Genomic DNA, 71,026 nt, shown 5'->3' with positions numbered 1-71,026 from the left:
CAGGTTTGGTAGGTTTCCCTAGGTGCCGGCTGAGCTAGAGGCCAAAATCTACAGGTAGGCACTTCGCAAAAAACACCTTTGTTTTCTTTCAAAAATTTGGATGTGTCCACGTTGCGCTTTGGGGTGTTTCCTGTCGCGGGCGGTCGGCATACCCACACAAGGGAGGTATCATTTTTATCCGGAGACTCGGGGGAACGCTGGGTGGAAGGAAATTTGTGGCTCCTCTCAGATTCCAGAACTTTCTGCCACAGAAATGTGAGGAACATGTGTTTTTTTAGCCAAATTTTGAGGTTTGCAAAGGATTCTGGGTAACAGAACCTGGTCCGAGCCCCACAAGTCACCCCATCTTGGATTCCCCTAGGTCTCTAGCTTTCAGAAATGCACAGGTTTGGTAAGTTTCCCTAGGTGCCGGCTGAGCTAGAGGCCAAAATCTACAGGTAGGCACTTTGCAAAAATCACCTCTGTTTTCTTTCAAAAAATTGGATGTGTCCACGTTGCGCTTTGGGGCGTTTCCTGTCGCGGGCGCTAGGCCTACCCACACAAGTGAGGTATCATTGTTATCGTGAGACTTGGGGGAAAGCTGGGTGGAAGGAAATTTGTGGCTCCTCTCAGATTCCAGAACTTTCTGCCACAGAAATGTGAAGAACATGTGTTTTTTTAGCCAAATTTTGAGGTTTGCAAAGGATTCTGGGTAACAGAACCTGGTCCGAGCCCCACCAGTCACCCTATCTTGGATTCCCCTAGGTCTCTAGTTTTCAGATATGCACAGGTTTGGTAGGTTTCCCTAGGTGCCGGCTGAGCTAGAGGCCAAAATCTACAGGTAGGCACTTTGCAAAAAACACCTCTGTTTTCTTTCAAAAATTTGGATGTGTCCACGTTGCGCTTTGGGGCGTTTCCTGTTGCGGGTGCTAGGCCTACCCACACAAGTGAGGTATCATTTTTATCGGGAGACTTGGGGGAAAGCTGGGTGGAAGGAAATTTGTGGCTCCTCTCAGATTCCAGAACTTTCTGCCACAGAAATGTGAAGAACATGTGTTTTTTTAGCCAAATTTTGAGGTTTGCAAAGGATTCTGGGTAACAGAACCTGGTCCGAGCCCCACAAGTCACCCTATCTTGGATTCCCCTAGGTCTCTAGTTTTCAGATATGCACAGGTTTGGTAGGTTTCCCTAGGTGCCGGCTGAGCTAGAGGCCAAAATCTACAGGTAGGCACTTTGCAAAAAACACCTCTGTTTTCTTTCAAAAATTTGGATGTGTCCACGTTGCGCTTTGGGGCGTTTCCTGTCGCGGGTGCTAGGCCTACCCACACAAGTGAGGTATCATTTTTATCGGGAGACTTGGGGGAACGCTGGGTGGAAGGAAATTTGTGGCTCCTCTCAGATTCCAGAACTTTCTGCCACAGAAATGTGAGGAACATGTGTTTTTTTAGCCAAATTTTGAGGTTTGCAAAGGATTCTGGGTAACAGAACCTAGTCCGAGCCCCACAAGTCACCCCATCTTGGATTCCCCTAGGTCTCTAGTTTTCAGAAATGCACAGGTTTGGAAGGTTTCCCTAGGTGCCGGGTGAGCTAGAGGCAAAATCCTACAGGTAGGCACTTCGCAAAAATCACCTCTGTTTTCTTTCAAAAATTGGATGTGTCCACGTTACGCTTTGGGGCGTTTCCTGTCGCGGGCGCTAGGCCTACCCTCACAAGTGAGGTATCATTTTTATCGGGAGACTTGGGGGAACGCTGGGTGGAAGGAAATTTGTGGCTCCTCTCAGATTCCAGAACTTTGTGCCATAGAAATGTGAGGAACATGTGTTTTTTTAGCTAAATTTTGAGGTTTGCAAAGGATTCTGGGTAACAGAACCTGGTCCGAGCCCCACAAGTCACCCCATCTTGGATTCCCCTAGGCCTCTAGTTTTCAGAAATGCACAGGTTTGGTAGGTTTCCCTAGGTGCCGGCTGAGCTAGAGGCCAAAATCTACAGGTAGGCACTTCGTAAAAAACACCTCTGTTTTCTTTCAAAAATGTGGATGTGTCCACGTTGCGCTTTGGGGCGTTTCCTGTCGCGGGCGGTAGGCCTACCCACACAAGTGAGGTATCATTTTTATCGGGAGACTTGGGGGAACGCTGGGTGGAAGGAAATTTGTGGCTCCTCTCAGATTCCAGAACTTTCTGCCACAGAAATGTGAGGAACATGTGTTTTTTTAGCCAAATTTTGAGGTTTGCAAAGGATTCTGGGTAACAGAACCTGGTCGGAGCCCCACAAGTCACCCTAGCTTGAATTCTCCTAGGTCTCTAGTTTTCAGAAATGCACAGGTTTGGTAGGTTTCCCTAGGTGCCGGCTGAGCTAGAGGCCAAAATCTACAGGTAGGCACTTCGCAAAAATCACCTCTGTTTTCTTCCAAAAAATTGGATGTGTCCACGTTGCGCTTTGGGGCGTTTCCTGTCGCGGGTGCTAGGCCTACCCACACAAGTGAGGTATAATTTTTATCGGGAGACTTGGGGGAACGCTGGGTGGAAGGAAATTTGTGGCTCCTCTCAGATTCCAGAACTTTCTGCCACAGAAATGTGAGGAACATGTGTTTTTTTAGCCAAATTTTGTGGTTTGCAAAGGATTCTGGGTAACAGAACCTGGTCCGAGCCCCACAAGTCACACCATCTTGGATTCCCCTAGGTCTCTAGTTTTCAGAAATGCACAGGTTTGGTAGGTTTCCCTAGGTGCCGGCTGAGCTAGAGGCCAAAATCTACAGGTAGGCACTTCGCAAAAAACACCTCTGTTTTCTTTAAAAAATGTGGATGTGTCCACGTTGCGCTTTGGGGCGTTTCCTGTCGCGGGCGCTAGGCCTACCCACACAAGTGAGGTATCATTTTTATCGGGAGACTTGGGGGAATGCTGGGTGGAAGGAAATTTGTCGCTCCTCTCAGATTCCAGAACTTTCTAACACAGAAATGTGAGGAACATGTGTTTTTTTAGCCAAATTTTGAGGTTTGCAAAGGATTCTGGGTAACAGAACCTGGTCCAAGCCCCACAAGTCACCCCATATTGGATTCCCCTAGGTCTCTAGTTTTCAGAAATGCACAGGTTTGGTAGGTTTCCCTAGGTGCCGGCTGAGCTAGAGGCCAAAATCTACAGGTAGGCACTTCGTAAAAATCACCTCTGTTTTCTTTCAAAAAATTGGATGTGTCCACGTTGCGCTTTGGGGCGTTTCCTGTCGCGGGCGCTAGGCCTACCCACACAAGTGAGGTACCATTTTTATCGGGAGACTTCGGGGAACGCTGGGTGGAAGGAAATTTGTGGCTCCTCTCAGATTCCAGAACTTTCTGCCACAGAAATGTGAGGAACATGTGTTTTTTTAGACAAATTTTGAGGTTTGCAAAGGATTCTGGGTAACAGAACCTGGTCGGAGCCCCACAAGTCACCCTAGCTTGAATTCTCCTAGGTCTCTAGTTTTCAGAAATGCACAGGTTTGGTAGGTTTCCCTAGGTGCCGGCTGAGCTAGAGGCCAAAATCTACAGGTAGGCACTTCGCAAAAAACACCTCTGTTTTCTTTCAAAAATTTGGATGTGTCCACGTCGCGCTTTGGGGCGTTTCCTGTCGCGGGCGCTAGGCCTACCCACACAAGTGAGGTATAATTTTTATCGGGAGACTTGGGGGAATGCTGGGTGGAAGGAAATTTGTCGCTCCTCTCAGATTCCAGAACTTTCTACCACAGAAATGTGAGGAACATGTGTTTTTTTAGCCAAATTTTGAGGTTTGCAAAGGATTCTGGGTAACAGAACCTGGTCCGAGCCCCACAAGTCACCCCATCTTTGATTCCCCTAGGTCTCTAGTTTTCAGAAATGCACAGGTTTGGTAGGTTTCCCTAGGTGCCGGCTGAGCTAGAGGCCAAAATCTATAGGTAGGCACTTCGCAAAAAACACCTCTGTTTTCTTTCAAAAATTTGGATGTATCCACGTTGCGCTTTGGGGCGTTTCCTGTCGCGGTCGCTAGGCCTACCAGCACAAGTGAGGTATCATTTTTATCGGGAGACTTGGGGGAATGCTGGGTGGAAGGAAATTTGTGGCTCCTCTCAGATTCCAGAACTTTCTGCCACAGAAATGTGAGGAACATGTGTTTTCTTAGCTAAATTTTGAGGTTTGCAAAGGATTCTGGGTAACAGAACCTAGACCGAGCCCCACAAGTCACCCCATCTTGGATTCCCCTAGGTCTCTAGTTTTCAGAAATGCACAGGTTTGGAAGGTTTCCCTAGGTGCCGGGTGAGCTAGAGGCCAAAATCTACAGGTAGGCACTTCGCAAAAATCACCTCTGTTTTCTTTCAAAAATTGGATGTGTCCACGTTACGCTTTGGGGCGTTTCCTGTCGCGGGCGCTAGGCCTACCCTCACAAGTGAGGTATCATTTTTATCGGGAGACTTGGGGGAACGCTGGGTGGAAGGAAATTTGTGGCTCCTCTCAGATTCCAGAACTTTCTGCCATAGAAATGTGAGGAACATGTGTTTTTTTTAGCCAAATTTTGAGGTTTGCAAAGGATTCTGGGTAACAGAACCTGGTCCGAGCCCCACAAGTCACCCCATCTTGCATTCCCCTAGGCCTCTAGTTTTCAGAAATGCACAGGTTTGGTAGGTTTCCCTAGGTGCCGGCTGAGCTAGAGGCCAAAATCTACAGGTAGGCACTTCGCAAAAAACACCTCTGTTTTCTTTCAAAAATGTCGATGTGTCCACGTTGCGCTTTGGGGCGTTTCCTGTTGCGGGCGCTAGGCCTACCCTCACAAGTGAGGTATAATTTTTATCGGGAGACTTGGGGGAACGCTGGGTGGAAGGAAATTTGTGGCTCCTCTCAGATTCCATAACTTTCTGCCACAGAAATGTGAGGAACATGTGTTTTTGTAGCCAAATTTTTAGGTTTGCAAAGTATTCTGGGTAACAGAACCTGGTCCGAGCCCCACAAGTCACCCCATCTTGGGTTCCCCTAGGTCTCTAGCTTTCAGAAATGCACAGGTTTGGTAGGTTTCCCTAGGTGCCGGCTGAGCTAGAGGCCAAAATCTACAGGTAGGCACTTTGCAAAAATCACCTCTGTTTTCTTTCAAAAAATTGGATGTGTCCACGTTGCGCTTTGGGGCGTTTCCTGTCGCGGGCGCTAGGCCTACCCACACAAGTGAGGTATCATTTTTATCGGGAGACTTGGGGGAAAGCTGGGTGGAAGGAAATTTGTGGCTCCTCTCAGATTCCAGAACTTTCTGCCACAGAAATGGGAGGAACATGTGTTTTTTTAGCCAAATTTTGAGGTTTGCAAAGGATTCTGGGTAACAGAACCTGGTCCGAGCCCCACAAGTCACCCCATCTTGGATTCCCCTAGGTCTCTAGTTTTCAGAAATGCACAGGTTTGGTAGGTTTCCCTAGGTGCCGGCTGAGCTAGAGGCCAAAATCTACAGGTAGGCCCTTCGCAAAAAACACCTTTGTTTTCTTTCAAAAATTTGGATGTGTCCACGTTGCGCTTTGGGGCGTTTCCTGTCGCGGGCGGTCGGCCTACCCACACAAGGGAGGTATCATTTTTATCCGGAGACTTGGGGGAACGCTGGGTGGAAGGAAATTTGTGGCTCCTCTCAGATTCCAGAACTTTCTGCCACAGAAATGTGAGGAACATGTGTTTTTTTAGCCAAATTTTGAGGTTTGCAAAGGATTCTGGGTAACAGAACCTGGTCCGAGCCCCACAAGTCACCCCATCTTGGATTCCCCTAGGTCTCTAGTTTTCAGAAATGCACAGGTTTGGTAGGTTTACCTAGGTGCCGGCTGAGCTAGAGGCCAAAATCTACAGGTAGGCACTTCGCAAAAAACACCTCTGTTTTCTTTAAAAAATTTGGATGTTTCCACGTTGCGCTTTGGGGCGTTTCCTGTCGCGGGCGCTAGGCCTACCCACACAAGTGAGGTATCATTTTTATCGGGAGACTTGGGGGAATGCTGGGTGGAAGGAAATTTGTCGCTCCTCTCAGATTCCAGAACTTTCTACCACAGAAATGTGAGGAACATGTGTTTTTTTAGCCAAATTTTGAGGTTTGCAAAGGATTCTGGGTAACAGAACCTGGTCCGAGCCCCACAAGTCACCCCATAAGTCACCCCATATTGGATTCCCCTAGGTCTCTAGTTTTCAGAAATGCACAGGTTTGGTAGGTTTCCCTAGGTGCCGGCTGAGCTAGAGGCCAAAATCTACAGGTAGGCACTTCGCAAAAAACACCTCTGTTTTCTTTCAAAAATTTGGATGCGTCCACGTTGCGCTTTGGGGCATTTCCTGTCGCGGGCGCTAGGCCTACCCACACAAGTGAGGTATCATTTTTATCGGGAGACTTGGGGGAACGCTGGGTGGAAGGAAATTTGTGGCTCCTCTCAGATTCCAGAACTTTGTGCCACAGAAATGTGAGGAACATGTGTTTTTTTAGCCAAATTTTGAGGTTTGCAAAGGATTCTGGGTAACAGAACCTGGTCCGAGCCCCACAAGTCACCCCATCTTGGATTCCCCTAGGCCTCTAGTTTTCAGAAATGCACAGGTTTGGTAGGTTTCCCTAGGTGCCGGCTGAGCTAGAGGCCAAAATCTACAGGTAGGCACTTCGCAAAAAACACCTTTGTTTTCTTTCAAAAATTTGGATGTGTCCACGTTGCGCTTTGGGGTGTTTCCTGTCGCGGGCGGTCGGCCTACCCACACAAGGGAGGTATCATTTTTATCCGGAGACTCGGGTGAACGCTGGGTGGAAGGAAATTTGTGGCTCCTCTCAGGTTCCAGAACTTTCTGCCACAGAAATGTGAGGAACATGTGTTTTTTTAGCCAAATTTTGAGGTTTGCAAAGGATTCTGGGTAACAGAACCTGGTCCGAGCCCCACAAGTCACCCCATCTTGGATTCCCCTAGGTCTCTAGTTTTCAGAAATGCACAGGTTTGGTAGGTTTCCCTAGGTGCCGGCTGAGCTAGAGGCCAAAATCTACAGGTAGGCACTTCGCAAAAATCACCTCTGTTTTCTTTCAAAAAATTGGATGTGTCCACGTTGCGCTTTGGGGCGTTTCCTGTCGCGGGTGCTAGGCCTACCCACACAAGTGAGGTATAATTTTTAAAGGGAGACTTGGGGGAACGCTGGGTGGAAGGAAATTTGTGGCTCCTCTCAGATTCCAGAACTTTCTGCCACAGAAATGTGAGGAACATGTGTTTTTTTAGCCAAATTTTGTGGTTTGCAAAGGATTCTGGGTAACAGAACCTGGTCCGAGCCCCACAAGTCACACCATCTTGGATTCCCCTAGGTCTCTAGTTTTCAGAAATGCACAGGTTTGGTAGGTTTCCCTACGTGCCGGCTGAGCTAGAGGCCAAAATCTACAGGTAGGCACTTCGCAAAAAACACCTATGTTTTCTTTCAAAAATTTGAATGTGTCCACGTTGCGCTTTGGGGCATTTCCTGTCGCGGGCGCTAGGCCTACCCACACAAGTGAGGTATCATTTTTATCGGGAGACTTGGGGGAACGCTGGGTGGAAGGAAATTTGTGGCTCCTCTCAGATTCCAGAACTTTCTGCCACAGAAATGTGAGGAACATGTGTTTTTTTAGCCAAATTTTGAGGTTTGAAAGGATTCTGGGTAACAGAACCTGGTCCGAGCCCCACAAGTCACCCCATAAGTCACCCCATATTGGATTCCCCTAGGTCTCTAGTTTTCAGAAATGCACAGGTTTGGTAGGTTTCCCTAGGTGCCGGCTGAGCTAGAGGCCAAAATCTACAGGTAGGCACTTCGCAAAAAACACCTCTGTTTTCTTTCAAAAATTTGAATGTGTCCACGTTGCGCTTTGGGGCATTTCCTGTCGCGGGCGCTAGGCCTACCCACACAAGTGAGGTATTATTTTTATCGGGAGACTTGGGGGAACGCTGGGTGGAAGGAAATTTGTGGCTCCTCTCAGATTCCAGAACTTTCTGCCACAGAAATGTGAGGAACATGTGTTTTTTTAGCCAAATTTTGAGGTTTGCAAAGGATTCTGGGTAACAGAACCTGGTCCGAGCCCCACAAGTCACCCCATCTTGGATTCCCCTAGGTCTCTAGTTTTCAGAAATGCACAGGTTTGGTAGGTTTCCCTAGGTGCCGGCTGAGCTAGAGGCCAAAATCTACAGGTAGTCACTTCGCAAAAAACACCTCTGTTTTCTTTCAAAAATTTGGATGTGTCCACGTTGCGCTTTGGGGCCTTTCCTGTTGCGGGCGCTAGGCCTACCCACACAAGTGAGTTATCATTTTTATCGGGAGACTTTGGGGAATGCTGGGTGGAAGGAAATTTGTGGCTCCTCTCAGATTCCATAACTTTCTGCCACAGAAATGTGAGGAACATGTGTTTTTGTAGCCAAATTTTTAGGTTTGCAAAGTATTCTGGGTAACAGAACCTAGTCCGAGCCCCACAAGTCACCCCATCTTGGATTCCCCTAGGTCTCTAGTTTTCAGAAATGCACAGGTTTGGTAGGTTTCCCTAGGTGCCGGCTGAGCTAGAGGCCAAAATCTACAGGTAGTCACTTCGCAAAAAACACCTCTGTTTTCTTTCAAAAATTTGGATGTGTCCACGTTGCGCTTTGGGGCGTTTCCTGTCGCAGGCGCTAGGCCTACCAGCACAAGTGAGGTATCATTTTTATCGGGAGACTTGGGGGAATGCTGGGTGGAAGGAAATTTGTGGCTCCTCTCAGATTCCAGAACTTTCTGCCACAGAAATGTGAGGAACATGTGTTTTCTTAGCCAAATTATGAGGTTTGCAAAGGATTCTGGGTAACAGAACCTAGTCCGAGCCCCACAAGTCACCCCATCTTGGATTCCCCTAGGTCTCTAGTTTTCAGAAATGCACAGGTTTGGAAGGTTTCCCTAGGTGCCGGGTGAGCTAGAGGCCAAAATTTACAGGTAGGCACTTCGCAAAAATCACCTCTGTTTTCTTTAAAAAATTGGATGTGTCCACGTTACGCTTTGGGGCGTTTCCTGTCGCGGGCGCTAGGCCTACCCTCACAAGTGAGGTATCATTTTTATCGGGAGACTTGGGGGAACGCTGGGTGGAAGGAAATTTGTGGCTCCTCTCAGATTCCAGAACTTTCTGCCATAGAAATGTGAGGAACATGTGTTTTTTTAGCCAAATTTTGAGGTTTGCAAAGGATTCTGGGTAACAGAACCTGGTCCGAGCCCCACAAGTCACCCCATCTTGCATTCCCCTAGGCCTCTAGTTTTCAGAAATGCACAGGTTTGGTAGGTTTCCCTAGGTGCCGGCTGAGCTAGAGGCCAAAATCTACAGGTAGTCACTTCGCAAAAAACACCTCTGTTTTCTTTCAAAAATTTGGATGTGTCCACGTTGCGCTTTGGGGCCTTTCCTGTTGCGGGCGCTAGGCCTACCCACACAAGTGAGGTATCATTTTTATCGGGAGACTTTGGGGAATGCTGGGTGGAAGGAAATTTGTGGCTCCTCTCAGATTCCATAACTTTCTGCCACAGAAATGTGAGGAACATGTGTTTTTGTAGCCAAATTTTTAGGTTTGAAAAGTATTCTGGGTAACAGAACCTGGTCCGAGCCCCACAAGTCACCCCATCTTGGGTTCCCCTAGGTCTCTAGCTTTCAGAAATGCACAGGTTTGGTAGGTTTCCCTAGGTGCCGGCTGAGCTAGAGGCCAAAATCTACAGGTAGGCACTTTGCAAAAATCACCTCTGTTTTCTTTCAAAAAATTGGATGTGTCCACGTTGCGCTTTGGGGCGTTTCCTGTCGCGGGCGCTAGGCCTACCCACACAAGTGAGGTATCATTTTTATCGGGAGACTTGGGGGAAAGCTGGGTGGAAGGAAATTTGTGGCTCCTCTCAGATTCCAGAACTTTCTGCCACAGAAATGGGAGGAACATGTGTTTTTTTAGCCAAATTTTGAGGTTTGCAAAGGATTCTGGGTAACAGAACCTGGTCCGAGCCCCACAAGTCACCCCATCTTGGATTCCCCTAGGTCTCTAGTTTTCAGAAATGCACAGGTTTGGTAGGTTTCGCTTGGTGCCGGCTGAGCTAGAGGCCAAAATCTACAGGTAGGCACTTCGCAAAAAACACCTTTGTTTTCTTTCAAAAATTTGGATGTGTCCACGTTGCGCTTTGGGGCGTTTCCTGTCGCGGGCGGTCGGCCTACCCACACAAGGGAGGTATCATTTTTATCCGGAGACTCGGGGGAACGCTGGGTGGAAGGAAATTTGTGGCTCCTCTCAGATTCCAGAACTTTCTGCCACAGAAATGTGAGGAACATGTGTTTTTTTAGCCAAATTTTGAGGTTTGCAAAGGATTCTGGGTAACAGAACCTGGTCCGAGCCCCACAAGTCACCCCATCTTGGATTCCCCTAGGTCTCTAGCTTTCAGAAATGCACAGGTTTGGTAAGTTTCCCTAGGTGCCGGCTGACCTAGAGGCCAAAATCTACAGGTAGGCACTTTGCAAAAATCACCTCTGTTTTCTTTCAAAAAATTGGATGTGTCCACGTTGCGCTTTGGGGCGTTTCCTGTCGCGGGCGCTAGGCCTACCCACACAAGTGAGGTATCATTTTTATCGTGAGACTTGGGGGAAAGCTGGGTGGAAGGAAATTTGTGGCTCCTCTCAGATTCCAGAACTTTCTGCCACAGAAATGTGAAGAACATGTGTTTTTTTTGCCAAATTTTGAGGTTTGCAAAGGATTCTGGGTAACAGAACCTGGTCCGAGCCCCACCAGTCACCCTATCTTGGATTCCCCTAGGTCTCTAGTTTTCAGATATGCACAGGTTTGGTAGGTTTCCCTAGGTGCCGGCTGAGCTAGAGGCCAAAATCTACAGGTAGGCACTTTGCAAAAAACACCTCTGTTTTCTTTCAAAAATGTGGATGTGTCCACGTTGCGCTTTGGGGCGTTTCCTGTTGCGGGTGCTAGGCCTACCCACACAAGTGAGGTATCATTTTTATCGGGAGACTTTGGGGAATGCTGGGTGGAAGGAAATTTGTGGCTCCTCTCAGATTCCATAACTTTCTGCCACAGAAATGTGAGGAACATGTGTTTTTGTAGCCAAATTTTTAGGTTTGCAAAGTATTCTGGGTAACAGAACCTAGTCCGAGCCCCACAAGTCACCCCATCTTGGATTCCCCTAGGTCTCTAGTTTTCAGAAATGCACAGGTTTGGTAGGTTTCCCTAGGTGCCGGCTGAGCTAGAGGCCAAAATCTACAGGTAGTCACTTCGCAAAAAACACCTCTGTTTTCTTTCAAAAATTTGGATGTGTCCACGTTGCGCTTTGGGGCGTTTCCTGTCGCGGGCGCTAGGCCTACCAGCACAAGTGAGGTATCATTTTTATCGGGAGACTTGGGGGAATGCTGGGTGGAAGGAAATTTGTGGCTCCTCTCAGATTCCAGAACTTTCTGCCACAGAAATGTGAGGAACATGTGTTTTCTTAGCCAAATTATGAGGTTTGCAAAGGATTCTGGGTAACAGAACCTAGTCCGAGCCCCACAAGTCACCCCATCTTGGATTCCCCTAGGTCTCTAGTTTTCAGAAATGCACAGGTTTGGAAGGTTTCCCTAGGTGCCGGGTGAGCTAGAGGCCAAAATTTACAGGTAGGCACTTCGCAAAAATCACCTCTGTTTTCTTTAAAAAATTGGATGTGTCCACGTTACGCTTTGGGGCGTTTCCTGTCGCGGGCGCTAGGCCTACCCTCACAAGTGAGGTATCATTTTTATCGGGAGACTTGGGGGAACGCTGGGTGGAAGGAAATTTGTGGCTCCTCTCAGATTCCAGAACTTTCTGCCATAGAAATGTGAGGAACATGTGTTTTTTTAGCCAAATTTTGAGGTTTGCAAAGGATTCTGGGTAACAGAACCTGGTCCGAGCCCCACAAGTCACCCCATCTTGCATTCCCCTAGGCCTCTAGTTTTCAGAAATGCACAGGTTTGGTAGGTTTCCCTAGGTGCCGGCTGAGCTAGAGGCCAAAATCTACAGGTAGTCACTTCGCAAAAAACACCTCTGTTTTCTTTCAAAAATTTGGATGTGTCCACGTTGCGCTTTGGGGCCTTTCCTGTTGCGGGCGCTAGGCCTACCCACACAAGTGAGGTATCATTTTTATCGGGAGACTTTGGGGAATGCTGGGTGGAAGGAAATTTGTGGCTCCTCTCAGATTCCATAACTTTCTGCCACAGAAATGTGAGGAACATGTGTTTTTGTAGCCAAATTTTTAGGTTTGAAAAGTATTCTGGGTAACAGAACCTGGTCCGAGCCCCACAAGTCACCCCATCTTGGGTTCCCCTAGGTCTCTAGCTTTCAGAAATGCACAGGTTTGGTAGGTTTCCCTAGGTGCCGGCTGAGCTAGAGGCCAAAATCTACAGGTAGGCACTTTGCAAAAATCACCTCTGTTTTCTTTCAAAAAATTGGATGTGTCCACGTTGCGCTTTGGGGCGTTTCCTGTCGCGGGCGCTAGGCCTACCCACACAAGTGAGGTATCATTTTTATCGGGAGACTTGGGGGAAAGCTGGGTGGAAGGAAATTTGTGGCTCCTCTCAGATTCCAGAACTTTCTGCCACAGAAATGGGAGGAACATGTGTTTTTTTAGCCAAATTTTGAGGTTTGCAAAGGATTCTGGGTAACAGAACCTGGTCCGAGCCCCACAAGTCACCCCATCTTGGATTCCCCTAGGTCTCTAGTTTTCAGAAATGCACAGGTTTGGTAGGTTTCGCTAGGTGCCGGCTGAGCTAGAGGCCAAAATCTACAGGTAGGCACTTCGCAAAAAACACCTTTGTTTTCTTTCAAAAATTTGGATGTGTCCACGTTGCGCTTTGGGGCGTTTCCTGTCGCGGGCGGTCGGCCTACCCACACAAGGGAGGTATCATTTTTATCCGGAGACTCGGGGGAACGCTGGGTGGAAGGAAATTTGTGGCTCCTCTCAGATTCCAGAACTTTCTGCCACAGAAATGTGAGGAACATGTGTTTTTTTAGCCAAATTTTGAGGTTTGCAAAGGATTCTGGGTAACAGAACCTGGTCCGAGCCCCACAAGTCACCCCATCTTGGATTCCCCTAGGTCTCTAGCTTTCAGAAATGCACAGGTTTGGTAAGTTTCCCTAGGTGCCGGCTGACCTAGAGGCCAAAATCTACAGGTAGGCACTTTGCAAAAATCACCTCTGTTTTCTTTCAAAAAATTGGATGTGTCCACGTTGCGCTTTGGGGCGTTTCCTGTCGCGGGCGCTAGGCCTACCCACACAAGTGAGGTATCATTTTTATCGTGAGACTTGGGGGAAAGCTGGGTGGAAGGAAATTTGTGGCTCCTCTCAGATTCCAGAACTTTCTGCCACAGAAATGTGAAGAACATGTGTTTTTTTTGCCAAATTTTGAGGTTTGCAAAGGATTCTGGGTAACAGAACCTGGTCCGAGCCCCACCAGTCACCCTATCTTGGATTCCCCTAGGTCTCTAGTTTTCAGATATGCACAGGTTTGGTAGGTTTCCCTAGGTGCCGGCTGAGCTAGAGGCCAAAATCTACAGGTAGGCACTTTGCAAAAAACACCTCTGTTTTCTTTCAAAAATGTGGATGTGTCCACGTTGCGCTTTGGGGCGTTTCCTGTTGCGGGTGCTAGGCCTACCCACACAAGTGAGGTATCATTTTTATCGGGAGACTTGGGGGAAAGCTGGGTGGAAGGAAATTTGTGGCTCCTCTCAGATTCCAGAACTTTTTGCCACAGAAATGTGAAGAACATGTGTTTTTTTAGCCAAATTTTGAGGTTTGCAAAGGATTCTGGGTAACAGAACCTGGTCCGAGCCCCACAAGTCACCCTATCTTGGATTCCCCTAGGTCTCTAGTTTTCAGATATGCACAGGTTTGGTAGGTTTCCCTAGGTGCCGGCTGAGCTAGAGGCCAAAATCTACAGGTAGGCACTTTGCAAAAAACACCTCTGTTTTCTTTCAAAAATTTGGATGTGTCCACGTTGCGCTTTGGGGCGTTTCCTGTCGCGGGTGCTAGGCCTACCCACACAAGTGAGGTATAATTTTTATCGGGAGACTTGGGGGAACGCTGGGTGGAAGGAAATTTGTGGCTCCTCTCAGATTCCAGAACTTTCTGCCACAGAAATGTGAGGAACATGTGTTTTTTTAGCCAAATTTTGAGGTTTGCAAAGGATTCTGGGTAACAGAACCTAGTCCGAGCCCCACAAGTCACCCCATCTTGGATTCCCCTAGGTCTCTAGTTTTCAGAAATGCACAGGTTTGGAAGGTTTCCCTATGTGCCGGGTGAGCTAGAGGCAAAATCCTACAGGTAGGCACTTTGCAAAAATCACCTCTGTTTTCTTTAAAAAAATTGGATGTGTCCACGTTGCGCTTTGGGGCGTTTCCTGTCGCGGGCGCTAGGCCTACCCACACAAGTGAGGTATCATTTTTATCGTGAGACTTGGGGGAAAGCTGGGTGGAAGGAAATTTGTGGCTCCTCTCAGATTCCAGAACTTTCTGCCACAGAAATGTGAAGAACATGTGTTTTTTTAGCCAAATTTTGAGGTTTGCAAAGGATTCTGGGTAACAGAACCTGGTCCGAGCCCCACCAGTCACCCTATCTTGGATTCCCCTAGGTCTCTAGTTTTCAGATATGCACAGGTTTGGTAGGTTTCCCTAGGTGCCGGCTGAGATAGAGGCCAAAATCTACAGGTAGGCACTTTGCAAAAAACACCTCTGTTTTCTTTCAAAAATGTGGATGTGTCCACGTTGCGCTTTGGGGCGTTTCCTGTTGCGGGTGCTAGGCCTACCCACACAAGTGAGGTATCATTTTTATCGGGAGACTTGGGGGAAAGCTGGGTGGAAGGAAATTTGTGGCTCCTCTCAGATTCCAGAACTTTTTGCCACAGAAATGTGAAGAACATGTGTTTTTTTAGCCAAATTTTGAGGTTTGCAAAGGATTCTGGGTAACAGAACCTGGTCCGAGCCCCACAAGTCACCCTATCTTGGATTCCCCTAGGTCTCTAGTTTTCAGATATGCACAGGTTTGGTAGGTTTCCCTAGGTGCCGGCTGAGCTAGAGGCCAAAATCTACAGGTAGGCACTTTGCAAAAAACTCCTCTGTTTTCTTTCAAAAATTTGGATGTGTCCACGTTGCGCTTTGGGGCGTTTCCTGTCGCGGGTGCTAGGCCTACCCACACAAGTGAGGTATAATTTTTATCGGGAGACTTGGGGGAACGCTGGGTGGAAGGAAATTTGTGGCTCCTCTCAGATTCCAGAACTTTCTGCCACAGAAATGTGAGGAACATGTGTTTTTTTAGCCAAATTTTGAGGTTTGCAAAGGATTCTGGGTAACAGAACCTAGTCCGAGCCCCACAAGTCACCCCATCTTGGATTCCCCTAGGTCTCTAGTTTTCAGAAATGCACAGGTTTGGAAGGTTTCCCTAGGTGCCGGGTGAGCTAGAGGCAAAATCCTACAGGTAGGCACTTCGCAAAAATCACCTCTGTTTTCTTTCAAAAATTGGATGTGTCCACGTTACGCTTTGGGGCGTTTCCTGTCGCGGGCGCTAGGCCTACCCTCACAAGTGAGGTATCATTTTTATCAGGAGACTTGGGGGAACGCTGGGTGGAAGGAAATTTGTGGCTCCTCTCAGATTCCAGAACTTTCTGCCATAGAAATGTGAGGAACATGTGTTTTTTTAGCCAAATTTTGAGGTTTGCAAAGGATTCTGGGTAACAGAACCTGGTCCAAGCCCCACAAGTCACCCCATCTTGGATTCCCCTAGGCCTCTAGTTTTCAGAAATGCACAGGTTTGGTAGGTTTCCCTAGGTGCCGGCTGAGCTAGAGGCCAAAATCTACAGGTAGGCACTTCGCAAAAAACACCTCTGTTTTCTTTCAAAAATTTGGATGTGTCCACGTTGCGCTTTGGGGCGTTTCCTGTTGCGGGCGCTAGGCCTACCCACACAAGTGAGGTATCATTTTTATCGGGAGACTTGGGGGAATGCTGGGTGGAAGGAAATTTGTGGCTCCTCTCAGATTCCATAACTTTCTGCCACAGAAATGTGAGGAACATGTGTTTTTTTAGCCAAATTTTTAGGTTTGCAAAGGATTCTGGGTAACAGAACCTGGTCCGAGCCCCACAAGTCACCCCATCTTGGGTTCCCCTAGGTCTCTAGCTTTCAGAAATGCACAGGTTTGGTAGGTTTCCCTAGGTGCTGGCTGAGCTAGAGGCCAAAATCTACAGGTAGGCACTTTGCAAAAATCACCTCTGTTTTCTTTCAAAAATTTGGATGTGTCCACGTTGCGCTTTGGGGCGTTTCCTGTCGCGGGCGGTCGGCCTACCCACACAAGGGAGGTATCATTTTTATCCGGAGACTTGGAGGAACGCTGGGTGGAAGGAAATTTGTGGCTCCTCTCAGATTCCAGAACTTTCTGCCACAGAAATGTGAGGAACATGTGTTTTTTTAGCCAAATTTTGAGGTTTGCAAAGGATTCTGGGTAACAGAACCTGGTCCGAGCCCCACAAGTCACCCCATCTTGGATTCCCCTAGGTCTCTAGCTTTCAGAAATGCACAGGTTTGGTAAGTTTCCCTAGGTGCCAGCTGAGCTAGAGGCCAAAATCTACAGGTAGGCACTTTGCAAAAATCACTTCTGTTTTCTTTGAAAAAATTGGATGTGTCCACGTTGCGCTTTGGGGCGTTTCCTGTTGCGGGCGCTAGGCCTACCCACACAAGTGAGGTATCATTTTTATCGGGAGACTTGGGGGAAAGCTGGGTGGAAGGAAATTTGTGGCTCCTCTCAGATTCCAGAACTTTCTGCCACAGAAATGTGAAGAACATGTGTTTTTTTAGCCAAATTTTGAGGTTTGCAAAGGATTCTGGGTAACAGAACCTGGTCCGAGCCCCACAAGTCACCCTATCTTGGATTCCCCTAGGTCTCTAGTTTTCAGAAATGCACAGGTTTGGTAGGTTTCCCTAGGTGCCGGCTGAGCTAGAGGCCAAAATCTACAGGTAGGCACTTTGCAAAAAACACCTCTGTTTTCTTTCAAAAATTTGGATGTGTCCACGTTGCGCTTTGGGGCGTTTCCTGTCGCGGGTGCTAGGCCTACCCACACAAGTGAGGTATCATTTTTATCGGGAGACTTGGGGGAACGCTGGGTGGAAGGAAATTTGTGGCTCCTCTCAGATTCCAGAACTTTCTGCCACAGAAATGTGAGGAACATGTGTTTTTTTAGCCAAATTTTGAGGTTTGCAAAGGATTCTGGGTAACAGAACCTAGTCCGAGCCCCACAAGTCACCCCATCTTGGATTCCCCTAGGTCTCTAGTTTTCAGAAATGCACAGGTTTGGAAGGTTTCCCTAGGTGCCGGGTGAGCTAGAGGCAAAATCCTACAGGTAGGCACTTCGCAAAAATCACCTCTGTTTTCTTTCAAAAATTGGATGTGTCCACGTTACGCTTTGGGGCGTTTCCTGTCGCGAGCGCTAGGCCTACCCTCACAAGTGAGGTATCATTTTTATCGGGAGACTTGGGGGAACGCTGGGTGGAAGGAAATTTGTGGCTCCTCTCAGATTCCAGAACTTTCTGCCATAGAAATGTGAGGAACATGTGTTTTTTTAGCCAAATTTTGAGGTTTGCAAAGGATTCTGGGTAACAGAACCTGGTCCGAGCCCCACAAGTCACCCCATCTTGGATTCCCCTAGGCCTCTAGTTTTCAGAAATGCACAGGTTTGGTAGGTTTCCCTAGGTGCCGGCTGAGCTAGAGGCCAAAATCTACAGGTAGGCACTTCGCAAAAAACACCTCTGTTTTCTTTCAAAAATTTGGATGTGTCCACGTTGCGCTTTGGGGCGTTTCCTGTTGCGGGCGCTAGGCCTACCCACACAAGTGAGGTATCATTTTTATCGGGAGACTTGGGGGAATGCTGGGTGGAAGGAAATTTGTGGCTCCTCTCAGATTCCATAACTTTCTGCCACAGAAATGTGAGGAACATGTGTTTTTTTAGCCAAATTTTTAGGTTTGCAAAGGATTCTGGGTAACAGAACCTGGTCCGAGCCCCACAAGTCACCCCATCTTGGGTTCCCCTAGGTCTCTAGCTTTCAGAAATGCACAGGTTTGGTAGGTTTCCCTAGGTGCTGGCTGAGCTAGAGGCCAAAATCTACAGGTAGGCACTTTGCAAAAATCACCTCTGTTTTCTTTCAATAAATTGGATGTGTCCACGTTGCGCTTTGGGGCGTTTCCTGTCGCGGGCGCTAGGCCTACCCACACAAGTGAGGTATCATTTTTATCGGGAGACTTGAGGGAAAGCTGGATGGAAGGAAATTTGTGGCTCCTCTCAGATTCCAGAACTTTCTGCCACAGAAATGGGAGGAACATGTGTTTTTTTAGCCAAATTTTGAGGTTTGCAAAGGATTCTGGGTAACAGAACCTGGTCCGAGCCCCACAAATCACCCCATCTTGGATTCCCCTAGGTCTCTAGTTTTCAGAAATGCACAGGTTTGGTAGGTTTCCCTAGGTGCCGGCTGAGCTAGAGGCCAAAATCTACAGGTAGGCACTTCGCAAAAAACACCTTTGTTTTCTTTCAAAAATTTGGATGTGTCCACGTTGCGCTTTGGGGCGTTTCCTGTCGCTGGCGGTCGGCCTACCCACACAAGGGAGGTATCATTTTTATCCGGAGACTTGGGGGAACGCTGGGTGGAAGGAAATTTGTGGCTCCTCTCAGATTCCAGAACTTTCTGCCACAGAAATGTGAGGAACATGTGTTTTTTTAGCCAAATTTTGAGGTTTGCAAAGGATTCTGGGTAACAGAACCTGGTCCGAGCCCCACAAGTCACCCCATCTTGGATTCCCCTAGGCCTCTAGTTTTCAGAAATGCACAGGTTTGGTAGGTTTCCCTAGGTGCCGGCTGAGCTAGAGGCCAAAATCTACAGGTAGGCACTTCGCAAAAAACACCTCTGTTTTCTTTCAAAAATTGGATGTGTCCACGTTACGCTTTGGGGCGTTTCCTGTCGCGGGCGCTAGGCCTACCCTCACAAGTGAGGTATCATTTTTATCGGGAGACTTGGGGGAACGCTGGGTGGAAGGAAATTTGTGGCTCCTCTCAGATTCCAGAACTTTCTGCCATAGAAATGTGAGGAACATGTGTTTTTTTAGCCAAATTTTGAGGTTTGCAAAGGATTCTGGGTAACAGAACCTGGTCCGAGCCCCACAAGTCACCCCATCTTGGATTCCCCTAGGCCTCTAGTTTTCAGAAATGCACAGGTTTGGTAGGTTTCCCTAGGTGCCGGCTGAGCTAGAGGCCAAAATCTACAGGTAGGCACTTCGCAAGAAACACCTCTGTTTTCTTTCAAAAATTTGGATGTGTCCACGTTGCGCTTTGGGGCGTTTCCTGTTGCGGGCGCTAGGCCTACCCACACAAGTGAGGTATCATTTTTATCGGGAGACTTGGGGGAATGCTGGGTGGAAGGAAATTTGTGGCTCCTCTCAGATTCCATAACTTTCTGCCACAGAAATGTGAGGAACATGTGTTTTTTTAGCCAAATTTTTAGGTTTGCAAAGGATTCTGGGTAACAGAACCTGGTCCGAGCCCCACAAGTCACCCCATCTTGGATTCCCCTAGGCCTCTAGTTTTCAGAAATGCACAGGTTTGGTAGGTTTCCCTAGGTGCCGGCTGAGCTAGAGGCCAAAATCTACAGGTAGGCACTTCGCAAAAAACACCTCTGTTTTCTTTCAAAAATTGGATGTGTCCACGTTACGCTTTGGGGCGTTTCCTGTCGCGGGCGCTAGGCCTACCCTCACAAGTGAGGTATAATTTTTATCGGGAGACTTGGGGGAACGCTGGGTGGAAGGAAATTTGTGGCTCCTCTCAGATTCCAGAACTTTCTGCCATAGAAATGTGAGGAACATGTATTTTTTTAGCCAAATTTTGAGGTTTGCAAAGGATTCTGGGTAACAGAACCTGGTCCGAGCCCCACAAGTCACCCCATCTTGGATTCCCCTAGGCCTCTAGTTTTCAGAAATGCACAGGTTTGGTAGGTTTCCCTAGGTGCCGGCTGAGCTAGAGGCCAAAATCTACAGGTAGGCACTTCGCAAGAAACACCTCTGTTTTCTTTCAAAAATTTGGATGTGTCCACGTTGCGCTTTGGGGCGTTTCCTGTCGGGGGCGCTAGGCCTACCCACACAAGTGAGGTATCATTTTTATCGGGAGACTTGGGGGAAAGCTGGATGGAAGGAAATTTGTGGCTCCTCTCAGATTCCAGAACTTTCTGCCACAGAAATGTGAGGAACATGTGTTTTTTTAGCCAAATTTTGAGGTTTGCAAAGGATTCTGGGTAACAGAACCTGGTCCGAGCCCCACAAGTCACCCCATCTTGGATTCCCCTAGGCCTCTAGTTTTCAGAAATGCACAGGTTTGGTAGGTTTCCCTAGGTGCCGGCTGAGCTAGAGGCCAAAATCTACAGGTAGGCACTTCGCAAAAAACACCTCTGTTTTCTTTCAAAAATTGGATGTGTCCACGTTACGCTTTGGGGCGTTTCCTGTCGCGGGCGCTAGGCCTACCCTCACAAGTGAGGTATAATTTTTATCGGGAGACTTGGGGGAACGCTGGGTGGAAGGAAATTTGTGGCTCCTCTCAGATTCCAGAACTTTCTGCCATAGAAATGTGAGGAACATGTATTTTTTTAGCCAAATTTTGAGGTTTGCAAAGGATTCTGGGTAACAGAACCTGGTCCGAGCCCCACAAGTCACCCCATCTTGGATTCCCCTAGGCCTCTAGTTTTCAGAAATGCACAGGTTTGGTAGGTTTCCCTAGGTGCCGGCTGAGCTAGAGGCCAAAATCTACAGGTAGGCACTTCGCAAGAAACACCTCTGTTTTCTTTCAAAAATTTAGATGTGTCCACGTTGCGCTTTGGGGCGTTTCCTGTTGCGGGCGCTAGGCCTACCCACACAAGTGAGGTATCATTTTTATCGGGAGACTTGGGGGAATGCTGGGTGGAAGGAAATTTGTGGCTCCTCTCAGATTCCATAACTTTCTGCCACAGAAATGTGAGGAACATGTGTTTTTTTAGCCAAATTTTTAGGTTTGCATAGGATTCTGGGTAACAGAACCTGGTCCGAGCCCCACAAGTCACCCCATCTTGGGTTCCCCTAGGTCTCTAGCTTTCAGAAATGCACAGGTTTGGTAGGTTTCCCTAGGTGCTGGCTGAGCTAGAGGCCAAAATCTACAGGTAGGCACTTTGCAAAAATCACCTCTGTTTTCTTTCAAAAAATTGGATGTGTCCACGTTGCGCTTTGGGGCGTTTCCTGTTGCGGGTGCTAGGCCTACCCACGAAAGTAAGGTATCATTTTTATCGGGAGACTTGGGGGAAAGCTGGATGGAAGGAAATTCGTGGCTCCTCTCAGATTCCAGAACTTTCTGCCACAGAAATGGGAGGAACATGTGTTTTTTTAGCCAAATTTTGAGGTTTGCAAAGGATTCTGGGTAACAGAACCTGGTCCGAGCCCCACAAATCACCCCATCTTGGATTCCCCTAGGTCTCTAGTTTTCAGAAATGCACAGGTTTGGTAGGTTTCCCTAGGTGCCGGCTGAGCTAGAGGCCAAAATCTACAGGTAGGCACTTCGCAAAAAACACCTTTGTTTTCTTTCAAAAATTTGGATGTGTCCACGTTGCGCTTTGGGGCGTTTCCTGTCGCGGGCGGTCGGCCTACCCACACAAGGGAGGTATCATTTTTATCCGGAGACTTGGGGGAACGCTGGGTGGAAGGAAATTTGTGGCTCCTCTCAGATTCCAGAACTTTCTGCCTCAGAAATGTGAGGAACATGTGTTTTTTTAGCCAAATTTTGAGGTTTGCAAAGGATTCTGGGTAACAGAACCTGGTCCGAGCCCCACAAGTCACCCCATCTTGGATTCCCCTAGGTCTCTAGCTTTCAGAAATGCACAGGTTTGGTAAGTTTCCCTAGGTGCCGGCTGAGCTAGAGGCCAAAATCTACAGGTAGGCACTTTGCAAAAATCACTTCTGTTTTCTTTGAAAAAATTGGATGTGTCCACGTTGCGCTTTGGGGCGTTTCCTGTCGCGGGCGCTAGGCCTACCCACACAAGTGAGGTATCATTTTTATCGGGAGACTTGGGGGAAAGCTGGGTGGAAGGAAATTTGTGGCTCCTCTCAGATTCCAGAACTTTCTGCCACAGAAATGTGAAGAACATGTGTTTTTTTAGCCAAATTTTGAGGTTTGCAAAGGATTCTGGGTAACAGAACCTGGTCCGAGCCCCACAAGTCACCCTATCTTGGATTCCCCTAGGTCTCTAGTTTTCAGAAATGCACAGGTTTGGTAGGTTTCCCTAGGTGCCGGCTGAGCTAGAGGCCAAAACCTACAGGTAGGCACTTTGCAAAAAACACCTCTGTTTTCTTTCAAAAATTTGGATGTGTCCACGTTGCGCTTTGGGGCGTTTCCTGTCGCGGGTGCTAGGCCTACCACACAAGTGAGGTATCATTTTTATCGGGAGACTTGGGGGAACGCTGGGTGGAAGGAAATTTGTGGCTCCTCTCAGATTCCAGAACTTTCTGCCACAGAAATGTGAGGAACATGTGTTTTTTGAGCCAAATTTTGTGGTTTGCAAAGGATTCTGGGTAACAGAACCTGGTCTGAGCCCCACAAGTCACACCATCTTGGATTCCCCTAGGTCTCTAGTTTTCAGAAATGCACAGGTTTGATAGGTTTCCCTAGGTGCCGGCTGAGCTAGAGGCCAAAATCTACAGGTAGGCACTTCGCAAAAAACACCTCTGTTTTCTTTCAAAAATTTGGATGTGTCCAAGTTGCGCTTTGGGGCGTTTCCTGTCACGGGCGCTAGGCCTACCCACACAAGTGAGGTATCATTTTTATCGGGAGACTTGGGGGAATGCTGGGTGGAAGGAAATTTGTCGCTCCTCTCAGATTCCAGAACTTTCTACCACAGAAATGTGAGGAACATGTGTTTTTTTAGCCAAATTTTGAGGTTTGCAAAGGATTCTGGGTAACAGAACCTGGTCCGAGCCCCACAAGTCACCCCATATTGGATTCCCCTAGGTCTCTAGTTTTCAGAAATGCACAGGTTTGGTAGGTTTCCCTAGGTGCCGGCTGAGCTAGAGGCCAAAATCTACAGGTAGGCACTTTGCAAAAATCACCTCTGTTTTCTTTAAAAAAATTGGATGTGTCCACGTTGCGCTTTGGGGCGTTTCCTGTCGCGGGCGCTAGGCCTACCCACACAAGTGAGGTATCATTTTTATCGGGAGACTTGGGGGAAAGCTGGGTGGAAGGAAATTTGTGGCTCCTCTCAGATTCCAGAACTTTCTGCCACAGAAATGTGAAGAACATGTGTTTTTTTAGCCAAATTTTGAGGTTTGCAAAGGATTCTGGGTAACAGAACCTGGTCCGAGCCCCACAAGTCACCCTATCTTGGATTCCCCTAGGTCTCTAGTTTTCAGAAATGCACAGGTTTGGTAGGTTTCCCTAGGTGCCGGCTGAGCTAGAGGCCAAAATCTACAGGTAGGCACTTTGCAAAAAACACCTCTGTTTTCTTTTAAAAATGTGGATGTGTCCACGTTGCGCTTTGGGGCGTTTCCTGTCGCGGGCGGTAGGCCTACCCACACAAGTGAGGTATCATTTTTATCGGGAGACTTGGGGGAACGCTGGGTGGAAGGAAATTTGTGGCTCCTCTCAGATTCCAGAAAATTCTGCCACAGAAATGTGAGGAACATGTGTTTTTTTAGCCAAATTTTGAGGTTTGCAAAGGATTCTGGGTAACAGAACCTGGTCCGAGCCCCACAAGTCACCCCATCTTGGATTCCCCTAGGTCTCTAGTTTTCAGAAATGCACAGGTTTGGTAGGTTTCCCTAGGTGCCGGCTGAGCTAGAGGCCAAAATCTACAGGTAGGCACTTCGCAAAAAACACCTCTGTTTTCTTTCAAAAAATTGGATGTGTCCACGTTGCGCTTTGGGGCGTTTCCTGTCGCGGGCGCTAGGCCTACCCACACAAGTGAGGTATCATTTTTATCGGGAGACTTGGGGGAAAGCTGGGTGGAAGGAAATTTGTGGCTCCTCTCAGATTCCAGAACTTTCTGCCACAGAAATATGAGGAACATGTGTTTTTTTAGCCAAATTTTGAGGTTTGCAAAGGATTCTGGGTAACAGAACCTGGTCCGAGCCCCACCAGTCACCCCATTTTGGGTTCCCCTAGGTCTCTAGCTTTCAGAAATGCACAGGTTTGGTAGGTTTCCCTAGGTGCCGGCTGAGCTAGAGGCCAAAATCTACAGGTAGGCACTTTGCAAAAATCACCTCTGTTTTCTTTCAAAAAATTGGATGTGTCCACGTTGAGCTTTGGGGCGTTTCCTGTCGCGGGCGCTAGGCCTACCCACACAAGTGAGGTATCATTTTTATCGGGAGACTTGGGGGAAAGCTGGGTGGAAGGAAATTTGTGGCTCCTCTCAGATTCCAGAACTTTCTGCCACAGAAATGGGAGGGACATGTGTTTTTTTAGCCAAATTTTTAGGTTTGCAAAGGATTCTGGGTAACAGAACCTGGTCCGAGCCCCACAAGTCACCCCATCTTGGATTCCCCTAGGTCTCTAGTTTTAAGAAATGCACAGGTTTGGTAGGTTTCCCTACGTGCCGGCTGAGCTAGAGGCCAAAATCTACAGGTAGGCACTTCTCAAAAAACACCTTTGTTTTCTTTAAAAAATTTGGATGTGTCCATGTTGCGCTTTGGGGCGTTTCCTGTCACGGGCGGTCAGCCTACCCACACAAGGGAGGTATCATTTTTATCCTGAGACTTGGGGGAACGCTGGGTGGAAGGAAATTTGTGGCTCCTCTCAGATTCCAGAACTTTCTGCCACAGAAATGTGAGGAACATGTGTTTTTTTAGCCAAATTTTGAGGTTTGCAAAGGATTCTGGGTAACAGAACCTGGTCCGAGCCCCACAAGTCACCCCATCTTGGATTCCCCTAGGTCTCTAGCTTTCAGAAATGCACAGGTTTGGTAAGTTTCCCTAGGTGCCGGCTGAGCTAGAGGCCAAAATCTACAGGTAGGCACTTTGCAAAAATCACCTCTGTTTTCTTTCAAAAAATTGGATGTGTCCACGTTGCGCTTTGTTGCGTTTCCTGTTGCGGGCGCTAGGCCTACCCACACAAGTGAGGTATCATTTTTATCGGGAGACTTGGGGGAAAGCTGGGTGGAAGGAAATTTGTGGCTCCTCTCAGATTCCAGAACTTTCTGCCACAGAAATGGGAAGAACATGTGTTTTTTTAGCCAAATTTTGAGGTTTGCAAAGGATTCTGGGTAACAGAACCTGGTCCGAGCCCCACAAGTCACCCTATCTTGGATTCCCCTAGGTCTCTAGTTTTCAGAAATGCACAGGTTTGGTAGGTTTCCCTAGGTGCCGGCTGAGCTAGAGGCCAAAATCTACAGGTAGGCACTTTGCAAAAAACACCTCTGTTTTCTTTCAAAAATTTGGATGTGTCCACGTTGCGCTTTGGGGCGTTTCCTGTAGCGGGCGGTAGGCCTACCCACACAAGTGAGGTATCATTTTTATCGGGAGACTTGGGGGAACGCTGGGTGGAAGGAAATTTGTGGCTCCTCTCAGATTCCAGAAAATTCTGCCACAGAAATGTGAGGAACATGTGTTTTTTTAGCCAAATTTTGAGGTTTGCAAAGGATTCTGGGTAACAGAACCTGGTCCGAGCCCCACAAGTCACCCCATCTTGGATTCCCCTAGGTCTCTAGTTTTCAGAAATGCACAGGTTTGGTAGGTTTCCCTAGGTGCCGGCTGAGCTAGAGGCCAAAATCTACAGGTAGGCACTTCGCAAAAAACACCTCTGTTTTCTTTCAAAAAATTGGATGTGTCCACGTTGCGCTTTGGGGCGTTTCCTGTCGCGGGCGCTAGGCCTACCCACACAAGTGAGGTATCATTTTTATCAGGAGACTTGGGGGAAAGCTGGGTGGAAGGAAATTTGTGGCTCCTCTCAGATTCCAGGACTTTCTGCCACAGAAATGTGAGGAACATGTGTTTTTTTAGCCAAATTTTGAGGTTTGTAAAGGATTCTGGGTAACAGAACCTGGTCCAAGCCCCACAAGTCACCCCATCTTGGATTCCCCTAGGTCTCTAGTTTTCAGAAATGCACAGGTTTGGTAGGTTTCCCTAGGTGCCGGCTGAGCTAGAGGCCAAAATCTACAGGTAGGCACTTTGCAAAAAACACCTCTGTTTTCTAAAAATTTGGATGTGTCCACGTTGCGCTTTGGGGCGTTTCCTGTCGCGGGTGGTAGGCCTACCCACACAAGTGAATTATCATTTTTATCGGGAGACTTGGGGGAACGCTGGGTGGAAGGAAATTTGTGGCTCCTCTCAGATTCCAGAACTTTCTGCCACAGAAATGTGAGGAACATGTGTTTTTTTAGCCAAATTTTGAGGTTTGCAAAGGATTCTGGGTAACAGAACCTGGTCCGAGCCCCACAAGTCACCCCATCTTGGATTCCCCTAGGTCTCTAGTTTTCAGAAATGCACAGGTTTGGTAGGTTTCCCTAGGTGCCGGCTGAGCTAGAGGCCAAAATGTATAGGTAGGCACTTCGCAAAAAAAACCTCTGTTTTCTTTCAAAAATTTGGATGTATCCACGTTGCGCTTTGGGGCGTTTCCTGTCGCGGGCGCTAGGCCTACCAGCACAAGTGAGGTATCATTTTTATCGGGAGACTTGGGGGAACGCTGGGTGGAAGGAAATTTGTGGCTCCTCTCAGATTCCAGAACTTTCTGCCACAGAAATGTGAGGAACATGTGTTTTTTTAGACAAATTTTGAGGTTTGCAAAGGATTCTGGGTAACAGAACCTAGTCCGAGCCCCACAAGTCACCCCATCTTGGATTCCCCTAGGTCTCTAGTTTTCAGAAATGCACAGGTTTGGAAGGTTTTCCTAGGTGCCGGGTGAGCTAGAGGCCAAAATCTACAGGTAGGCACTTCGCAAAAATCACCTCTGTTTTCTTTCAAAAATTTGGATGTATCCACGTTGCGCTTTGGGGCGTTTCCTGTCGCGGGCGCTAGGCCTACCAGCACAAGTGAGGTATCATTTTTATCGGGAGACTTGGGGGAACGCTGGGTGGAAGGAAATTTGTGGCTCCTCTCAGATTCCAGAACTTTCTGCCACAGAAATGTGAGGAACATGTGTTTTTTTAGACAAATTTTGAGGTTTGCAAAGGATTCTGGGTAACAGAACCTGGTCCGAGCCCCACAAGTCACCCTATCTTGGATTCCCCTAGGTCTCTAGTTTTCAGAAATGCACAGGATTGGTTGGTGTCTCTAGGTGCCGGCTGAGCTAGAGGCCAAAATCTACAGGTAGGCACTTTGCAAAAAACACCTCTGTTTTCTTTAAAAAATTTGGATGTGTCCACGTTGCGCTTTGGGGCGTTTCCTGTCGCGGGCGGTAGGCCTACCCACACAAGTGAGGTATCATTTTTATCGGGAGACTTGGGGGAACGCTGGGTGGAAGGAAATTTGTGGCTCCTCTCAGATTCCAGAAAATTCTGCCACAGAAATGTGAGGAACATGTGTTTTTTTAGCCAAATTATGAGGTTTGCAAAGGATTCTGGGTAACAGAACCTGGTCCGAGCCCCACAAGTCACCCCATCTTGGATTCCCCTAGGTCTCTAGTTTTCAGAAATGGACAGGTTTGGTAGGTTTCCCTAGGTGCCGGCTGAGCTAGAGGCCAAAATCTACAGGTAGGCACTTCGCAAAAAACACCTCTGTTTTCTTTAAAAAAATTGGATGTGTCCACGTTGCGCTTTGGGGCGTTTCCTGTCGCGGGCGCTAGGCCTACCCACACAAGTGAGGTATCATTTTTATCGGGAGACTTGGGGGAACGCTGGGTGGAAGGAAATTTGTGGCTCCTCTCAGATTCCAGAACTTTCTGCCACAGAAATGTGAGGAACATGTGTTTTTTTAGCCAAATTTTGAGGTTTGCAAAGGATTCTGGGTAACAGAACCTGGTCCGAGCCCCACAAGTCACCCCATCTTGGATTCCCCTAGGTCTCTAGTTTTCAGAAATGCACAGGTTTGGTAGGTTTCCCTAGGTGCCGGCTGAGCTAGAGGCCAAAATCTATAGGTAGGCACTTCGCAAAAAACACCTCTGTTTTCTTTCAAAAATTTGGATGTATCCACGTTGCGCTTTGGGGCGTTTCCTGTCGCGGGCGCTAGGCCTACCAGCACAAGTGAGGTATCATGTTTATCGGGAGACTTGGGGGAACGCTGGGTGGAAGGAAATTTGTGGCTCCTCTCAGATTCCAGAACTTTCTGCCACAGAAATGTGAGGAACATGTGTTTTTTTAGCCAAATTTTGAGGTTTGCAAAGGATTCTGGGTAACAGAACCTAGTCCGAGCCCCACAAGTCACCCCATCTTGGATTCCCCTAGGTCTCTAGTTTTCAGAAATGCACAGGTTTGGAAGGTTTCCCTAGGTGGCGGGTGAGCTAGAGGCCAAAATCTACAGGTAGGCACTTCGCAAAAATCACCTCTGTTTTCTTTCAAAAATTGGATGTGTCCACGTTACGCTTTGGGGCGTTTCCTGTCGCGGGCGCTAGGCCTACCCTCACAAGTGAGGTATCATTTTTATCGGGAGACTTGGGGAACGCTGGGTGGAAGGAGATTTGTGGCTCCTCTCAGATTCCAGAACTTTCTGCCACAGAAATGTGAGGAACATGTGTTTTTTTAGCCAAATTTTGAGGTTTGCAAAGGATTCTGGGTAACAGAACCTGGTCCGAGCCCCACAAGTCACCCCATCTTGGATTCCCCTAGGTCTCTAGTTTTCAGAAATGCACAGGTTTGGTAGGTTTCCCTAGGTGCCGGCTGAGCTAGAGGCCAAAATCTACAGGTAGGCACTTCGCAAAAAACACCTCTGTTTTCTTTCAAAAATTTGGATATGTCCACGTTGCTCTTTGGGGCGTTTCCTGTTGCGGGCGCTAGGCCTACCCACACAAGTGAGGTATCATTTTTATCGGGAGACTTGGGGGAATGCTGGGTGGAAGGAAATTTGTGGCTCCTCTCAGATTCCATAACTTTCTGCCACAGAAATCTGAGGAACATGTGTTTTTTTAGCCAAATTTTGAGGTTTGCAAAGGATTCTGGGTAACAGAACCTGGTCCGAGCCCCACAAGTCACCCCATCTTGGGTTCCCCTAGGTCTCTAGCTTTCAGTAATGCACAGGTTTGGTAGGTTTCCCTAGGTGCCGGCTGAGCTAGAGGCCAAAATCTACAGGTAGGCACTTTGCAAAAATCACCTCTGTTTTCTTGAAAAAAATTGGATGTGTCCACGTTGCGCTTTGGGGCGTTTCCTTTCGCGGGCGCTAGGCCTACCCACACAAGTGAGGTATCATTTTTATCGGGAGACTTGGGGGCAAGCTGGGTGGAAGGAAATTTGTGGCTCCTCTCAGATTCCAGAACTTTCTGCCACAGAAATGGGAAGAACATGTGTTTTTTTTGCCAAATTTTGAGGTTTGCAAAGGATTCTGGGTAACAGAACCTGGTCCGAGCCCCACAAGTCACCCCATCTTGGATTCCCCTAGGTCTCTAGTTTTCAGAAATGCACAGGTTTGGTAGGTTTCCCTAGGTGCCGGCTGAGCTAGAGGCCAAAATCTACAGGTAGGCACTTCGCAAAAAACACCTTTGTTTTATTTCAAAAATTTGGATGTGTCCACGTTGCGCTTTGGGGCGTTTCCTGTCGCGGGCGGTCGGCCTACCCACACAAGGGAGGTATCATTTTTATCCGGAGACTTGGGGGAACGCTGGGTGGAAGGAAATTTGTGGCTCCTCTCAGATTCCAGAACTTTCTGCCACAGAAATGTGAGGAACATGTTTTTTTTAGCCAAATTTTGAGGTTTGCAAAGGATTCTGGGTAACAGAACCTGGTCCGAGCCCCACAAGTCACCCTATCTTTGATTCCCCTAGGTCTCTAGTTTTCAGAAATGCACAGGTTTGGTAGGTTTCCCTAGGTGCCGGCTGAGCTAGAGGCCAAAATCTACAGGTAGGCACTTTGCAAAAAACACCTCTGTTTTCTTTCAAAAAATTTGGATGTGTCCACGTTGCGCTTTGGGGGCGTTTCCTGTCGCGGGGCGGTAGGCCTACCCACACAAGTGAGGTATAATTTTTATCGGGAGACTTGGGGGAACGCTGGGTGGAGGGAAATTTGTGGCTCCTCTCAGATTCCAGAAAATTCTGCCACAGAAATGTGAGGAACATGTGTTTTTTTTAGCCAAATTTTGAGGTTTGCAAAGGATTCTGGGTAACAGAACCTGGTCCGAGCCCCACAAGTCATCCCATCTTGGATTCCCCTAGGTCTCTAGTTTTCAGAAATGCACAGGTTTGGTAGGTTTCCCTAGGTGCCGGCTGAGCTAGAGGCCAAAATCTACAGGTAGGCACTTCACAAAAAACACCTCTGTTTTCTTTAAAAAAATTGGATGTGTCCACGTTGCGCTTTGGGGCGTTTCCTGTCGCGGGCGCTAGGCCTACCCACACAAGTGAGGTATCATTTTTATCGGGAGACTTGGGAGAAAGCTGGGTGGAAGGAAATTTGTGGCTCCTCTCAGATTCCAGAACTTTCTGCCACAGAAATGTGAGGAACATGTGTTTTTTTAGCCAAATTTTGAGGTTTGCAAAGGATTCTGGGTAACAGAACCTGGTCCGAGCCCCACAAGTCACCCCATCTTGGATTCCCCTAGGTCTCTAGTTTTCAGAAATGCACAGGTTTGGTAGGTTTCCCTAGGTGCCGGCTGAGCTAGAGGCCAAAATGTACAGGTAGGCACTTCGCAAAAAAAACCTCTGTTTTCTTTCAAAAATTTGGATGTATCCACGTTGCGCTTTGGGGCGTTTCCTGTCGCGGGCGCTAGGCCTACCAGCACAAGTGAGGTATCATTTTTATCGGGAGACTTGGGGGAACGCTGGGTGGAAGGAAATTTGTGGCTCCTCTCAGATTCCAGAACTTTCTGCCACAGAAATGTGAGGAACATGTGTTTTTTTAGACAAATTTTGAGGTTTGCAAAGGATTCTGGGTAACAGAACCTAGTCCGAGCCCCACAAGTCACCCCATCTTGGATTCCCCTAGGTCTCTAGTTTTCAGAAATGCACAGGTTTGGAAGGTTTCCCTAGGTGCCGGGTGAGCTAGAGGCCAAAATCTACAGGTAGGCACTTCGCAAAAATCACCTCTGTTTTCTTTAAAAAATTGGATGTGTCCACGTTACGCTTTAGGGCGTTTCCTGTCGCGGGCGCTAGACCTACCCTCACAAGTGAGGTATCACTTTTATCGGGAGACTTGGGGGAACGCTGGGTGGAAGGAAATTTGTGGCTCCTCTCAGATTCCAGAACTTTCTGCCATAGAAATGTGAGGAACATGTGTTTTTTTAGCCAAATTTTGAGGTTTGCAAAGGATTCTGGGTAACAGAACCTGGTCCGAGCCCCACAAGTCACCCCATCTTGGATTCTCCTAGGCCTCTAGTTTTCAGAAATGCACAGGTTTGGTAGGTTTCCCTAGGTGCCGGCTGAGCTAGAGGCCAAAATCTACAGGTAGGCACTTCGCAAAAAACACCTCTGTTTTCTTTCAAAAATTTGGATGTGTCCACGTTGCGCTTTGGGGCGTTTCCTGTTGTGGGCGCTAGGCCTACCCACACAAGTGAGGTATCATTTTTATCGGGAGACTTGGGGGAATGCTGGGTGGAAGGAAATTTGTGGCTCCTCTCAGATTCCATAACTTTCTGCCACAGAAATCTGAGGAACATGTGTTTTTTTAGCCAAATTTTGAGGTTTGCAAAGGATTCTGGGTAACAGAACCTGGTCCGAGCCCCACAAGTCACCCCATCTTGGGTTCCCCTAGGTTTCTAGCTTTCAGAAATGCACAGGTTTGGTAGGTTTCCCTAGGTGCCGGCTGAGCTAGAGGCCAAAATCTACAGGTAGGCACTTTGCAAAAATCACCTCTGTTTTCTTTCAAAAAATTGGATGAGTCCACGTTGCGCTTTGGGGCGTTTCCTGTCGCGGGCGCTAGGCCTACCCACACAAGTGAGGTATCATTTTTATCGGGAGACTTGGGGGAAAGCTGGGTGGAAGGAAATGTGTGGCTCCTCTCAGATTCTCGAACTTTCTGCCACAGAAATGGGAGGAACATGTGTTTTTTTAGCCAAATTTTGAGGTTTGCAAAGGATTCTGGGTAACAGAACCTGGTCCGAGCCCCACAAGTCACCCCATCTTGGATTCCCCTAGGTCTCTAGTTTTCAGAAATGCACAGGTTTGGTAGGTTTCCCTAGGTGCCGGCTGAGCTAGAGGCCAAAATCTACAGGTAGGCACTTCGCAAAAAACACCTTTGTTTTCTTTCAAAAATTTGGATGTGTCCACGTTGCGCTTTGGGGCGTTTCCTGTCGCGGGCGGTCGGCCTACCCACACAAGGGAGGTATCATTTTTATCCGGAGACTTGGAGGAACGCTGGGTGGAAGGAAATTTGTGGCTCCTCTCAGATTCCAGAACTTTCTGCCACAGAAATGTGAGGAACATGTGTTTTTTTAGCCAAATTTTGAGGTTTGCAAAGGATTCTGGGTAACAGAACCTGGTCCGAGCCCCACAAGTCACCCCATCTTGGATTCCCCTAGGTCTCTAGCTTTCAGAAATGCACAGGTTTGGTAAGTTTCCCTAGGTGCCGGCTGAGCTAGAGGCCAAAATCTACAGGTAGGCACTTTGCAAAAATCACCTCTGTTTTCTTTCAAAAAATTGGATGTGTCCACGTTGCGCTTTGGGGCGTTTCCTGTCGCGGCGCTAGGCCTACCCACACAAGTGAGGTATCATTTTTATCGGGAGACTTGGGGGAAAGCTGGGTGGAAGGAAATTTGTGGCTCCTCTCAGATTCCAGAACTTTCTGCCACAGAAATGTGAAGAACATGTGTTTTTTTAGCCAAATTTTGAGGTTTGCAAAGGATTCTGGGTAACAGAACCTGGTCCGAGCCCCACAAGTCACCCTATCTTGGATTCCCCTAGGTCTCTAGTTTTCAGAAATGCACAGGTTTGGTAGGTGTCCCTAGGTGCCGGCTGAGCTAGAGGCCAAAATCTACAGGTAGGCACTTTGCAAAAAACACCTCTGTTTTCTTTAAAAAATTTGGATGTGTCCACGTTGCGCTTTGGGGCGTTTCCTGTCGCGGGCGGTAGGCCTACCCACACAAGTGAGGTATCATTTTTATCGGGAGACTTGGGGGAACGCTGGGTGGAAGGAAATTTGTGGCTCCTCTCAGATTCCAGAAAATTTTGCCACAGAAAAGTGAGGAACATGTGTTTTTTTAGCCAAATTATGAGGTTTGCAAAGGATTCTGGGTAACAGAACCTGGTCCGAGCCCCACAAGTCACCCCATCTTGGATTCCCCTAGGTCTCTTGTTTTCAGAAATGCACAGGTTTGGTAGGTTTCCCTAGGTGCCGGCTGAGCTAGAGGCCAAAATCTACAGGTAGGCACTTCGCAAAAAACACCTCTGTTTTCTTTAAAAAAATTGGATGTGTCCACGTTGCGCTTTGGGGCGTTTCCTGTCGCGGGCGCTAGGCCTACCCACACAAGTGAGGTATCATTTTTATCGGGAGACTTGGGGGAACGCTGGGTGGAAGGAAATTTGTGGCTCCTCTCAGATTCCAGAAAATTCTGCCACAGAAAAGTGAGGAACATGTGTTTTTTTAGCCAAATTATGAGGTTTGCAAAGGATTCTGGGTAACAGAACCTGGTCCGAGCCCCACAAGTCACCCCATCTTGGATTCCCCTAGGTCTCTTGTTTTCAGAAATGCACAGGTTTGGTAGGTTTCCCTAGGTGCCGGCTGAGCTAGAGGCCAAAATCTACAGGTAGGCACTTCGCAAAAAACACCTCTATTTTCTTTAAAAAAATTGGATGTGTCCACGTTGCGCTTTGGGGCGTTTCCTGTCGCGGGCGCTAGGCCTACCCACACAAGTGAGGTATCATTTTTATCGGGAGACTTGGGGGAACGCTGGGTGGAAGGAAATTTGTGGCTCCTCTCAGATTCCAGAACTTTCTGCCACAGAAATGTGAGGAACATGTGTTTTTTTAGCCAAATTTTGAGGTTTGCAAAGGATTCTGGGTAACAGAACCTGGTCCGAGCCCCACAAGTCACCCCATCTTGGATTCCCCTAGGTCTCTAGTTTTCAGAAATGCACAGGTTTGGTAGGTTTCCCTAGGTGCCGGCTGAGCTAGAGGCCAAAATCTATAGGTAGGCACTTAGCAAAAAACACCTCTGTTTTCTTTCAAAAATTTGGATGTATCCACGTTGCGCTTTGGGGCGTTTCCTGTCGCGGGCGCTAGGCCTACCAGCACAAGTGAGGTATCATGTTTATCAGGAGACTTGGGGGAACGCTGGGTGGAAGGAAATTTGTGGCTCCTCTCAGATTCCAGAACTTTCTGCCACAGAAATGTGAGGAACATGTGTTTTTTTAGCCAAATTTTGAGGTTTGCAAAGGATTCTGGGTAACAGAACCTAGTCCGAGCCCCACAAGTCACCCCATCTTGGATTCCCCTAGGTCTCTAGTTTTCAGAAATGCACAGGTTTGGAAGGTTTCCCTAGGTGCCGGGTGAGCTAGAGGCCAAAATCTACAGGTAGGCACTTCGCAAAAATCACCTCTGTTTTCTTTCAAAAATTGGATGTGTCCACGTTACGCTTTGGGGCGTTTCCTGTCGCGGGCGCTAGGCCAACCCTCTCAAGTGAGGTATCATTTTTATCGGGAGACTTGGGGAACGCTGGGTGGAAGGAAATTTGTGGCTCCTCTCAGATTCCAGAACTTTCTGCCACAGAAATGTGAGGAACATGTATTTTTTTAGCCAAATTTTGAGGTTTGCAAAGGATTCTGGGTAACAGAACCTGGTCCGAGCCCCACAAGTCACCCCATCTTGGATTCCCCTAGGTCTCTAGGTTTCAGAAATGCACAGGTTTGGTAGGTTTCCCTAGGTGCCGGCTGAGCTAGAGGCCAAAATCTACAGGTAGGCACTTCGCAAAAAACACCTCTGTTTTCTTTCAAAAATTTGGATGTGTCCACGTTGCGCTTTGGGGCGTCTCCTGTCGCGGGCGCTAGGCCTACCCACACAAGTGAGGTATCATTTTTATCGGGAGACTGGGGGGAATGCTGGGTGGAAGGACATTTGTCGCTCCTCTCAGATTCCAGAACTTTCTACCACAGAAATGTGAGGAACATGTGTTTTTTTTGCCAAATTTTGAGGTTTGCAAAGGATTCTGGGTAACAGAACCTGGTCCGAGCCCCACAAGTCACCCCATATTGGATTCCCCTAGGTCTCTAGTTTTCAGAAATGCACAGGTTTGCTAGGTTTCCCTAGGTGCCGGCTGAGCTAGAGGCCAAAATCTACAGGTAGGCACTTCGCAAAAAACACCTCTGTTTTCTTTCAAAAATATCGATGTGTCCACCTTGCGCTTTGGGGCATTTCCTGTCGCGGGCGCTAGGCCTACCCACACAAGTGAGGTATCATTTTTATCGGGAGACTTGGGGAACGCTGGGTGGAAGGAAATTCGTGGCTCCTCTCAGATTCCAGAACTTCCTGAAACAGAAATGTGAGGAACATGTGTTTTTTTAGCCAAATTTTGAGGTTTGCAAAGGATTCTGGGTAACAGAACCTGGTCCGAGCCCCACAAGTCACCCCATCTTGGATTCCCCTAGGTCTCTAGTTTTCAGAAATGCACAGGTTTGGTAGGTTTCCCTAGGTGCCGGCTGAGCTAGAGGCCAAAATCTACAGGTAGGCACTTCGCAAAAAACACCTTTGTTTTATTTCAAAAATTTGGATGTGTCCACGTTGCGCATTGGGGCGTTTCCTGTCGCGGGCGGTCGGCCTACCCACACAAGGGAGGTATCATTTTTATCCGGAGACTTGGGGGAACGCTGGGTGGAAGGAAATTTGTGGCTCCTCTCAGATTCCAGAACTTTCTGCCACAGAAATGTGAGGAACATGTTTTTTTAGCCAAATTTTGAGGTTTGCAAAGGATTCTGGGTAACAGAACCTGGTCCGAGCCCCACAAGTCACCCTATCTTGGATTCCCCTAGGTCTCTAGTTTTCAGAAATGCACAGGTTTGGTAGGTTTCCCTAGGTGCCGGCTGAGCTAGAGGCCAAAATCTACAGGTAGGCACTTTGCAAAAAACACCTCTGTTTTCTTTAAAAAATGTGGATGTGTCCACGTTGCGCTTTGGGGCGTTTCCTGTCGCGGGCGGTAGGCCTACCCACACAAGTGAGGTATCATTTTTATCGGGAGACTTGGGGGAACGCTGGGTGGAGGGAAATTTGTGGCTCCTCTCAGATTCCAGAAAATTCTGCCACAGAAATGTGAGGAACATGTGTTTTTTTAGCCAAATTTTGAGGTTTGCAAAGGATTCTGGGTAACAGAACCTGGTCCGAGCCCCACAAGTCACCCCATCTTGGATTCCCCTAGGTCTCTAGTTTTCAGAAATGCACAGGTTTGGTAGGTTTCCCTAGGTGCCGGCTGAGCTAGAGGCCAAAATCTACAGGTAGGCACTTCGCAAAAAACACCTCTGTTTTCTTTCAAAAAATTGGATGTGTCCACGTTGCGCTTTGGGGCGTTTCCTGTCGCGGGCGCTAGGCCTACCCACACAAGTGAGGTATCATTTTTATCGGGAGACTTGGGAGAAAGCTGGGTGGAAGGAAATTTGTGGCTCCTCTCAGATTCCAGAACTTTCTCCCACAGAAATGTGAGGAACATGTGTTTTTTTTAGCCAAATTTTGAGGTTTGCAAAGGATTCTGGGTAACAGAACCTGGTCCAAGCCCCACAAGTCACCCCATCTTGGATTCCCCTAGGTCTCTAGTTTTCAGAAATTCACAGGTTTGGTAGGTTTCCCTAGGTGCCGGCTGAGCTAGAGGCCAAAATCTACAGGTAGGCACTTTGCAAAAAACACCTCTGTTTTCTAAAAATTTGGATGTGTCCACATTGCGCTTTGGGGCGTTTCCTCTCGCGGGTCGTAGGCCTACCCACACAAGTGAGGTATCATTTTTATCGGGAGACTTGGGGGAACGCTGGGTGGAAGGAAATTTGTGGCTCCTCTCAGATTCCAGAACTTTCTGCCACAGAAATGTGAGGAACATGTGTTTTTTTAGCCAAATTTTGAGGTTTGCAAAGGATTCTGGGTAACAGAACCTGGTCCGAGCCCCACAAGTCACCCCATCTTGGATTCCCCTAGGTCTCTAGTTTTCAGAAATGCACAGGTTTGGTAGGTTTCCCTAGGTGCCGGCTGAGCTAGAGGCCAAAATGTACAGGTAGGCACTTCGCAAAAAAAACCTCTGTTTTCTTTCAAAAATTTGGATGTATCCACGTTGCGCTTTGGGGCGTTTCCTGTCGCGGGCGCTAGGCCTACCAGCACAAGTGAGGTATCATTTTTATCGGGAGACTTGGGGGAACGCTGGGTGGAAGGAAATTTGTGGCTCCTCTCAGATTCCAGAACTTTCTGCCACAGAAATGTGAGGAACATGTGTTTTTTTAGCCAAATTTTGAGGTTTGCAAAGGATTCTGGGTAACAGAACCTGGTCCGAGCCCCACAAGTCACCCCATCTTGGATTCCCCTAGGTCTCTAGTTTTCAGAAATGCACAGGTTTGGTAGGTTTCCCTAGGTGCCGGCTGAGCTAGAGGCCAAAATGTACAGGTAGGCACTTCGCAAAAAAAACCTCTGTTTTCTTTAAAAAATTTGGATGTATCCACGTTGCGCTTTGGGGCGTTTCCTGTCGCGGGCGCTAGGCCTACCAGCACAAGTGAGGTATCATTTTTATCGGGAGACTTGGGGGAACGCTGGCTGGAAGGAAATTTGTGGCTCCTCTCAGATTCCAGAACTTTCTGCCACAGAAATGTGAGGAACATGTGTTTTTTTAGACAAATTTTGAGGTTTGCAAAGGATTCTGGGTAACAGAACCTAGTCCGAGCCCCACAAGTCACCCCATCTTGGATTCCCCTAGGTCTCTAGTTTTCAGAAATGCACAGGTTTGGAAGGTTTCCCTAGGTGCCGGGTGAGCTAGAGGCCAAAATCTACAGGTAGGCACTTCGCAAAAATCACCTCTGTTTTCTTTAAAAAATTGGATGTGTCCACGTTACGCTTTAGGGCGTTTCCTGTCGCGGGCGCTAGGCCTACCCTCACAAGTGAGGTATCATTTTTATCGGGAGACTTGGGGGAACGCTGGGTGGAAGGAAATTTGTGGCTCCTCTCAGATTCCAGAACTTTCTGCCATAGAAATGTGAGGAACATGTGTTTTTTTAGCCAAATTTTGAGGTTTGCAAAGGATTCTGGGTAACAGAACCTGGTCCGAGCCCCACAAGTCACCCCATCTTGGATTCTCCTAGGCCTCTAGTTTTCAGAAATGCACAGGTTTGGTAGGTTTCCCTAGGTGCCGGCTGAGCTAGAGGCCAAAATCTACAGGTAGGCACTTCGCAAAAAACACCTCTGTTTTCTTTCAAAAATTTGGATGTGTCCACGTTGCGCTTTGGGGCGTTTCCTGTTGCGGGCGCTAGGCCTACCCACACAAGTGAGGTATCATTTTTATCGGGAGACTTGGGGGAATGCTGGGTGGAAGGAAATTTGTGGCTCCTCTCAGATTCCATAACTTTCTGCCACAGAAATGTGAGGAACATGTGTTTTTTTAGCCAAATTTTGAGGTTTGCAAAGGATTCTGGGTAACAGAACCTGGTCCGAGCCCCACAAGTCACCCCATCTTGGGTTCCCCTAGGTTTCTAGCTTTCAGAAATGCACAGGTTTGGTAGGTTTCCCTAGGTGCCGGCTGAGCTAGAGGCCAAAATCTACAGGTAGGCACTTTGCAAAAATCACCTCTGTTTTCTTTCAAAAAATTGGATGAGTCCACGTTGCGCTTTGGGGCGTTTCCTGTCGCGGGCGCTAGGCCTACCCACACAAGTGAGGTATCATTTTTATCGGGAGACTTCGGGAACGCTGGGTGGAAGGAAATTCGTGGCTCCTCTCAGATTCCAGAACTTTCTGAAACAGAAATGTGAGGAACATGTGTTTTTTTAGCCAAATTTTGAGGTTTGCAAAGGATTCTGGGTAACAGAACCTGGTCCGAGCCCCACAAGTCACCCCATCTTGGATTCCCCTAGGTCTCTAGTTTTCAGAAATGCACAGGTTTGGTAGGTTTCCCTAGGTGCCGGCTGAGCTAGAGGCCAAAATCTATAGGTAGGCACTTCGCAAAAAACACCTCTGTTTTCTTTCAAAAATTTGGATGTATCCACGTTGCGCTTTGGGGCGTTTCCTGTCGCGGGCGCTAGGCCTACCAGCACAAGTGAGGTATCATTTTTATCGGGAGACTTGGGGGAACGCTGGGTGGAAGGAAATTTGTGGCTCCTCTCAGATTCCATAACTTTCTGCCACAGAAATCTGAGGAACATGTGTTTTTTTAGCCAAATTTTGAGGTTTGCAAAGGATTCTGGGTAACAGAACCTGGTCCGAGCCCCACAAGTCACCCCATCTTGGGTTCCCCTAGGTCTCTAGCTTTCAGTAATGCACAGGTTTGGTAGGTTTCCCTAGGTGCCGGCTGAGCTAGAGGCCAAAATCTACAGGTAGGCACTTTGCAAAAATCACCTCTGTTTTCTTGAAAAAAATTGGATGTGTCCACGTTGCGCTTTGGGGCGTTTCCTGTCGCGGGCGCTAGGCCTACCCACACAAGTGAGGTATCATTTTTATCGGGAGACTTGGGGGCAAGCTGGGTGGAAGGAAATTTGTGGCTCCTCTCAGATTCCAGAACTTTCTCCCACAGAAATGTGAAGAAGATGTGTTTTTTTAGCCAAATTTTGAGGTTTGCAAAGGATTCTGGGTAACAGAACCTGGTCCGAGCCCCACAAGTCACCCTATCTTGGATTCCCCTAGGTCTCTAGTTTTCAGAAATGCACAGGTTTGGTAGGTTTCCCTAGGTGCCGGCTGAGCTAGAGGCCAAAATCTACAGGTAGGCACTTTGCAAAAAACACCTCTGTTTTCTTTCAAAAATTTGGATGTGTCCACGTTGCGCTTTGGGGCGTTTCCTGTCGCGGGTGCTAGGCCTACCCACACAAGTGAGGTATCATTTTTATCGGGAGACTTGGGGGAACGCTGGGTGGAAGGAAATTTGTGGCTCCTCTCAGATTCCAGAACTTTCTGCCACAGAAATGTGAGGAACATGTGTTTTTTTAGCCAAATTTTGAGGTTTGCAAAGGATTCTGGGTAACAGAACCTGGTCCGAGCCCCACAAGTCACCCCATCTTGGATTCCCCTAGGTCTCTAGTTTTCAGAAATGCACAGGTTTGGTAGGTTTCCCTAGGTGCCGGCTGAGCTAGAGGCCAAAATCTACAGGTAGGCACTTTGCAAAAAACACCTCTGTTTTCTAAAAATTTGGATGTGTCCACGTTGCGCTTTGGGGCGTTTCCTCTCGCGGGTCGTAGGCCTACCCACACAAGTGAGGTATCATTTTTATCGGGAGACTTGGGGGAACGCTGGGTGGAAGGAAATTTGTGGCTCCTCTCAGATTCCAGAACTTTCTGCCACAGAAATGTGAGGAACATGTGTTTTTTTAGCCAAATTTTGAGGTTTGCAAAGGATTCTGGGTAACAGAACCTGGTCCGAGCCCCACAAGTCACCCCATCTTGGATTCCCCTAGGTCTCTAGTTTTCAGAAATGCACAGGTTTGGTAGGTTTCCCTAGGTGCCGGCTGAGCTAGAGGCCAAAATGTACAGGTAGGCACTTTGCAAAAAAAACCTGTGTTTTCTTTCAAAAATTTGGATGTATCCACGTTGCGCTTTGGGGCGTTTCCTGTCGCGGGTGCTAGGCCTACCCACACAAGTGAGGTATCATTTTTATCGGGAGACTTGGGGGAACGCTGGGTGGAAGGAAATTTGTGGCTCCTCTCAGATTCCAGAACTTTCTGCCACAGAAATGTGAGGAACATGTGTTTTTTTAGCCAAATTTTGAGGTTTGCAAAGGATTCTGGGTAACAGAACCTAGTCCGAGCCCCACAAGTCACCCCATCTTGGATTCCCCTAGGTCTCTAGTTTTCAGAAATGCACAGGTTTGGAAGGTTTCCCTAGGTGCCGGGTGAGCTAGAGGCAAAATCCTACAGGTAGGCACTTCGCAAAAATCACCTCTGTTTTCTTTAAAAAATTGGATGTGTCCACGTTACGCTTTGGGGCGTTTCCTGTCGCGGGCGCTAGGCCTACCCTCACAAGTGAGGTATCATTTTTATCGGGAGACTTGGGGGAACGCTGGGTGGAAGGAAATTTGTGGCTCCTCTCAGATTCCAGAACTTTCTGCCACAGAAATGTGAGGAACATGTGTTTTTTTAGCCAAATTTTGAGGTTTGCAAAGGATTCTGGGTAACAGAACCTAGTCCGAGCCCCACAAGTCACCCCATCTTGGATTCCCCTAGGTCTCTAGTTTTCAGAAATGCACAGGTTTGGTAGGTTTCCCTAGGTGCCGGCTGAGCTAGAGGCCAAAATCTACAGGTAGGCCCTTCGCAAAAAACACCTTTGTTTTCTTTCAAAAATTTGGATGTGTCCACGTTGCGCTTTGGGGCGTTTCCTGTCGCGGGCGGTCGGCCTACCCACACAAGGGAGGTATCATTTTTATCCGGAGACTTGGGGGAACGCTGGGTGGAAGGAAATTTGTGGCTCCTCTCAGATTCCAGAACTTTCTGCCACAGAAATGTGAGGAACATGTGTTTTTTTAGCCAAATTTTGAGGTTTGCAAAGGATTCTGGGTAACAGAACCTGGTCCGAGCCCCACAAGTCACCCCATCTTGGATTCCCCTAGGTCTCTAGTTTTCAGAAATGCACAGGTTTGGTAGGTTTACCTAGGTGCCGGCTGAGCTAGAGGCCAAAATCTACAGGTAGGCACTTCGCAAAAAACACCTCTGTTTTCTTTCAAAAATTTGGATGTTTCCACGTTGCGCTTTGGGGTGTTTCCTGTCGCGGGCGCTAGGCCTACCCACACAAGTGAGGTATCATTTTTATCGGGAGACTTGGGGGAATGCTGGGTGGGAGGAAATTTGTCGCTCCTCTCAGATTCCAGAACTTTCTACCACAGAAATGTGAGGAACATGTGTTTTTTTAACCAAATTTTGAGGTTTGCAAAGGATTCTGGGTAACAGAACCTGGTCCGAGCCCCACAAGTCACCCCATAAGTCACCCCATATTGGATTCCCCTAGGTCTCTAGTTTTCAGAAATGCACAGGTTTGGTAGGTTTCCCTAGGTGCCGGCTGAGCTAGAGGCCAAAATCTACAGGTAGGCACTTCGCAAAAAACACCTCTGTTTTCTTTCAAAAATTTGGATGCGTCCACGTTGCGCTTTGGGGCATTTCCTGTCGCGGGCGCTAGGCCTACCCACACAAGTGAGGTATCATTTTTATCGGGAGACTTGGGGGAACGCTGGGTGGAAGGAAATTTGTGGCTCCTCTCAGATTCCAGAACTTTCTGCCACAGAAATGTGAGGAACATGTGTTTTTTTAGCCAAATTTTGAGGTTTGCAAAGGATTCTGGGTAACAGAACCTGGTCCGAGCCCCACAAGTCACTCCATCTTGGATTCCCCTAGGTCTCTAGTTTTCAGAAATGCACAGGTTTGGTAGGTTTCCCTAGGTGCCGGCTGAGCAAGAGGCCAAAATCTACAGGTAGGCACTTCGCAAAAAACACCTTTGTTTTCTTTCAAAAATTTGGATGTGTCCACGTTGCGCTTTGGGGTGTTTCCTGTCGCGGGCGGTCGGCCTACCCACACAAGGGAGGTATCATTTTTATCCGGAGACTCGGGGGAACGCTGGGTGGAAGGAAATTTGTGGCTCCTCTCAGATTCCAGAACTTTCTGCCACAGAAATGTGAGGAACATGTGTTTTTTTAGCCAAATTTTGAGGTTTGCAAAGGATTCTGGGTAACAGAACCTGGTCCGAGCCCCAAAAGTCACCCCATCTTGGATTCCCCTAGGTCTCTAGCTTTCAGAAATGCACAGGTTTGGAAGTTTCCCTAGGTGCCGGCTGAGCTAGAGGCCAAAATCTACAGGTAGGCACTTTGTAAAAATCACCTCTGTTTTCTTTCAAAAAATTGGATGTGTCCACGTTGCGCTTTGGGGCGTTTCCTGTCGCGGGCGCTAGGCCTACCCACACAAGTGAGGTATCATTGTTATCGTGAGACTTGGGGGAAAGCTGGGTGGAAGGAAATTTGTGGCTCCTCTCAGATTCCAGAACTTTCTGCCACAGAAATGTGAAGAACATGTGTTTTTTTAGCCAAATTTTGAGGTTTGCAAAGGATTCTGGGTAACAGAACCTGGTCCGAGCCCCACCAGTCACCCTATCTTGGATTCCCCTAGGTCTCTAGTTTTCAGATATGCACAGGTTTGGTAGGTTTCCCTAGGTGCCGGCTGAGCTAGAGGCCAAAATCTACAGGTAGGCACTTTGCAAAAAACACCTCTGTTTTCTTTCAAAAATTTGGATGTGTCCACGTTGCGCTTTGGGGCGTTTCCTGTTGCGGGTGCTAGGCCTACCCACACAAGTGAGGTATCATTTTTATCGGGAGACTTGGGGGAAAGCTGGGTGGAAGGAAATTTGTGGCTCCTCTCAGATTCCAGAACTTTCTGCCACAGAAATGTGAAGAACATGTGTTTTTTTAGCCAAATTTTGAGGTTTGCAAAGGATTCTGGGTAACAGAACCTGGTCCGAGCCCCACAAGTCACCCTATCTTGGATTCCCCTAGGTCTCTAGTTTTCAGATATGCACAGGTTTGGTAGGTTTCCCTAGGTGCCGGCTGAGCTAGAGGCCAAAATCTACAGGTAGGCACTTTGCAAAAAACACCTCTGTTTTCTTTCAAAAATTTGGATGTGTCCACGTTGCGCTTTGGGGCGTTTCCTGTCGCGGGTGCTAGGCCTACCCACACAAGTGAGGTATCATTTTTATCGGGAGACTTGGGGGAACGCTGGGTGGAAGGAAATTTGTGGCTCCTCTCAGATTCCAGAACTTTCTGCCACAGAAATGTGAGGAACATGTGTTTTTTTAGCCAAATTTTGAGGTTTGCAAAGGATTCTGGGTAACAGAACCTAGTCCGAGCCCCACAAGTCACCCCATCTTGGATTCCCCTAGGTCTCTAGTTTTCAGAAATGCACAGGTTTGGAAGGTTTCCCTAGGTGCCGGGTGAGCTAGAGGCAAAATCCTACAGGTAGGCACATCGCAAAAATCACCTCTGTTTTCTTTAAAAAATTGGATGTGTCCACGTTACGCTTTGGGGCGTTTCCTGTCGCGGGCGCTAGGCCTACCCTCACAAGTGAGGTATCATTTTTATCGGGAGACTTGGGGGAACGCTGGGTGGAAGGAAATTTGTGGCTCCTCTCAGATTCCAGAACTTTCTGCCACAGAAATGTGAGGAACATGTGTTTTTTTAGCGAAATTTTGAGGTTTGCAAAGGATTCTGGGTAACAGAACCTAGTCCGAGCCCCACAAGTCACCCCATCTTGGATTCCCCTAGGTCTCTAGTTTTCAGAAATGCACAGGTTTGGTAGGTTTCCCTAGGTGCCGGCTGAGCTAGAGGCCAAAATCTACAGGTAGGCCCTTCGCAAAAAACACCTTTGTTTTCTTTCAAAAATTTGGATGTGTCCACGTTGCGCTTTGGGGCGTTTCCTGTCGCGGGCGGTCGGCCTACCCACACAAGGGAGGTATCATTTTTATCCGGAGACTTGGGGGAACGCTGGGTGGAAGGAAATTTGTGGCTCCTCTCAGATTCCAGAACTTTCTGCCACAGAAATGTGAGGAACATGTGTTTTTTTAGCCAAATTTTGAGGTTTGCAAAGGATTCTGGGTAACAGAACCTGGTCCGAGCCCCACAAGTCACCCCATCTTGGATTCCCCTAGGTCTCTAGTTTTCAGAAATGCACAGGTTTGGTAGGTTTACCTAGGTGCCGGCTGAGCTAGAGGCCAAAATCTACAGGTAGGCACTTCGCAAAAAACACCTCTGTTTTCTTTCAAAAATGTGGATGTTTCCACGTTGCGCTTTGGGGCGTTTCCTGTCGCGGGCGCTAGGCCTACCCACACAAGTGAGGTATCATTTTTATCGGGAGACTTGGGGGAATGCTGGGTGGGAGGAAATTTGTCGCTCCTCTCAGATTCCAGAACTTTCTACCACAGAAATGTGAGGAACATGTGTTTTTTTAGCCAAATTTTGAGGTTTGCAAAGGATTCTGGGTAACAGAACCTGGTCCGAGCCCCACAAGTCACCCCATAAGTCACCCCATATTGGATTCCCCTAGGTCTCTAGTTTTCAGAAATGCACAGGTTTGGTAGGTTTCCCTAGGTGCCGGCTGAGCTAGAGGCCAAAATCTACAGGTAGGCACTTCGCAAAAAACACCTCTGTTTTCTTTCAAAAATTTGGATGCGTCCACGTTGCGCTTTGGGGCATTTCCTGTCGCGGGCGCTAGGCCTACCCACACAAGTGAGGTATCATTTTTATCGGGAGACTTGGGGGAACGCTGGGTGGAAGGAAATTTGTGGCTCCTCTCAGATTCCAGAACTTTCTGCCACAGAAATGTGAGGAACATGTGTTTTTTTAGCCAAATTTTGAGGTTTGCAAAGGATTCTGGGTAACAGAACCTGGTCCGAGCCCCACAAGTCACCCCATCTTGGATTCCCCTAGGTCTCTAGTTTTCAGAAATGCACAGGTTTGGTAGGTTTCCCTAGGTGCCGGCTGAGCTAGAGGCCAAAATCTACAGGTAGGCACTTCGCAAAAAACACCTTTGTTTTCTTTCAAAAATTTGGATGTGTTCACGTTGCGCTTTGGGGTGTTTCCTGTCGCGGGCGGTCGGCCTACCCACACAAGGGAGGTATCATTTTTATCCGGAGACTCGGGGGAACGCTGGGTGGAAGGAAATTTGTGGCTCCTCTCAGATTCCAGAACTTTCTGCCACAGAAATGTGAGGAACATGTGTTTTTTTAGCCAAATTTTGAGGTTTGCAAAGGATTCTGGGTAACAGAACCTGGTCCGAGCCCCACAAGTCACCCCATCTTGGATTCCCCTAGGTCTCTAGCTTTCAGAAATGCACAGGTTTGGTAAGTTTCCCTAGGTGCCGGCTGAGCTAGAGGCCAAAATCTACAGGTAGGCACTTTGCAAAAATCACCTCTGTTTTCTTTAAAAAAATTGGATGTGTCCACGTTGCGCTTTGGGGCGTTTCCTGTCGCGGGCGCTAGGCCTACCCACACAAGTGAGGTATCATTGTTATCGTGAGACTTGGGGGAAAGCTGGGTGGAAGGAAATTTGTGGCTCCTCTCAGATTCCAGAACTTTCTGCCACAGAAATGTGAAGAACATGTGTTTTTTTAGCCAAATTTTGAGGTTTGCAAAGGATTCTGGGTAACAGAACCTGGTCCGAGCCCTGAGGAAATTCGATTTTTAATACGATCGTATCGACCCGCCATTTTGTGGCCCGCCGCCATTTTATGTTGCCTTCACTCAGGCAGCACAGCGAACGAAGTCCATTCTGCCTTTTCTGCTTATTCTGCAACATGGTGTTCAAAACAGCCTTCTGCCTCTATCTTTACAAGGCTGGTATTAAGGTCTGACCGAGTACACTAATCCCTGTCTGGTTTTCTAATCCTTGTTTCAACTATCTGTAGGCTCACACTATTCTCCGCCGATCTTATCTTATCGTCTGGCCTTCGCTGTCCTTTGCTAGTATTCTCTCATTTCACAACTGTCCTCCAAACGCACACAAACTTATCACACCACATGCAACTTCGTTGTGGATCGGTTAATGAATTAGTTCAAGGGAGGGGTGACAAACACAGCTGGAGGGGAGGCAACCTTAAGTCACTTGATACTTTGTTTTCCAATTCCTTCTATTGGTGCTGTCTTGTTTTCCGACATTTCTATTGGCTCTGTTCTATCTTTACATTATTCTTACTGGCTCCTTTCTATGTGTTCTGGGAGTGTATGTAGTTAATAAATGGTTTTTATACGGTATATAAGATTGTGCGCCACAAAGTAAAGTGGCAGTCTCCTGAGAACATACCTTGTGTACTTCTTGGACAACTGTACTAGCTGCAGCTAATAAAATCTGATCTTTTACGCCTGACAGAGTGTCCCGTGTCTCTGTTAGTTGAGGCAGGTGAATCCAAGGAGATTTCAGGCGTACCCTGCGCCGCCAGGCCCATAAGGTTCTGGTTCTTCAACTGGCGCCAAACGTGGGGCGGCTTCAGCGGTACCGGTTCTGCCTGAAGGTCGTGAGGAACCCCGCAAGAAAATTCTGGAGGAATCGCGAGCCACGTCAAGCGACCCCTGTATGTCGAAGTGGTCCGAAGGTCTTTTTCAGCGCGGTTACTCCTTCCTGACGGCTACTGACGACTGCTGCCCTGACTGCCGCCCTGCCTTGGCCCTTTCTTTGATGATGTATGGTAAAGCGAGACGATAGACGGGCCTCTGTTGGTGTAAGAAGACATCCTTAGTTAAGTATTTGGTGGGTCGCGCCCACAAATTTTGGTCTTTGTTTTGTCCTTAGGTCCTTAGATTTGGCCATTGCAGTGGCCAAAGCCGAGGGGTAAGTACATTTGTGCTGTGTAAACTGAAAGTTTTACCCCCTTGATGTTTGTGAACAGCCAGTAAAAATCGTGAGATGTCTGGTCTGACTAAGTTTGGAAAACTTTGTTGCTTTGGTTGTAATAGGGACTCCCAGCTTGAGGACTCCTGTCCGATTCCTTCGGTTGGAACTCCCACATATGAGCTCTATTCTAAACATGGTGTTGGTCCTATTGCCTTTAATAAGACATGGACCCGATATACAAAGAAAGATGGTGTTTTAAAATGGCCAGAAAATGGTAGTTTCGAAACTGATGTGCTAGATAATTTAGAAGCAACGTTATTTAAAAGAAAAGCCCGGCCGGCAATGTTTGACTCTTTTCGCCTTTGGCGTAAGGAAGCCAAACAGAGAGAAATTAAACAAGCGAAACGAGATAGGAAAACACAGGGAATGACGATTATACAGGCTGCTCAGCAATTCAAAGATGATGAAATAGATAATGCAATGGAAATTTCAGACAGACAGCATCGAATGGCAATAGATAAATGCTATCCGACGTTGCCTATCTCTTCCCTTGATAAGAGAAAAGATTTTGAGGAAGATTCCTTAATGTCCCACTTATTGAAATTGCCTCCGCCCTATGTACAAGGTGCTAATGCACCCCCGATGTTACAGCCTGTTCAGCCGCCAGTTGTGCTTCCGCCTGCTCCAGCTTTTCCACATTTGCCTCCTCAAGTATTGCCTATGCCAGCTTTGCCTTTAACTCCTTTGCCTTCTGCTCCTTTGGCAATTCCTAATGCTCCTTTAGTTAATTCACCTAATACCTTGTCCCCTATCCTTATGTCAAATTCTCCATCTATGCGTAAGCGATTTGCCGATACTGTCTCTGGTCTCTTATCACCTTTCTTTGAAGCTTTAAATGTGTCTCCAGCTTTTTCTCGAAGACAGTCTCGTAGTCAATTCCCAGACTCCGAAGAGCGAGAAAAATTGGACTCACTTGCTTGTAGATGGATCAAGAAGGGTCCCCAATATAGTACGTCTGATATTATGTCCACCTTTCTGCAATGGAATGCACCTACGCAGAGATATGTTTTTAAAGTTATGTGCGATACTCTCGCTAAAGAATGGGAGGATATGAATTTGGGTTCGGTCCCACAGGATCTGTTAGATGTTCAGGCTGACTTTGACAAAGGACTTATTGTGGGTCCTAAGGTTGAAAACGCTGTCAGAACACTTATTTCTTTCAGATCCCTATTGTTCTCACAGACTTTTCCTGATTCTGATCCTTCAGTTAGGACAGCACTGAAAAACTATCCCATGAGAGAGGTTTCTCCAATATGGAAGGAAGAAGTTGCAGCAGCAGGTGCTAATCCAGCTATTCCTGCGCATTTTCAGCGCATATGGATACATGTCCCCTGGAAAAGGTCTGAAGTTTTAGCACTTAAACAGTCACTACCAGATCCACGCAAAAATCCTGCTGGTTACTATAAAGAGTTGTTGCAAACAGTTGATGCATGTACTATGAATCTAGCAGATATTGACATGTTGATGGGAAATGTAGTTCCACAGACAATATGGGCTAAAATTCGTAGAGAGGATCACGCTCAAGAATTAGGCGGCGATTGGAACGCTATTATTGCCGCAGATAGAGGTCAAGTAGGTGGTGCAAAGCCCGACGCTTTGATCTCAGAACTCCCTGGTAGGATTATTACATTAATGAAAACAATGATGCCTGCTTTGAGAGTTAATTGGGATAAGCTAGCAGTATGTAAACAAAAGAAAGATGAAAGTGTTTCCGATTTCTTTACCCGATTCGAGGAGACATTCATTGATCACAGTGGTCAAGATATGGCTACAGAAGGGGGACAGCGATTATTTGTGGATAAGTTCGTATATAACTTGCTTCCTGAACTATCACACAAGCTAAAAGACTCCGAGAGTTCATGGGCAGTTTCTTCTTCCGCCAGATATTGGCTACTGCACAATATTATGAAAATAGAGACAAAGAAGAAAGGGAAAAACAAGAGAAAAAGACGAAAGAATTAAAAACTAAAGTTCTCTTGCAACAGGCTTATCCTCCTCGTTATGTTCAGCCTCAGTTTCAACAGCCTCCGCAGTTTCAGAGGTTGTATCAAAAGCCTGAACCATTCATTCCAAGACCTTTGCTAGGTCCCAATCAATGTGCTTATTTTAAGAACAATTGTCCGGCATTGTTGCAGCGTAATGGAGCAACATCTGCTTCACGAGGTCGTGGTGGTCTTCAGTCAGCAAATAGAGGTAGAGGTCGAGGTGTGTTAACCCAAGAGCAGCGTTCTTTTGTTCCTCCAAATTCCGGAAATTACTTTGACCAGCAAAATGTTAGGTCTACACAGTATTACAGTGAGGATCAGTATATTGAAGGAGGGAATGAAAGTCTTCATTTTGAATAGGACAGCCATGGACAAAGTAAGGGGGTTACGTCAATTCCAGTGGATCAGAATGGACCTTATGTTAATGTCACTACAATGGGTGTTTCAGAGCCATTTCTTTTAGATACTGGTGCCATGAGAAGCTCTATCATTCATTCTAAACTCCCTGGCGCACCTTTGTCTGGCTTAACAAATGTATCTGTAGGATTTTCTGGCGCCCCTGTTCGCAATCCAGTTTCTTGCCCTTTGCCTGTTTCAATAGGCCCTTATGATTTAGAAGCTCCGCTTCTTCTGACGAATGGTTGTGGTGAAAATCTGTTGGGTTTAGATCTATTAAAAAGAATGCATGCTACGATATATTGTTCACCTTCTGGTGTATACCTCACTCTAGGACAGAAAATGACTAGTCCAATGTACTTATCAAAAGATCAATTCCCATCTGAATTGCTTTCTCTTCCCGAAACGCTTTGGGCTACGGGTCCGAATGACGTTGGTTGTCTTGAGATCCCACCTTATGTTGTTACTCTTAAGCCCAATGCTGAAATGCCACGTATTCCGCAATACAGAATCTCTACTGAAGGTGAGAAAGCACTTCTGGAAATTGTCCATGATTTGATTCAGAAGGGTGTGGTTGAGGAAACGAGAGGAAATACATGTAACAGTCCTGTTCTTCCGGTTCTTAAACGCACTGATCCTTCTCAGCCTCCTGTTTATCGTTTTGTAATTGATCTTCGGGAGGTAAACAAGATTGTCGTACCGCAGTTTCCTGTAGTCCCAGATATCACTGCTCTGTTGACGATGATACCTTCTACAGCGACTTGGTTTTCAGTTATTGATTTAAAGAATGCTTTCTTTAGTATTCCCATCGCCGAAGAGAGTAGAGATATTTTTGGTTTTTCCCTCGGAGGCCGAAGCTTCCGGTTTAAACGCGCACCTCAAGGTTATTGTGAAAGTCCCTCTATTTACAGTCAAGCTCTAAAATGTCATCTTGATGCCTTTTCCTTACCGTCCGGTGCCGCTCTCATTCAGTACATGGATGACTTATTAGTTGCCGCTGATTCAGAGGAGATTTGCAAAAACGTGACCGTTGCACTGTTGCGTCATTTGTTTGATCTAAATCACAAGGTTTCTCCTTCTAAATTACAATATGTCTGTCGCAAGGTGACTTATTTGGGTCATCTCTTGTCAAAGGAGGGACGACGATTGACCCCCGAACGAATTCAGGCAATTGCACAAATGTCAGTGCCATCCACACAAAGAGAGGTACGTGCCTTTTTGGGCATTACTTCTTATTGTAGACAGTGGATTCCGAGTTTCTCTTTATTGGCTAAACCGCTGTTGGCGCTAACTTTAAAAGATACGCCTCAGCCTCTTCCGTGGACTGACGAGTGTCAGAAGAGTTTTACTGATTTGCGTATTGCTTTGTGTTCTGCTCCTGTATTGGGTACTCCTGATTACAGTAAGCCCTTTACGCTCTATGTCCACGAAAGAGAGGGTTGTGCATTGTCAGTCTTAACGCAGCGTTTTGGAGATCAACAGCGACCATGTGCATATTTCTCAGCTACGTTAGATCCAGTAGCTAAAGCATTGCCTAGTTGTCTTAAGGCGACAGCGGCAGCAGCAATTTCTATTCGACAGTCTGCTGGAGTAGTGCTAGATAATACTCTCATTGTTATGGTGCCACATGCAGTGGATACTTTACTAAATAGGACAAAAACGCAGCATCTTACGAGTGCTCGGTTGTCCGGATATGAGCTGACGCTTTTGGCTAGTCACATACACATCAAACGATGTAATACCCTGAATCCAGCTACTTTGTTGCCTCTTCCAGAAGAGAGAGATGTCTCTGAACAGCATGATTGTTTTCTCCGTACTGAAGAAGAGACTAAGGGTAGAATTGACCTAAAAGACACGCCATTAGTGAATCCAGATGGAACACTATGGGTAGATGGTTCTTGTTTCAAGCTCCCGAATGGAGATACAGTTTCAGCCTACGCTATTACTACTTTGCATACGATTGTGGAGACAGCACGCATTAGACATAATTCAGCTCAGGCAGCTGAATTGATAGCCTTAACTAGAGCGTGTGTGTTATCCAAAGGAAAAAGAGTAAACGTGTACACTGATAGCCAATACGCTTTTGGTGTAGCGTTTAACTTTGGGCGCTTATGGAAGGAAAGAGGATTCTTTACTTCCCATGGTACTAAGATACAACATGGTCAATTAGTGACTGAACTTCTTGAGTCACTTACAATGCCTACTCAGATAGCAATCGTGAAGTGTAGTGCACACAAAAAGATTGTGGACGATGTTGGTCGAGGAAATGCATTTGCAGATGAGGTAGCGAAAAAGACAGCCAGAGACAACACAAGTCGAATGTATGTTGCAGGTCCCGCAAACTGCGTAAGAGAAAAGGGAATGTGTGAAGATACAGTAGAGAGTGTGAAATCAATTCAAGGAGAGACTACGGAGAATGAGTTGAGAAAGTGGAAGGAAAGTACAGGAATGTTAGATGAGATGGGATGTTGGGTTGAATTATCAGAACATCAACGTTGGCTGTTACCAGATGCTTATGTACTACCTGTAGTTACTATGGCACATGGTCCAGCTCACCTAAGTGCAAAAGGAATATGTAAACTTCTGGCTCCAGTGTGGCAAAATGAGGGGATCCCAAAGTGTGCAAATAATGTAGTAAAACATTGTATTGTTTGCTTGATGTACAATCCGGGAAAGGGAACCCCAACTCCAGCAGGTCATTTTGCTCCTCCAACATATCCATTTGAGGTGTTGCAGATCGATTATATTCACATGGAACGATGCAACAACCTCAAATATGTTCTGGTGGTAGTATGTGCTTTTTCTAGATGGGTAGAAGCCTACCCTCTGAAGGACAATACTGCTTTATCAACTGCCAAAATACTTTTGAAAGAATTCTTCCCTAGGTTTGGTTTGCCGCGCATTGTCTGGAGTGACAATGGGAGCGAATTTGTGGGTCAAGTCATGCAAAAAGTTTGTGCAGGTCTTGGCATAAAACAGAAGTTCCACGCGGCGAATCACCCACAGTCGGCTGGTTTAGTAGAATGCTACAATGGAACCTTGAAGCTTAAAATTGCTAAGGTGCAAGCTAGCACAGGACTTAATTGGCCTGATGCTTTACCATTGGCTCTTCTGTCCACCAGAACAGCAGTACACTCTCGTTTGGGGCTTAGCCCTTACGAAGTGATATTTGGTCGCCCAGCTAATGTATGGGGAGTTCCTCGCCCTAAGAAATACTCAGACTTGCCATACCCGATGTTGATTGACTACTTGCATGACCTTACAACTAAATTGCGTGTTCTTCATCAACAGGTTCAGAGTGCTCTACCAGAGGCTTCCACAGACCCAGGTCATTCCATCCGACCAGGTGACTGGGTCTGCACAAAAAATTTCCAACGACAGAGAAATTTGGAGCCCAGATGGAGAGAGCCACGCCTGGTTCTTTTGACCACAAGAACAGCAGTTAAAGTCGAAGGAAAGAAAAACTGGGTGCATGCCGTGCACTGCAAGAAAGTGCCTTTGCCCTTGCCTTTCGATCAGTGGGTCCGTAGAGGCATCAGTGACTCTGAAAGTGAGAAAGTTCCGCAATTTGTACCATTCAGTGATGCGCGTCTAATTGGAACACTTTCTGAGAAAGAGGACGACGACATCCTTCAAGAAGCAATACCATCGCATCGTCGCTTGAACACGACAAATCCAGGAACATTGTTTCAAAACCAGACTGCCTCTGGACAGGAACGCTATAATTTGAGACCAAGACCAAAGAACTTGTAAATTTCTCTCCTATGTAGTACTCTATCCCGGTTGCAGGGTCACGGTAGGAGTCTTAGTTACGACCTGAGTAAGTGGCAATAGGCCTGCAGGACCTCACAGTGTCATAGGACGGTAGATAATCGTGACTACAGTGATTGAGGAAGATTGCCGTGAGCATCCACTTAGAAAGATGGAGGCTACATTAGATAAAAGAGAAAGTAAAAATGTAAAGAATAATTGTAAAGAAATATATAGTCGTTGTAGTATTGCTCTATGCGTCATTATATTGTCGTGTATTCTTTTGGCATCTGTAAACTGGATCATTATTACTCTGCAGCAAAAAGTTGTCTCTTCTCCTACCTCTACATCTTCTTCTACTATCTCTCCGCACCTATTTCACACTCTTCCCCAGCATGAACTCATCAGAAGAACTGAATACTTTAACAATTCCTTCATCCAGTTGTTACATCAACATCAGTTAGTGATCAATACAACTGACTGTTGGGTGTGTGGACTCATACCACATACGGTAGAAAAAGGAATGCCATATTTAGTTCTTCCATTCTCCTATGAAGGTTCCGCTTGGGCTTATTTTGTCATTTTCAATAATGCATATCAAAGTAAAATTAAACAACCTGTCAGTTCACATAGTGTTGGTTCAGATTTCAGTCATAGTTTATTGATAAAGGGAATGGTAGCTATGGCTAAAATCATGGAAAAAAGTGAAGCTTCCATAGATGAAAGAAAAGCATATACCAATTGGAACATAACTAATTACATTTCCAGCCTCAATGATAAGGTTGAGCAAGGAAAATCTCCTCCGATACGGGTCATACCCCAACAAGGAAATTTCTGTCTGCAAATAAATGGTAGAACTCCAAACACCGGACAAAGAGAAAGTTTATGTTCCCATACATATGTTTATTCAGCCCTGAATTCACCGCCGTTAGTACCATCTCAAGGTACATACTTCGTTTGCCACGATAGGGCTTATACATGGTTGCCAGCTGATTTCTCTGGTACTTGTTATATAGCCTTTCTTCTTCCCCCTACATACACCGCTCCTGCGAACCATCATAAAAATAGATATGGCAGAGGGATTGTGGATTCGAAAGACACAGCAGGACAAGAGGGAGGAGATTTCCTCAAAGGATTTCTTCCCTTCTGGGGTCCAATGGCCAACAGCAGAAATATAAGGCAATTGGTTCGTGTCGTAGAAACCACCATAGACATCACTGTCGGAGCTTTAAGTAACATTACAGCTGAACTACAGGCTGATCGTCTTATGACCTTGCAGAACCGTGTTGCCTTAGACTTTGTTCTTGCGGACCGTGGTGGAGTATGCAAATTGATCGGATCAAGTTGCTGTATTTTCATACCTAATGACGCTCCGACAGTATACCAAGCTATCTCTAAGTTACACATAATCTCCGAGTCGATTCATCAGGACGAAGGAGATTGGTCCTTTTCAGAGTGGTTTTGGGGATTGCTGTCCAAATGGGGTTGGAAGGTATTGACATTCTTTGGAGTAATTTTAGCTTTTATATTCTCTTGTTGTCTTTGTATGCACTGCGGTCCTGCCATCTGCAACCTATGTGCTACTGCATGTATTCCCAAACCCAAGTCAGAAAGAGCAGAGAATATCAAAATGATGGTACAGCAACAGCTTGATGACCTCATGGCCATAGACATCGACTCAGATTAACATGAGTTTGTGTATCTTGCCTGAGTTCTGGCAAAAGGAGGGTCTGAGGAAATTCGATTTTTAATACGATCGTATCGACCCGCCATTTTGTGGCCCGCCGCCATTTTATGTTGCCTTCACTCAGGCAGCACAGCGAACGAAGCCCATTCTGCCTTTTCTGCTTATTCTGCAACATGGTGTTCAAAACAGCCTTCTGCCTCTATCTTTACAAGGCTGGTATTAAGGTCTGACCGAGTACACTAATCCCTGTCTGGTTTTCTAATCCTTGTTTCAACTATCTGTAGGCTCACACTATTCTCCGCCGATCTTATCTTATCGTCTGGCCTTCGCTGTCCTTTGCTAGTATTCTCTCATTTCACAACTGTCCTCCAAACGCACACAAACTTATCACACCACATGCAACTTCGTTGTGGATCGGTTAATGAATTAGTTCAAGGGAGGGGTGACAAACACAGCTGGAGGGGAGGCAACCTTAAGTCACTTGATACTTTGTTTTCCAATTCCTTCTATTGGTGCTGTCTTGTTTTCCGACATTTCTATTGGCTCTGTTCTATCTTTACATTATTCTTACTGGCTCCTTTCTATGTGTTCTGGGAGTGTATGTAGTTAATAAATGGTTTTTATACGGTATATAAGATTGTGCGCCACAAAGTAAAGTGGCAGTCTCCTGAGAACATACCTTGTGTACTTCTTGGACAACTGTACTAGCTGCAGCTAATAAAATCTGATCTTTTACGCCTGACAGAGTGTCCCGTGTCTCTGTTAGTTGAGGCAGGTGAATCCAAGGAGATTTCAGGTGTACCCTGCGCCGCCAGGCCCATAAGGTTCTGGTTCTTCAGCCCCACCAGTCACCCTATCTTGGATTCCCCTAGGTCTCTAGTTTTCAGATATGCACAGGTTTGGTAGGTTTCCCTAGGTGCCGGCTGAGCTAGAGGCCAAAATCTACAGGTAGGCACTTTGCAAAAAACACCTCTGTTTTCTTTCAAAAATTTGGATGTGTCCACGTTGCGCTTTGGTGCGTTTCCTGTTGCGGGTGCTAGGCCTACCCACACAAGTGAGGTATCATTTTTATCGGGAGACTTGGGGGAAAGCTGGGTGGAAGGAAATTTGTGGCTCCTCTCAGATTCCAGAACTTTCTGCCACAGAAATGTGAAGAACATGTGTTTTTTTAGCCAAATTTTGAGGTTTGCAAAGGATTCTGGGTAACAGAACCTGGTCCGAGCCCCACAAGTCACCCTATCTTGGATTCCCCTAGGTCTCTAGTTTTCAGATATGCACAGGTTTGGTAGGTTTCCCTAGGTGCCGGCTGAGCTAGAGGCCAAAATCTACAGGTAGGCACTTTGCAAAAAACACCTCTGTTTTCTTTCAAAAATTTGGATGTGTCCACGTTGCGCTTTTGGGCGTTTCCTGTCGCGGGTGCTAGGCCTACCCACACAAGTGAGGTATCATTTTTATCGGGAGACTTGGGGGAACGCTGGGTGGAAGGAAATTTGTGGCTCCTCTCAGATTCCAGAACTTTCTGCCACAGAAATGTGAGGAACATGTGTTTTTTTAGCCAAATTTTGAGGTTTGCAAAGGATTCTGGGTAACAGAACCTAGTCCGAGCCCCACAAGTCACCCCATCTTGGATTCCCCTAGGTCTCTAGTTTTCAGAAATGCACAGGTTTGGAAGGTTTCCCTAGGTGCCGGGTGAGCTAGAGGCAAAATCCTACAGGTAGGCACTTCGCAAAAATCACCTCTGTTTTCTTTCAAAAATTGGATGTGTCCACGTTACGCTTTGGGGCGTTTCCTGTCGCGGGCGCTAGGCCTACCCTCACAAGTGAGGTATCATTTTTATCGGGAGACTTGGGGGAACGCTGGGTGGAAGGAAATTTGTGGCTCCTCTCAGATTCCAGAACTTTCTGCCATAGAAATGTGAGGAACATGTGTTTTTTTAGCCAAATTTTGAGGTTTGCAAAGGATTCTGGGTAACAGAACCTGGTCCGAGCCCCACAAGTCACCCCATCTTGGATTCCCCTAGGCCTCTAGTTTTCAGAAATGCACAGGTTTGGTAGGTTTCCCTAGGTGCCGGCTGAGCTAGAGGCCAAAATCTACAGGTAGGCACTTCGCAAAAAACACCTCTGTTTTCTTTCAAAAATTTGGATGTGTCTACCTTGCGCTTTGGGGCGTTTCCTGTCGCGGGCGGTAGGCCTACCCACACAAGTGAGGTATCATTTTTATCGGGAGACTTGGGGGAACGCTGGGTGGAAGGAAATTTGTGGCTCCTCTCAGATTCCAGAACTTTCTGCCACAGAAATGTGAGGAACATGTGTTTTTTTAGCCAAATTTTGAGGTTTGCAAAGGATTCTGGGTAACAGAACCTGGTCCGAGCCCCAGAAGTCACCCCATCTTGGATTCCCCTAGGTCTCTAGTTTTCAGAAATGCACAGGTTTGGTAGGTTTACCTAGGTGCCGGCTGAGCTAGAGGCCAAAATCTACAGGTAGGCACTTCGCAAAAAACACCTCTGTTTTCTTTCAAAAATTTGGATGTTTCCACGTTGCGCTTTGGGGCGTTTCCTGTCGCGGGCGCTAGGCCTACCCACACAAGTGAGGTATCATTTTTATCGGGAGACTTGGGGGAATGCTGGGTGGAAGGAAATTTGTCGCTCCTCTCAGATTCCAGAACTTTCTACCACAGAAATGTGAGGAACATGTGTTTTTTTAGCCAAATTTTGAGGTTTGCAAAGGATTCTGGGTAACAGAACCTGGTCCGAGCCCCACAAGTCACCCCATAAGTCACCCCATATTGGATTCCCCTAGGTCTCTAGTTTTCAGAAATGCACAGGTTTGGTAGGTTTCCCTAGGTGCCGGCTGAGCTAGAGGCCAAAATCTACAGGTAGGCACTTCGCAAAAAACACCTCTGTTTTCTTTCAAAAATGTGGATGCGTCCACGTTGCGCTTTGGGGCATTTCCTGTCGCGGGCGCTAGGCCTACCCACACAAGTGAGGTATCATTTTTATCGGGAGACTTGGGGGAACGCTGGGTGGAAGGAAATTTGTGGCTCCTCTCAGATTCCAGAACTTTCTGCCACAGAAATGTGAGGAACATGTGTTTTTTTAGCCAAATTTTGAGGTTTGCAAAGGATTCTGGGTAACAGAACCTGGTCCGAGCCCCACAAGTCACCCCATCTTGGATTCCCCTAGGTCTCTAGTTTTCAGAAATGCACAGGTTTGGTAGGTTTCCCTAGGTGCCGGCTGAGCTAGAGGCCAAAATCTACAGGTAGGCACTTCGCAAAAAACACCTTTGTTTTCTTTCAAAAATTTGGATGTGTCCACGTTGCGCTTTGGGGTGTTTCCTGTCGCGGGCGGTCGGCATACCCACACAAGGGAGGTATCATTTTTATCCGGAGACTCGGGGGAACGCTGGGTGGAAGGAAATTTGTGGCTCCTCTCAGATTCCAGAACTTTCTGCCACAGAAATGTGAGGAACATGTGTTTTTTTAGCCAAATTTTGAGGTTTGCAAAGGATTCTGGGTAACAGAACCTGGTCCGAGCCCCACAAGTCACCCCATCTTGGATTCCCCTAGGTCTCTAGCTTTCAGAAATGCACAGGTTTGGTAAGTTTCCCTAGGTGCCGGCTGAGCTAGAGGCCAAAATCTACAGGTAGGCACTTTGCAAAAATCACCTCTGTTTTCTTTCAAAAAATTGGATGTGTCCACGTTGCGCTTTGGGGCGTTTCCTGTCGCGGGCGCTAGGCCTACCCACACAAGTGAGGTATCATTGTTATCGTGAGATTTGGGGGAAAGCTGGGTGGAAGGAAATTTGTGGCTCCTCTCAGATTCCAGAACTTTCTGCCACAGAAATGTGAAGAACATGTGTTTTTTTAGCCAAATTTTGAGGTTTGCAAAGGATTCTGGGTAACAGAACCTGGTCCGAGCCCCACCAGTCACCCTATCTTGGATTCCCCTAGGTCTCTAGTTTTCAGATATGCACAGGTTTGGTAGGTTTCCCTAGGTGCCGGCTGAGCTAGAGGCCAAAATCTACAGGTAGGCACTTTGCAAAAAACACCTCTGTTTTCTTTCAAAAATTTGGATGTGTCCACGTTGCGCTTTGGGGCGTTTCCTGTTGCGGGTGCTAGGCCTACCCACACAAATGAGGTATCATTTTTATCGGGAGACTTGGGGGAAAGCTGGGTGGAAGGAAATTTGTGGCTCCTCTCAGATTACAGAACTTTCTGCCACAGAAATGTGAAGAACATGTGTTTTTTTAGCCAAATTTTGAGGTTTGCAAAGGATTCTGGGTAACAGAACCTGGTCCGAGCCCCACAAGTCACCCTATCTTGGATTCCCCTAGGTCTCTAGTTTTCAGATATGCACAGGTTTGGTAGGTTTCCCTAGGTGCCGGCTGAGCTAGAGGCCAAAATCTACAGGTAGGCACTTTGCAAAAAACACCTCTGTTTTCTTTCAAAAATTTGGATGTGTCCACGTTGCGCTTTGGGGCGTTTCCTGTCGCGGGTGCTAGGCCTACCCACACAAGTGAGGTATCATTTTTATCGGGAGACTTGGGGGAACGCTGGGTGGAAGGAAATTTGTGGCTCCTCTCAGATTCCAGAACTTTCTGCCACAGAAATGTGAGGAACATGTGTTTTTTTAGCCAAATTTTGAGGTTTGCAAAGGATTCTGGGTAACAGAACCTAGTCCGAGCCCCACAAGTCACCCCATCTTGGATTCCCCTAGGTCTCTAGTTTTCAGAAATGCACAGGTTTGGAAGGTTTCCCTAGGTGCCGGGTGAGCTAGAGGCAAAATCCTACAGGTAGGCACTTCGCAAAAATCACCTCTGTTTTCTTTCAAAAATTGGATGTGTCCACGTTACGCTTTGGGGCGTTTCCTGTCGCGGGCGCTAGGCCTACCCTCACAAGTGAGGTATCATTTTTATCGGGAGACTTGGGGGAACGCTGGGTGGAAGGAAATATGTGGCTCCTCTCAGATTCCAGAACTTTCTGCCATAGAAATGTGAGGAACATGTGTTTTTTTAGCTAAATTTTGAGGTTTGCAAAGGATTCTGGGTAACAGAACCTGGTCCGAGCCCCACAAGTCACCCCATCTTGGATTCCCCTAGGCCTCTAGTTTTCAGAAATGCACAGGTTTGGTAGGTTTCCCTAGGTGCCGGCTGAGCTAGAGGCCAAAATCTACAGGTAGGCACTTCGCAAAAAACACCTCTGTTTTCTTTCAAAAATGTGGATGTGTCTACGTTGCGCTTTGGGGCGTTTCCTGTCGCGGGCGGTAGGCCTACCCACACAAGTGAGGTATCATTTTTATCGGGAGACTTGGGGGAACGCTGGGTGGAAGGAAATTTGTGGCTCCTCTCAGATTCCAGAACTTTCTGCCACAGAAATGTGAGGAACATGTGTTTTTTTAGCCAAATTTTGAGGTTTGCAAAGGATTCTGGGTAACAGAACCTGGTCGGAGCCCCACAAGTCACCCTAGCTTGAATTCTCCTAGGTCTCTAGTTTTCAGAAATGCACAGGTTTGGTAGGTTTCCCTAGGTGCCGGCTGAGCTAGAGGCCAAAATCTACAGGTAGGCACTTCGCAAAAATCACCTCTGTTTTCTTCCAAAAAATTGGATGTGTCCACGTTGCGCTTTGGGGCGTTTCCTGTCGCGGGTGCAAGGCCTACCCACACAAGTGAGGTATAATTTTTATCGGGAGACTTGGGGGAACGCTGGGTGGAAGGAAATTTGTGGCTCCTCTCAGATTCCAGAACTTTCTGCCACAGAAATGTGAGGAACATGTGTTTTTTTAGCCAAATTTTGTGGTTTGCAAAGGATTCTGGGTAACAGAACCTGGTCCGAGCCCCACAAGTCACACCATCTTGGATTCCCCTAGGTCTCTAGTTTTCAGAAATGCACAGGTTTGGTAGGTTTCCCTAGGTGCCGGCTGAGCTAGAGGCCAAAATCTACAGGTAGGCACTTCGCAAAAAACACCTCTGTTTTCTTTAAAAAATGTGGATGTGTCCACGTTGCGCTTTGGGGCGTTTCCTGTCGCGGGCGCTAGGCCTACCCACACAAGTGAGGTATCATTTTTATCGGGAGACTTGGGGGAATGCTGGGTGGAAGGAAATTTGTCGCTCCTCTCAGATTCCAGAACTTTCTAACACAGAAATGTGAGGAACATGTGTTTTTTTAGCCAAATTTTGAGGTTTGCAAAGGATTCTGGGTAACAGAACCTGGTCCAAGCCCCACAAGTCACCCCATATTGGATTCCCCTAGGTCTCTAGTTTTCAGAAATGCACAGGTTTGGTAGGTTTCCCTAGGTGCCGGCTGAGCTAGAGGCCAAAATCTACAGGTAGGCACTTCGTAAAAATCACCTCTGTTTTCTTTCAAAAAATTGGATGTGTCCACGTTGCGCTTTGGGGCGTTTCCTGTCGCGGGCGCTAGGCCTACCCACACAAGTGAGGTACCATTTTTATCGGGAGACTTCGGGGAACGCTGGGTGGAAGGAAATTTGTGGCTCCTCTCAGATTCCAGAACTTTCTGCCACAGAAATGTGAGGAACATGTGTTTTTTTTGACAAATTTTGACGTTTGCAAAGGATTCTGGGTAACAGAACCTGGTCGGAGCCCCACAAGTCACCCTAGCTTGAATTCTCCTAGGTCTCTAGTTTTCAGAAATGCACAGGTTTGGTAGGTTTCCCTAGGTGCCGGCTGAGCTAGAGGCCAAAATCTACAGGTAGGCACTTCGCAAAAAACACCTCTGTTTTCTTTCAAAAATTTGGATGTGTCCACGTTGCGCTTTGGGGCGTTTCCTGTCGCGGGCGCTAGGCCTACCCACACAAGTGAGGTATAATTTTTATCGGGAGACTTGGGGGAATGCTGGGTGGAAGGAAATTTGTCGCTCCTCTCAGATTCCAGAACTTTCTACCACAGAAATGTGAGGAACATGTGTTTTTTTAGCCAAATTTTGAGGTTTGCAAAGGATTCTGGGTAACAGAACCTGGTCCGAGCCCCACAAGTCACCCCATCTTTGATTCCCCTAGGTCTCTAGTTTTCAGAAATGCACAGGTTTGGTAGGTTTCCCTAGGTGCCGGCTGAGCTAGAGGCCAAAATCTATAGGTAGGCACTTCGCAAAAAACACCTCTGTTTTCTTTCAAAAATTTGGATGTATCCACGTTGCGCTTTGGGGCGTTTCCTGTCGCGGGCGCTAGGCCTACCAGCACAAGTGAGGTATCATTTTTATCGGGAGACTTGGGGGAATGCTGGGTGGAAGGAAATTTGTGGCTCCTCTCAGATTCCAGAACTTTCTGCCACAGAAATGTGAGGAACATGTGTTTTCTTAGCTAAATTTTGAGGTTTGCAAAGGATTCTGGGTAACAGAACCTAGACCGAGCCCCACAAGTCACCCCATCTTGGATTCCCCTAGGTCTCTAGTTTTCAGAAATGCACAGGTTTGGAAGGTTTCCCTAGGTGCCGGGTGAGCTAGAGGCCAAAATCTACAGGTAGGCACTTCGCAAAAATCACCTCTGTTTTCTTTCAAAAATTGGATGTGTCCACGTTACGCTTTGGGGCGTTTCCTGTCGCGGGCGCTAGGCCTACCCTCACAAGTGAGGTATCATTTTTATCGGGAGACTTGGGGGAACGCTGGGTGGAAGGAAATTTGTGGCTCCTCTCAGATTCCAGAACTTTCTGCCATAGAAATGTGAGGAACATGTGTTTTTTTAGCCAAATTTTGAGGTTTGCAAAGGATTCTGGGTAACAGAACCTGGTCCGAGCCCCACAAGTCACCCCATCTTGCATTCCCCTAGGCCTCTAGTTTTCAGAAATGCACAGGTTTGGTAGGTTTCCCTAGGTGCCGGCTGAGCTAGAGGCCAAAATCTACAGGTAGGCACTTCGCAAAAAACACCTTTGTTTTCTTTCAAAAATTTGGATGTGTCCACGTTGCGCTTTGGGGTGTTTCCTGTCGCGGGCGGTCGGCATACCCACACAAGGGAGGTATCATTTTTATCCGGAGACTCGGGGGAACGCTGGGTGGAAGGAAATTTGTGGCTCCTCTCAGATTCCAGAACTTTCTGCCACAGAAATGTGAGGAACATGTGTTTTTTTAGCCAAATTTTGAGGTTTGCAAAGGATTCTGGGTAACAGAACCTGGTCCGAGCCCCACAAGTCACCCCATCTTGGATTCCCCTAGGTCTCTAGCTTTCAGAAATGCACAGGTTTGGTAAGTTTCCCTAGGTGCCGGCTGAGCTAGAGGCCAAAATCTACAGGTAGGCACTTTGCAAAAATCACCTCTGTTTTCTTTCAAAAAATTGGATGTGTCCACGTTGCGCTTTGGGGCGTTTCCTGTCGCGGGCGCTAGGCCTACCCACACAAGTGAGGTATCATTGTTATCGTGAGATTTGGGGGAAAGCTGGGTGGAAGGAAATTTGTGGCTCCTCTCAGATTCCAGAACTTTCTGCCACAGAAATGTGAAGAACATGTGTTTTTTTAGCCAAATTTTGAGGTTTGCAAAGGATTCTGGGTAACAGAACCTGGTCCGAGCCCCACCAGTCACCCTATCTTGGATTCCCCTAGGTCTCTAGTTTTCAGATATGCACAGGTTTGGTAGGTTTCCCTAGGTGCCGGCTGAGCTAGAGGCCAAAATCTACAGGTAGGCACTTTGCAAAAAACACCTCTGTTTTCTTTCAAAAATTTGGATGTGTCCACGTTGCGCTTTGGGGCGTTTCCTGTTGCGGGTGCTAGGCCTACCCACACAAATGAGGTATCATTTTTATCGGGAGACTTGGGGGAAAGCTGGGTGGAAGGAAATTTGTGGCTCCTCTCAGATTACAGAACTTTCTGCCACAGAAATGTGAAGAACATGTGTTTTTTTAGCCAAATTTTGAGGTTTGCAAAGGATTCTGGGTAACAGAACCTGGTCCGAGCCCCACAAGTCACCCTATCTTGGATTCCCCTAGGTCTCTAGTTTTCAGATATGCACAGGTTTGGTAGGTTTCCCTAGGTGCCGGCTGAGCTAGAGGCCAAAATCTACAGGTAGGCACTTTGCAAAAAACACCTCTGTTTTCTTTCAAAAATTTGGATGTGTCCACGTTGCGCTTTGGGGCGTTTCCTGTCGCGGGTGCTAGGCCTACCCACACAAGTGAGGTATCATTTTTATCGGGAGACTTGGGGGAACGCTGGGTGGAAGGAAATTTGTGGCTCCTCTCAGATTCCAGAACTTTCTGCCACAGAAATGTGAGGAACATGTGTTTTTTTAGCCAAATTTTGAGGTTTGCAAAGGATTCTGGGTAACAGAACCTAGTCCGAGCCCCACAAGTCACCCCATCTTGGATTCCCCTAGGTCTCTAGTTTTCAGAAATGCACAGGTTTGGAAGGTTTCCCTAGGTGCCGGGTGAGCTAGAGGCAAAATCCTACAGGTAGGCACTTCGCAAAAATCACCTCTGTTTTCTTTCAAAAATTGGATGTGTCCACGTTACGCTTTGGGGCGTTTCCTGTCGCGGGCGCTAGGCCTACCCTCACAAGTGAGGTATCATTTTTATCGGGAGACTTGGGGGAACGCTGGGTGGAAGGAAATATGTGGCTCCTCTCAGATTCCAGAACTTTCTGCCATAGAAATGTGAGGAACATGTGTTTTTTTAGCTAAATTTTGAGGTTTGCAAAGGATTCTGGGTAACAGAACCTGGTCCGAGCCCCACAAGTCACCCCATCTTGGATTCCCCTAGGCCTCTAGTTTTCAGAAATGCACAGGTTTGGTAGGTTTCCCTAGGTGCCGGCTGAGCTAGAGGCCAAAATCTACAGGTAGGCACTTCGCAAAAAACACCTCTGTTTTCTTTCAAAAATGTGGATGTGTCTACGTTGCGCTTTGGGGCGTTTCCTGTCGCGGGCGGTAGGCCTACCCACACAAGTGAGGTATCATTTTTATCGGGAGACTTGGGGGAACGCTGGGTGGAAGGAAATTTGTGGCTCCTCTCAGATTCCAGAACTTTCTGCCACAGAAATGTGAGGAACATGTGTTTTTTTAGCCAAATTTTGAGGTTTGCAAAGGATTCTGGGTAACAGAACCTGGTCGGAGCCCCACAAGTCACCCTAGCTTGAATTCTCCTAGGTCTCTAGTTTTCAGAAATGCACAGGTTTGGTAGGTTTCCCTAGGTGCCGGCTGAGCTAGAGGCCAAAATCTACAGGTAGGCACTTCGCAAAAATCACCTCTGTTTTCTTCCAAAAAATTGGATGTGTCCACGTTGCGCTTTGGGGCGTTTCCTGTCGCGGGTGCAAGGCCTACCCACACAAGTGAGGTATAATTTTTATCGGGAGACTTGGGGGAACGCTGGGTGGAAGGAAATTTGTGGCTCCTCTCAGATTCCAGAACTTTCTGCCACAGAAATGTGAGGAACATGTGTTTTTTTAGCCAAATTTTGTGGTTTGCAAAGGATTCTGGGTAACAGAACCTGGTCCGAGCCCCACAAGTCACACCATCTTGGATTCCCCTAGGTCTCTAGTTTTCAGAAATGCACAGGTTTGGTAGGTTTCCCTAGGTGCCGGCTGAGCTAGAGGCCAAAATCTACAGGTAGGCACTTCGCAAAAAACACCTCTGTTTTCTTTAAAAAATGTGGATGTGTCCACGTTGCGCTTTGGGGCGTTTCCTGTCGCGGGCGCTAGGCCTACCCACACAAGTGAGGTATCATTTTTATCGGGAGACTTGGGGGAATGCTGGGTGGAAGGAAATTTGTCGCTCCTCTCAGATTCCAGAACTTTCTAACACAGAAATGTGAGGAACATGTGTTTTTTTAGCCAAATTTTGAGGTTTGCAAAGGATTCTGGGTAACAGAACCTGGTCCAAGCCCCACAAGTCACCCCATATTGGATTCCCCTAGGTCTCTAGTTTTCAGAAATGCACAGGTTTGGTAGGTTTCCCTAGGTGCCGGCTGAGCTAGAGGCCAAAATCTACAGGTAGGCACTTCGTAAAAATCACCTCTGTTTTCTTTCAAAAAATTGGATGTGTCCACGTTGCGCTTTGGGGCGTTTCCTGTCGCGGGCGCTAGGCCTACCCACACAAGTGAGGTACCATTTTTATCGGGAGACTTCGGGGAACGCTGGGTGGAAGGAAATTTGTGGCTCCTCTCAGATTCCAGAACTTTCTGCCACAGAAATGTGAGGAACATGTGTTTTTTTTGACAAATTTTGACGTTTGCAAAGGATTCTGGGTAACAGAACCTGGTCGGAGCCCCACAAGTCACCCTAGCTTGAATTCTCCTAGGTCTCTAGTTTTCAGAAATGCACAGGTTTGGTAGGTTTCCCTAGGTGCCGGCTGAGCTAGAGGCCAAAATCTACAGGTAGGCACTTCGCAAAAAACACCTCTGTTTTCTTTCAAAAATTTGGATGTGTCCACGTTGCGCTTTGGGGCGTTTCCTGTCGCGGGCGCTAGGCCTACCCACACAAGTGAGGTATAATTTTTATCGGGAGACTTGGGGGAATGCTGGGTGGAAGGAAATTTGTCGCTCCTCTCAGATTCCAGAACTTTCTACCACAGAAATGTGAGGAACATGTGTTTTTTTAGCCAAATTTTGAGGTTTGCAAAGGATTCTGGGTAACAGAACCTGGTCCAAGCCCCACAAGTCACCCCATCTTTGATTCCCCTAGGTCTCTAGTTTTCAGAAATGCACAGGTTTGGTAGGTTTCCCTAGGTGCCGGCTGAGCTAGAGGCCAAAATCTATAGGTAGGCACTTCGCAAAAAACACCTCTGTTTTCTTTCAAAAATTTGGATGTATCCACGTTGCGCTTTGGGGCGTTTCCTGTCGCGGGCGCTAGGCCTACCAGCACAAGTGAGGTATCATTTTTATCGGGAGACTTGGGGGAATGCTGGGTGGAAGGAAATTTGTGGCTCCTCTCAGATTCCAGAACTTTCTGCCACAGAAATGTGAGGAACATGTGTTTTCTTAGCTAAATTTTGAGGTTTGCAAAGGATTCTGGGTAACAGAACCTAGACCGAGCCCCACAAGTCACCCCATCTTGGATTCCCCTAGGTCTCTAGTTTTCAGAAATGCACAGGTTTGGAAGGTTTCCCTAGGTGCCGGGTGAGCTAGAGGCCAAAATCTACAGGTAGGCACTTCGCAAAAATCACCTCTGTTTTCTTTCAAAAATTGGATGTGTCCACGTTACGCTTTGGGGCGTTTCCTGTCGCGGGCGCTAGGCCTACCCTCACAAGTGAGGTATCATTTTTATCGGGAGACTTGGGGGAACGCTGGGTGGAAGGAAATTTGTGGCTCCTCTCAGATTCCAGAACTTTCTGCCATAGAAATGTGAGGAACATGTGTTTTTTTAGCCAAATTTTGAGGTTTGCAAAGGATTCTGGGTAACAGAACCTGGTCCGAGCCCCACAAGTCACCCCATCTTGCATTCCCCTAGGCCTCTAGTTTTCAGAAATGCACAGGTTTGGTAGGTTTCCCTAGGTGCCGGCTGAGCTAGAGGCCAAAATCTACAGGTAGGCACTTCGCAAAAAACACCTCTGTTTTCTTTCAAAAATTTCGATGTGTCCACGTTGCGCTTTGGGGCGTTTCCTGTTGCGGGCGCTAGGCCTACCCTCACAAGTGAGGTATCATTTTTATCGGGAGACTTGGGGGAACGCTGGGTGGAAGGAAATTTGTGGCTCCTCTCAGATTCCATAACTTTCTGCCACAGAAATGTGAGGAACATGTGTTTTTGTAGCCAAATTTTTAGGTTTGCAAAGTATTCTGGGTAACAGAACCTGGTCCGAGCCCCACAAGTCACCCCATCTTGGGTTCCCCTAGGTCTCTAGCTTTCAGAAATGCACAGGTTTGGTAGGTTTCCCTAGGTGCCGGCTGAGCTAGAGGCCAAAATCTACAGGTAGGCACTTTGCAAAAATCACCTCTGTTTTCTTTCAAAAAATTGGATGTGTCCACGTTGCGCTTTGGGGCGTTTCCTGTCGCGGGCGCTAGGCCTACCCACACAAGTGAGGTATCATTTTTATCGGGAGACTTGGGGGAAAGCTGGGTGGAAGGAAATTTGTGGCTCCTCTCAGATTCCAGAACTTTCTGCCACAGAAATGGGAGGAACATGTGTTTTTTTAGCCAAATTTTGAGGTTTGCAAAGGATTCTGGGTAACAGAACCTGGTCCGAGCCCCACAAGTCACCCCATCTTGGATTCCCCTAGGTCTCTAGTTTTCAGAAATGCACAGGTTTGGTAGGTTTCCCTAGGTGCCGGCTGAGCTAGAGGCCAAAATCTACAGGTAGGCCCTTCGCAAAAAACACCTTTGTTTTCTTTCAAAAATTTGGATGTGTCCACGTTGCGCTTTGGGGCGTTTCCTGTCGCGGGCGGTCGGCCTACCCACACAAGGGAGGTATAATTTTTATCCGGAGACTTGGGGGAACGCTAGGTGGAAGGAAATTTGTGGCTCTTCTCAGATTCCAGAACTTTCTGCCACAGAAATGTGAGGAACATGTGTTTTTTTAGCCAAATTTTGAGGTTTGCAAAGGATTCTGGGTAACAGAACCTGGTCCGAGCCCCACAAGTCACCCCATCTTGGATTCCCCTAGGTCTCTAGTTTTCAGAAATGCACAGGTTTGGTAGGTTTACCTAGGTGCCGGCTGAGCTAGAGGCCAAAATCTACAGGTAGGCACTTCGCAAAAAACACCTCTGTTTTCTTTAAAAAATTTGGATGTTTCCACGTTGCGCTTTGGGGCGTTTCCTGTCGCGGGCGCTAGGCCTACCCACACAAGTGAGGTATCATTTTTATCGGGAGACTTGGGGGAATGCTGGGTGGAAGGAAATTTGTCGCTCCTCTCAGATTCCAGAACTTTCTACCACAGAAATGTGAGGAACATGTGTTTTTTTAGCCAAATTTTGAGGTTTGCAAAGGATTCTGGGTAACAGAACCTGGTCCGAGCCCCACAAGTCACCCCATAAGTCACCCCATATTGGATTCCCCTAGGTCTCTAGTTTTCAGAAATGCACAGGTTTGGTAGGTTTCCCTAGGTGCCGGCTGAGCTAGAGGCCAAAATCTACAGGTAGGCACTTCGTAAAAATCACCTCTGTTTTCTTTCAAAAAATTGGATGTGTCCACGTTGCGCTTTGGGGCGTTTCCTGTCGCGGGCGCTAGGCCTACCCACACAAGTGAGGTACCATTTTTATCGGGAGACTTCGGGGAACGCTGGGTGGAAGGAAATTTGTGGCTCCTCTCAGATTCCAGAACTTTCTGCCACAGAAATGTGAGGAACATGTGTTTTTTTAGACAAATTTTGAGGTTTGCAAAGGATTCTGGGTAACAGAACCTGGTCGGAGCCCCACAAGTCACCCTAGCTTGAATTCTCCTAGGTCTCTAGTTTTCAGAAATGCACAGGTTTGGTAGGTTTCCCTAGGTGCCGGCTGAGCTAGAGGCCAAAATCTACAGGTAGGCACTTCGCAAAAAACACCTCTGTTTTCTTTCAAAAATTTGGATGTGTCCACGTTGCGCTTTGGGGCGTTTCCTGTCGCGGGCGCTAGGCCTACCCACACAAGTGAGGTATAATTTTTATCGGGAGACTTGGGGGAATGCTGGGTGGAAGGAAATTTGTCGCTCCTCTCAGATTCCAGAACTTTCTACCACAGAAATGTGAGGAACATGTGTTTTTTTAGCCAAATTTTGAGGTTTGCAAAGGATTCTGGGTAACAGAACCTGGTCCGAGCCCCACAAGTCACCCCATCTTTGATTCCCCTAGGTCTCTAGTTTTCAGAAATGCACAGGTTTGGTAGGTTTCCCTAGGTGCCGGCTGAGCTAGAGGCCAAAATCTATAGGTAGGCACTTCGCAAAAAACACCTCTGTTTTCTTTCAAAAATTTGGATGTATCCACGTTGCGCTTTGGGGCGTTTCCTGTCGCGGGCGCTAGGCCTACCAGCACAAGTGAGGAATCATTTTTATCGGGAGACTTGGGGGAATGCTGGGTGGAAGGAAATTTGTGGCTCCTCTCAGATTCCAGAACTTTCTGCCACAGAAATGTGAGGAACATGTGTTTTCTTAGCTAAATTTTGAGGTTTGCAAAGGATTCTGGGTAACAGAACCTAGACCGAGCCCCACAAGTCACCCCATCTTGGATTCCCCTAGGTCTCTAGTTTTCAGAAATGCACAGGTTTGGAAGGTTTCCCTAGGTGCCGGGTGAGCTAGAGGCCAAAATCTACAGGTAGGCACTTCGCAAAAATCACCTCTGTTTTCTTTCAAAAATTGGATGTGTCCACGTTACGCTTTGGGGCGTTTCCTGTCGCGGGCGCTAGGCCTACCCTCACAAGTGAGGTATCATTTTTATCGGGAGACTTGGGGGAACGCTGGGTGGAAGGAAATTTGTGGCTCCTCTCAGATTCCAGAACTTTCTGCCATAGAAATGTGAGGAACATGTGTTTTTTTAGCCAAATTTTGAGGTTTGCAAAGGATTCTGGGTAACAGAACCTGGTCCGAGCCCCACAAGTCACCCCATCTTGCATTCCCCTAGGCCTCTAGTTTTCAGAAATGCACAGGTTTGGTAGGTTTCCCTAGGTGCCGGCTGAGCTAGAGGCCAAAATCTACAGGTAGGCACTTCGCAAAAAACACCTCTGTTTTCTTTCAAAAATTTCGATGTGTCCACGTTGCGCTTTGGGGCGTTTCCTGTTGCGGGCGCTAGGCCTACCCTCACAAGTGAGGTATCATTTTTATCGGGAGACTTGGGGGAACGCTGGGTGGAAGG

The sequence above is a fragment of the Pleurodeles waltl genome, chromosome 10 (genome assembly GCF_031143425.1).
Source record: "Pleurodeles waltl isolate 20211129_DDA chromosome 10, aPleWal1.hap1.20221129, whole genome shotgun sequence".
In the NCBI taxonomy this organism is placed as follows: Eukaryota; Metazoa; Chordata; class Amphibia; order Caudata; family Salamandridae; genus Pleurodeles; species Pleurodeles waltl.
This window is presented reverse-complemented; position numbering follows the sequence as displayed.